At 38.2% G+C, this 72,089-nt stretch overlaps 3 protein-coding genes and 1 non-coding gene across 4 annotated transcripts; 1 reads left to right on the forward strand and 3 right to left on the reverse strand.

Annotated features, from left to right (window-relative positions):
- Nucleotides 1–20,901: 20,901 nt before the first annotated feature.
- LOC145012195 (extra-large guanine nucleotide-binding protein 3-like) lies at nt 20,902–24,092 on the forward strand. The gene is made up of 7 exons (XM_078970980.1): nt 20,902–21,958; nt 22,044–22,181; nt 22,267–22,371; nt 22,484–22,660; nt 22,722–23,078; nt 23,151–23,320; nt 23,403–24,092. The coding sequence occupies exons 1-7, from the start codon at nt 21,077–21,079 to the stop codon at nt 23,995–23,997; spliced, it is 2,424 nt and encodes an 807-aa protein (XP_078827106.1). The 5' UTR covers nt 20,902–21,076; the 3' UTR covers nt 23,998–24,092.
- A 3,003-nt stretch (nt 24,093–27,095) lies between these two features.
- LOC145012550 (uncharacterized) lies at nt 27,096–29,328 on the reverse strand. The gene is made up of 2 exons (XM_078971347.1): nt 27,970–29,328; nt 27,096–27,881 (listed from the first exon to the last, which is right to left on the reverse strand). The coding sequence occupies exons 1-2, from the start codon at nt 28,351–28,353 to the stop codon at nt 27,279–27,281; spliced, it is 987 nt and encodes a 328-aa protein (XP_078827473.1). The 5' UTR covers nt 28,354–29,328; the 3' UTR covers nt 27,096–27,278.
- Nucleotides 29,329–31,123: 1,795 nt separating this feature from the next.
- LOC145010810 (protein argonaute 1-like) lies at nt 31,124–36,758 on the reverse strand. The gene is made up of 20 exons (XM_078969358.1): nt 36,557–36,758; nt 35,020–36,067; nt 34,796–34,929; nt 34,609–34,718; nt 34,407–34,513; nt 34,166–34,304; nt 33,963–34,079; nt 33,781–33,888; nt 33,623–33,694; nt 33,421–33,543; nt 33,151–33,316; nt 32,778–33,037; nt 32,543–32,685; nt 32,377–32,439; nt 32,230–32,293; nt 32,007–32,142; nt 31,861–31,934; nt 31,682–31,776; nt 31,562–31,593; nt 31,124–31,466 (listed from the first exon to the last, which is right to left on the reverse strand). The coding sequence occupies exons 2-20, from the start codon at nt 36,057–36,059 to the stop codon at nt 31,267–31,269; spliced, it is 3,183 nt and encodes a 1,060-aa protein (XP_078825484.1). The 5' UTR covers nt 36,060–36,067; nt 36,557–36,758; the 3' UTR covers nt 31,124–31,266.
- Nucleotides 36,759–37,585: 827 nt separating this feature from the next.
- On the reverse strand, nt 37,586–37,688 carry LOC145013755 (U6 spliceosomal RNA). Its single transcript, XR_013665274.1, has one exon. It is a non-coding gene; the product is annotated as a U6 spliceosomal RNA (small nuclear RNA).
- Nucleotides 37,689–72,089: the final 34,401 nt, after the last annotated feature.

A 72,089-nucleotide genomic window follows, 5' to 3' on the forward strand; every position in this document is an offset into this window, starting at 1 on the left:
CCAAGGTCTCTTGAGGGTTGCTGAGAGCAATTTCAAGGACAAGTCTGTTGCACCAACTCCCAATCCGTCTGCTGCTCCTGTCTTGGCTATTGGTCAAGGGAAGGGAAAGAAGAGGAAAGCTTCTAACTATCGAAAGGTGAAAGCCCGAGATGGTTCCTCTTCTAGTGGGACAAAAGTTGATCCCTCTAAGCCCTGCTCTAACCCGAAGGAGGCAGAGTGCCACCACTGCCACAAGATAGGACATTGGAAGCGAAGCTGCCCGGACTACCTGCAAGCCATCAAGGAAGGAAAGATCAAGCCATCTTTCGCAGGTATATATGCAATCAAATCTAACAATTCTAATCATGCTATTTCTTGGGTTCTTGACACCGGTTGTGGTTATCACATTTGTTCTAATGTGCAGGGACTAAGAAGAAGTAGGGATGTGGAGCAAGGAAGGATCAATCTAATCATGGGGAACAGAAGATCGTCGCCTGTGACCAAGATTGGAGTGTATTCTTTGGTGCTTAAGAATAGTTTAGTTTTAGATTCGAACAATTGTTGCTATTCGCCAGAAATGGCTAGAAACATCATTTCATTTCATGGTTTATATAGACAAGGTTTTCTTTTAATAATGAGAATGGTTCTATTTTGGCTTATCTAAATGGTGTCTTTTATTTTGAAGCTATACCATGTAATGGAATATATGAAACTGTTATGATTGTTGATAACTTAGGAAATGATGTTTTGAATATTGATTCTTCCACTAGTATGGATAAAGCATCCTTGTGGCATTGTCGTCTTGGACATGTCAACAAGAAACGCATAGCCCAACTCCAAAAGGTTGGAGTGTTGGAGTCATTCGACCTTAGGGAAGATGACACATGCGAATCTTGTTTACTTGGAAAGATGACTAAATCACCCTTCACGAGTACTTGTGAAAGGGGTGAGGGACTATTAGACCTAATACATACCGATGTATGTGGACCTTTTAGATCAACCACGAAGGATGGGAACCGCTTCTATGTGACCTTTACCGATGATTATAGTAGATATGGGTATATCTATTTAATCAAGCAAAAGTCAGAAACCTTTGAAAAGTTCAAAGAGTTCAAGAGTGAAGTGGAGAATCAATTGGGCAGGAAAATCAAGATGCTTCGATCCGATCGAGGAGGAGAGTACCTAAGTCTTGAATTCCACGATTATCTCAAGGAGTGTGGAATAGTTTCGCAATTGACGCCTCCTAGGACACCGCAGTTGAATGGTGTGGCAGAAAGGCGTAATCGAACCTTATTGGATATGGTTCGCTCTATGATGAGTCGTGCTTCACTACCTATCTTCTTTTGGGGGTATGCCTTAGAGACTGCCGCCCATATCCTTAACCGAGTCCCTACTAAGAAGGTTGCCAAAACACCTCACGAGATGTGGACGGGGAAAGCTCCCTCGTTGGCACATATCAAGGTTTGGGGTTGCGAGGCTTTCGTAAGACGAGATACTCACGACAAGCTTGAACCTCGAAGTGAGCGATGTATTTTCATCGGCTACCCGCAAACTTCCTTTGGATATCTCTTCTATAGACTGAAAGATAATGTTATCTTTGTTGCGAGGAGAGGAGTTTTCCGAGAGCGAGAACTCATAAGCCAAGGAGACAGTGGGAGGCAAATCGAACTTGAAGAGATTCAAGAATCGATAGATGAAGGAACCTCTACCGCTGGCATTCAACCCGAGGAGGAAACTCCGGTTGAACCGATTGACGAATCCTTACCTCTTAGACGTTCCGATAGAGTTAGAGTTCATCCCCAGTTTTATGGTTTTCATATTACTACCGAAGGGGACACGTATATTAGTGATGGTACACTAGTAAATCTTGATGAACCTAATAGCTATAAGGAAGCCATGGCAGGCCCGGAGTCTGCGAAATGGAAAGAGGCGATGGATAGCGAGATCCAATCCATGTACGATAACCAAGTTTGGAGTTTGGTTGATTACGTGCCCGAACGTAAGACCGTAGGGTGCAAGTGGATCTTCAAGAAGAAGACCGACGTGGATGGGAACGTACACACATAAAAAGCGCGATTGGTTGCGAAGGGCTTTACTCAAACTCCTGGAGTTGACTATGATGAGACCTTCTCACCAGTTGCGAAGATTAAATCTATTAGAGTGATGCTAGCAATTGCCGCATTTCATGATTATGAGATTTGGCAAATGGATGTCAAGACCGCTTTCCTTAACGGAAAGTTGGCTGAGGATGTTTACATGGCTCAGCCAGAGGGGTTTGTGGATCCGAAGCATCCGAATAGAGTGTGTAAGCTTGAGAAGTCCATTTATGGACTTAAGCAAGCGTCTCGCAGATGGAATCTTTGCTTCGATGAGAAAGTCAAAGAGTTTGGATTTGTACGAAGCGAAGACGAATCTTGTGTATATGTCAAAGCCAGTGGGAGTGTAGTAAGCTTCCTCGTTCTATATGTCCATGACATATTACTCATAGGAAACGACATCCCGACTCTGCAGGAGGTTAAGTCCTGGCTCGGGAAGTGCTTCGCTATGAAGGACCTCGGAGAGGCTTCTTACATTTTGGGAATAAGGATAGTAAGAGAAAGAAGTAAGAGACTAATTGGACTTAGTCAGAATACTTACTTGGAGAAGGTACTAAAACGTTTTAGTATGGAAAACTCAAAGAAGGGAGAACTACCGATACAAGGAAATGCCAAGTTGAGTAAGACTCAAAGTCCGAGTACCGAAGCCGAAATAGCAGAAATGAGCCGAGTACCATACGCTTCCGCAGTTGGCTCAATCATGTACGCTATGACTTGTACTCGCCCTGATGTAGCCTTCGCTTTGAGCATGGTTAGCAGATATCAAGGGAATCCTGGCAAAGCACATTGGATTGCGGTGAAGAACATCCTTAAGTACCTTCGGAGAACGAAAGAATGGTTCTTAGTCCTTGGAGGGAGTGATGACTTGAAGGTGCGAGGGTATAGTGACGCCAGCTTTCAAACCGACAGGGACAACTATCGTTCGCAGTCGGGCTGGGTCTTTACCATAAATGGAGGAGCAGTGACATGGAAAAGTTCCAAGCAGGAAACCGTAGCTGATTCAACGTGCGAATCAGAGTACATCACAGCGAGCGAAGCGTCGAAGGAGGCAATATGGCTGAAGAACTTCATCGGTGATCTTGGAGTTGTGCCGGCCATAAAGGAGCCCATGGAGATTTTCTGTGATAACGAAGGTGCGGTTGCCTTGACCAAGGAACCGAGGGATCATGGTAGATCTCGACATATCGACAGAAAATATCACTTCATTAGACATCGAGTAGAAGAAGGACAACTCGTAGTGAAGAGGATATCATCAGAAGATAACCCAGCAGATCCGCTTACGAAGGGACTGAGTAGGGTTAAGCACTTACAGCATGCTAGGAGTATTGGGCTGAAGGATGATATTAGCATAGATTAGATAGTATTAGAAACGTATAATAGATAAATGTAATTAACATTTGATGATTAAATAAAGAAGTTTTATTTATGAGTAAAGTTACTATCACATGTTAGTTGTTTAACTATTGTTTCACTTTGCATGTTTTGACTTCCAGAATAATTGAGTTTATTAGGAATAATCGAATTATTCAAATGGTCCACAATCGTTCATATGTTGGGAGTAGATATGAATGAAGACTGTCGTGAATTGGTGTGTAGAGTGTCTAAATGGTGTTAGACATAGCAAGAGTTGCTGCAACGTTCATGAGTGCTTACGAACTAGTTTTGAGCATTGGAATAAACCCGCGCTTGCTGGAATCACCTTATGGAATACGATATAAAAGGTGATCGCAAGATGATAATATCATATGGTCTTAAAACCTAGATATATGGTTTATTATTTGTTAATTGATTGTGCATTGATAATGCGAAAACGCATCAGTAACTTGATGTTATAAAACGCATTGTTGTGTATAGTTGGTTAATGAATAAGTAAATGCATATAAGTCGAAGTTTATCTGTAAATTTTATCCTAAGAGGGTAGAAGAGATATCTTGGCCACTCGATGATTTGATTTGACTTATGTGCCGGGCCCGGTCAGAACTGAATTGATGTGTTCGATTAAGTTCTATGTCAAATAAATCGAAGATCGAGAAATCTAAATGCTAGACTAACCATTCCATAGGATTGTCAGCATGATATCTAACAGAGGACTGTACGATCCCTTATCTAAAGGACAAGATTGATTATATCAGAGTTGACAGCGTCTTTGAGAGCTACGATTGCAAACCGTATTGTACTTGTATAGTTACTAGACTTATCCAAGTGGGAGACTGTTGGAATAGTGTCTAAGGCTGTAACTATATTCGGTTGTGCATGGTCCTTTTGGGTTGCCTTCACCATAGCAACTTGAAGGATGATTTGTTAAGAGAGAGTAAATATTATAAGGAATAATATTTAGCTATTTGATTAATATAAGTCATAAATTAATTGGTATTAATTTGGTGACTTAAAGAGATTAATTAAATAAGAGGGTATAAACTGTCAATTGTTTGATAGTTAAGCTTTAGACTGTAAATCCATTAGGGTTGACTTTGGACGGTTTCTAAGAGCTTTAGGATAGCTCAAAATAGTCCATAAGGATATCTATGGAATGGATTTGGATAGCCTTAAGTGAAGATTATCCAATTAGGGTTTAGGGTGAAACCCTTAAGGAGTCTAAAGGTATAAATAGGCCCTTGGGGTGTGGAATTCGTGGACAATCTTTCAGAACCTAAAGCAAGGAACCTCTGGTCGAATTCCATCCCCTCTCCTCTCTCCTAAATCATCTTGCTTGCTATTGGTGTTTGTAAGCCATTAGAGGAGTGACAATTGTGACTCTAGAAGCTCCAAGACAAGAAGATCAACAAGGAACTCAAAGGTATGATTCTAGATCTGTTTTAATGTTGTTGTTTAATCTAATTAGCCATTAGAAGTCTTGGATTCAAAAGCATGTCTATTAGAAAGCCTAGATCCAAGCAATAGGGTTTTGCATGCGCACATAGGAAAGTTCTTATGGCTAAAACCCAACAAAAACCTCGTCGAAATCCGAGTTATAACGAAGAAGTTATGACCAACCGAAGATCCGCGACAAAACTGGCACGGCGCCGACTGACGTAAAAAGTGAGTATTTAATAAACTACTTTTTCTCCTTAGTAATCTAAATAAAAGTCGTAGTATTTGTTAAACCGAGAAATTCGATAAAAAGAACGCCAAAATCTGACTTCGTATGAGGAAGTTATGATTTTTCGAAGTTTCAACTTAACAATAGACAACTAAAAACTCGAATTTTAGATCGAACGATATTTGACCGATATATCCTAAACGAGAATTGAAGGTCTCGTCATTTGTAGTACAAACGTAAAAAGTCTGACGAAAACGGATGTCGGATGAAAAAGTTATGAATTTTAACGGATTTTCTTGTCCCGGTCTGTTAAAAATAATAATATTAAAAATAAAGTCAAAATTAGCCAACGAAGTCGAAACGAAATTTGTAAAGCGTAATTTTAGCTATGCGTGCATATAAAGAACGTCAAAAACGGAGCTCGTATGCGAAAGTTATGGATTTTAGAAGTTCGGGGCTTAAAATCTGAGAAATCTTGCATGAATAGTGTCAGGCCACGTCACCTCGCACGAAGCAGCAGCATCACCGGAGTCGTGGCACGTCCGAAGAGCGACGCGTGTTGCACGCATGTCTGAGCCTCGCAGCCGGGTCCGCTTCGTGTCATCTTCTAATTCGCCAAGGCCGAGGTCTAGTAAGAACGAGACACGTCTCGCATCGGTGGCCAGTCCGACGCGAGCCACGTCTCGCCTACCAGCCTCGCATCCGAGCCACGCTGCCCCTCGCTGCTTTGTCACCACTTCGTCCGAACCTCGCAGATGCGATGTGGACCTTTCTCATCCACAAGGTCCGAACCCTCGGCCCTATATAAAGGGAGGTTGCGAGCCTTCCCGGGTAACTTTGAAAATTTGACACTTTTTCACCCTAATTCCATATATTCACTATTTTGACTTTCCCCGAAGCCCCGATATCAATATTAGCACCAGAAACACGTCCCAAAGCTCCCGAGAATCCTGGAAATTTTATCTTTTTGGTTTTGAAGCTCTACCTTCGCAGAGCCCGGTTTTCAATTAAGCTCCCGGTTTTCAACATAGAAAGTCATATTTAAAGCCGAAGTGTTGTCCAAATTACTATTTTAACCCCCGATTAACTTAAGGTGAGTTCAATATATAGGAACAATTGTATGTTATGTGTTATATGTGCTATGTGCTTCTCAGTGTTATTATTCCGAGTTATCTTCCATGTTATTTTTATTCTGCTATTTTGATAGCAAAAGTAATACCTTTGACCATGTGATCAGTGAAAAGACTTAGATTCACATTGGTAATGGTACGAAGCCTCTGGCCATGTAGAGCATGTTCCGTAAGTGAATGACTTATATTTAAGTGGCATTGGCAGAAGATTAAACAAGGCGTGAAAACCTGAAATCTACTGAAATGTTTAACAGGACGTGAAAACCTGAAATCTACTGAAATGTTAAACAGGGCGTGAAAACCTGAAATCTACCGAAATGCTAAACAGGACGTGAAAACCTGAAATATATCATATTGATAATCAGAAATTATATGTCTTCTGTGTCATTTGGGCCAAAACTTTATTGATGCATATCAAGTATTGAAATCGTTATGTCTCATTGATCGTAAATCTTTGAATCAAATCTTGAGTTGATATTGAAAGCCTGACATATGATACGCATATGCTATTGTTGTTCTTGTTCCCTTTTGCTTCTGTCATAATGGTATATATAAGGCATAAGATTATATTGTATCTATTTATTGAATTCACTAAGCGTTATCGCTTATCCCTCTCAATATTTAACAATTGCAGGTGATGAGTATCCAATATAGTTTTATACTGCTGAAAGATTTAGAATAGTTAATAGTATTTCTCTATATTTTAATGTTCATGTATGTATATGAATAGTAGATTCTGAGTAAACATGAAATGTAATAAAACTTAGTCGGTTTGTATCCAATCTTTTGTAATCACTTTATCAATATAAAATATTGTTTTATAAATATGCATATAGCATGTTTTGAGGAAGTAATTTAAGAATAATGTTAGAATAGTATGAAAGTTTGGGTCTTATATAAATATGAAAGTTGGGGTTTTTCAATCTATTACTCTGACAAAATGTTTAACCACGAAATCCTTGTAGATTCGACCCGACTTACCCTATCTACTTAGGTTAGTTGGTTTATTTTTGATTGAGACAACGACCTCGATCAATGTTCAAGTGTTATAAATTATAACAGAGTCTCCCGGACGGAGAGCATGAGATTTGTGTATATATCTATACGGGACTTACAACCCCACACCCAAACTGCTAGCTACAGTTAGGTAGGCATGCCTGGGGGTGACAAATGTCATAAATACCGACGCTTGAAGAACGTCTTAGAGGCCACTAGGTCATATTAGTACGGTTATATGAAACTCACAATAGTATCGACTAAATGATATTTATGGGATCAACACTACTTCATGGGTTTTATCTTAATAATAAGACCACACAATTTTACAAAGTAACATGAGTATACAAACAAAAAGGGGACCTATAATGTTAACACTATGAATATTGGCTTATACGTCTAAGGTTACTTATAATTATGGGGTCCGATAGGTAATAGGATGAGAGATTTTCGCTTTATTTCATGTTCCTTGTTTGGTTGTGGGCTTAGAGCAGGTTCGCACAATCTATTACCTATTCGATCCTGGTTATATATGACCTGTATAAACTAAGAAACTATAAGGGGTAACATGTATGGGTCAAGTTGCTATATACAAATAAAGTACACTATTTTCTAGTACAAAACATACCTTCCTTAGAGATCGTATAATAGAAAACATGCACACAAAAATGGTCGTACTACAAAAACAATCACATTACATTACTGTGACATCCCCAAAATCACGGCCAGAAAAGACCAATTTTGTTTATGCTTTATAAAAATCAGAGTACTTCATTTTATAAAAAGGTTGCGGAATTTGTTCCCAGAAAAACACGATAAATACGTTATTAAAACATTTTCGAAGAAACATATTTTTATTCATCTTAAAACGTTTGGGATGTCATCGTTAATACAGAAACATAAGCATAAACAGACCTTACAATTATTTACACTAGTGATCTACATCTCTTTAAATCTCTCAGTGTAATGTTACTTCATTTCGTCACCTGTGGTATACATAAACTGAGTGGGTCAGATTGGGAAACCTGGTGAGTACATAGGGTTTTCAACCTACAATAATATAATTGTTATGTTTAATCATCAAACAATTAACCCCATTACCCATCCCCGTTATCTTCTTTACTCTTAAGGATTTAACCTAAGAGTCGTCTATCCTGCATTTGTTTATTCCGAAGTCCCTTACTTCCAGGGTTATAGGACTGACACTAAATCCATAGCTGCCGATGTTAGTTCGTAAAGCACTAATTCCATAGCTGCTATATCCTACTCATCGGGTACTAAATCCATAGCTACCAGCGTTCAACAGGTACTAAGTCCATAGCTACCAATTCCTACAGGTACTAAATCCATAGCTACCAACGTCTAACTAATAGGTACTAAGTCCATAGCTACCAATTTCTAACAGGTACTAAATCCATAGCTACCAACGTCTGACATGTACTAAGTCCATAGCTACCGGTGTTTGTCCCATAGGCACTAAGTCTATAGCTGCCAATGTATACTCACGTCATCTTCTATCTCTCATCATCTTTCTACCCATCATCATACCCCACATATTCGTATATATAAAATACGTATACAGTTTAAATCCTTTAAAACATGTATAAAACGTTCATCCAACATAGACAGCAAGTATTCAGATAATATGCACACTTAGCACGTAGTTTATATTAAATACTTCATATCTATGTGTAAGATGAAAGGGACCATGCACTCACAACACGTAAATTATATAATAAATACTTCATATCTATGTGTAAGATGAAAGGGACCATGCACTCACAACACGTAAATTATATAATAAATACTTCATATCTATGTGTAAGATGAAAGGGACCATGCACTCACCTGATTAGGTGGTGATTCCGAACTCAGACAGCACTTCGTTATCTCAAAACAATTTTCCTCGACAAAACCTAGTATCAATACCACTAGGGTTTAGTTTTTAACGTTAACCACGACTAATTAATAGTTTAGCTATTATTACTATTATATAAGCGTTAAATAACACTCAATATAACTCATAATAATAGCCCAAATAATTATTTTAAGGTCCTAATAATGTTACTATAATTAAATAAAATCTATATTAAATATGGTATAGGCGTAGCTCACTTACAACGAGTTTTTATTAAAAACCGGGCTTCGCTGGAGCAGCGTTTCCAAGCCGGAAGCTTTTCTTCTCGGAGCCGTCGGGCGCTCCGGGGCTTTCTTCTTGTGCTAGGGAGGTTCCGTAGACTTGGGAGGGGTTTAGGGAGGCTAGAGAGAAGTTAGAGAGAGAAAGAGAGGCTTATGATGTGAAGAAAATATGAGGAGTTCACCCTTGTATTTATAGGAGTTTTATAGTAAAGTAGCCTCTAAGCTTCGTCCGTAACTTTTGCATATGAGCTCCGTTTTTGTCTGTCTTTTTACCTTTGAGATCCTATTAATGAGATCTTCAACTTTCGTTTAGACCTCGTTAGCTAATTCTCATTCTATCTCGGATTTACAAAACTGTATCGAATTCGCCGTGCTCGAAAAGTAGGGACTAAGCTTCGTCCATAACTTTCGCATACGAGCTCCATTTTTGTCTGTCTTTTTACCGTTGAGTTCATATTAATGAGATCTTCAACTCTCATTTAGACCTCGTTGGCTAATTCTCATTCTATCTCGGATTTACAAAACTGTATCGAATTCGCCGCGCTCGAAAAGTAGCGACTAAGCTTCGTCTATATCTATCTCATACTATCTCCGTTTTCGACGTTATTTATATCCATGCGTAGGTAAAAATAATATCTACAACTTTCATTTTGGCTCCGTCGGCTAATTCTCGACCGATCATAAATTTAACAGTAGGAGGCGTTTAGACTGTTAAATGACCGCGAAGAATTCGTAACTCTTTCATACGAACTCCGTTTTCGTCCATCTTTTTACTGTTGAGTTCCTATTAATGAGATCTTTAACTCTCATTTAGGTCGCGTAAGCCAAAAACCGCTCGAACTAAAATTCGAGTTTCGGGCTGTACACTACTAAGCTGAAACTTTGAAAAATCATAACTTCCTCATACGAAGTTAGATTTGGGCGTTCTTTTTACGGATTTTCTCATTTTAACATAATCTACGACTTTGGTTTAGATAACTAAGGCTAAAAATTCTTCTATCATAAATTCACTTTTTACGCTTCCCGGTGTCGTGTCGGTTTTGCCGTAAAACATCGACGGGCCATAACTTCTTCGTTATAACTCAGATTTCGGCGTTCTTTATATGTACAGAAACCTTGTGACATATACTATAACTTGGTTAAAATTATTTATTCTAAATAATCTTTTGCCGAAAATTTGTTTTCGACCCATATTGCCTCTAAATTGACTAGCCCGGATCTACGGGCGCTACAATTATCTGCCCCTTAGGATGATTACGTCCCGGAATCATCAACGAAACAGGATTGTATAATGACTCCATACATTATCTCTTCACCCTAGGTAATAACTGTAACTTCTATGTTGCTTCAAACGAGTATCTAACTCTTGGACTCCTTGACTGCAGGCGGTGCTCGGTCTTGCACCAGCTCGTTAGACTTTCAATCATGACCTTCGTGTCACAACCTCATTCTTTATCAGAGACTCCTTCTTCTTCTTAATAAACTTAGGATAAGTTAATTTGTTACTACAATTGACCGATATGTCATATTCTAATGACCTATCATCGTATGTAGCAATGCTTAGACTCAGGTCTCTTAGAGTCAAATTCCGGAATGGAATATGCCTTCCTTCATCGTCTAATGTGATATAATCATCTTTTAACATGTAGCATTTCTAGCTACCAACTTATTTAACAACGATCGTGATACTTCTATTGATCGCTTTGATTTCAATCGTTTGGTTTAAGTCGGACGCTACATCAAACTTGGTTCTCTGAACCACATAACCTACTCATTGTATTCGGACTCAATTTGATATGACCACTAGGGTCGGGCTAACAACAATCTTCTTAGTCATTACCGAAACAATGGTAACGACATACTTGAATAAAACAAAATCAATTACTAGTTTCTTGGTAACCTTATGACTTTCCCTGATCCAAGCGTGAGTCCTGTGCTTCCGGTAGTATAGGCCTCTACTACCATTCACACCTACTCATACTCGTCCCAAGTATCGTCTCGCAGTTTCCCAAGTCACCATGCAGCAAATCACACAACAATTTCACACACCAGATAACAAAACGAAGATTTCATTATTTCTCGAAACTATTACATAGGTGTTCAAGTTCACCCTAGACTATGCCTTTACTAGGCTACATCGTACGAAACTATGGCTACTGCATAATCCGATCTTCGGGTAAGAAGTCCTCATTCTTGATTCCTTGCATGGTTCTCTGCCTCGTCAAGGATCATGTGAAATGCCCTCGGCCTTGGTGGCGTTTCTGGTCTTGCTGCTTTATTTTTCCTTGGGCAGTCTCTGGACATGTGCCCCTTGCCTCCACATCCATAGCATACTTTGTCATTATGCGTGCAGTCTTTGGAATAGTGACCAGTCCTCCCACACTTGTAACAAGTCACTTCTTCGTTGAACTTTCCACCATGCTTCTTCTTGCATCTATCACACCATCTTGCTTCACCTCCATTTACTCCTCCAAGCTTTGAGAATTTGCTTTCCTTGTTCGGCCTCGAAGATCCTTCAAACTTCCGCTTCTCTCCTACCTTATCTTTTTCTAGACCCTTTTCTCTTATCTGGGCTTCTACGTTCTTACCTGCCCTAACAGCTGCTTTCAAGGTAGTTGTCATTTTGACCATTGGGCCAAAGTCAGTGGGCAGCCCGTTAGCAAACCTATCAATCTTGGAGAGTTCAGTAGGCACCAAGTAGGGGAATAGCTTCATCCTCTCGGTGAATGCGGTGGCATACTCATCAACACTCATCTTTCCTTTCTTCAGGTTCTGAAACTCGTTGTTTAGGTCTATCAGATCTATCTCCGAGCAGTATTGCATTTTCAACTGTTCCAAAAACTCTTCCCACGACATCCTTAAGGCTTCTCCTCGTGGCATCGTATCTGCCAATAGCTTCCACCAGCTCAAGACTCCAGTTTTCAGCTGTCTTACTGCGAAGACAGTCTTCTGTTTCTCGTTACAGCTGCAGCTCTCAAACACCATTTCCATCTCAGAGATCCAATCCATAATCTCAACCGGCTTCGGGCTTCCTGAGAGACTTGGTGGTTTCGCACCCAAGAAATTCTTGTACATCCGCCCATCCTTGTTGTTTCTCCCTTCTGGGTCATCCCTTTGCTCACCTTGAGTCCCTACTTGACTCACTTGGCGGCTGTAGTTCCCTTCCTCAGATTGCTCGGGAACTGGCTCCGTCGGTTCAACATGTACGGTAGGTTCGTCCCTATTCAACATTTGTCTCATTTCTTCCCTTTGTTCAGCCAACATAGTCAGAATCATGGCTTGAACTCCAGCTATGGTGACTGGATCAGGCGCAACTTCTTCTACAACAGGTATTTGCTGAACCACTGGGGGTTGGTTCCTGTTCCCATTTGCGTTTACGTTTCCGCTACGGGTTCTTGCCATCTTGATCTATACACCGAATAAGGTGAATCTAGATCTTAATTTAGGATTGACGTCTTAAATCATCCTTATCACCCCGAAACGTTTATATGCTAGTTCTAATATCGTAGTTAAACGCTTAGAATCCTAAACATATAAGGCTTCCAGATCCAGTCGGCAACAGACCATAGATCCGAACAAATAACAACATATCATGCACAAAGCATTTAGCACATAAAAGCAATTTAGGCATCATTCCTAAAATAAGCTAGTGCTCACACCTGACAATCATCGCTTAGCATTCTAAGTTTAAGTCTAGAAATAAATCCATATTCCTAGTTCGCTTAAACTAATGCTCTGATACCAACTGTGACATCCCCAAAATCACGGCCAGAAAAGACCAATTTTGTTTATGCTTTATGAAAATCAGAGTACTTCATTTTATAAAAAGGTTGCGGAATTTGTTCCCAGAAAAACACGATAAATACGTTATTAAAACATTTTCGAAGAAACATATTTTTATTCATCTTAAAATGTTTGGGATGTCATCGTTAATACAGAAACATAAGCATAAACAGAACTTACAACTATTTACACTGGTGATCTACATCTCTTTAAATCTCTCAGTGTAATGTCACTTCATTTCGTCACCTGTGGTATACATAAACTCAGTGGGTCAGGTTGGGAAACCTGGTGAGTACATAGGGTTTTCAACCTACAATAATATAATTGTTATGTTTAATCATCAAACAATTAACCCCATTACCCATCCCCGTTATCTTCTTTACTCTTAAGGATTTAACCTAAGAGTCGTCTATCCTGCATTTGTTTATTCCGAAGTCCCTTACTTCCAGGGTTATAGGACTGGCACTAAATCCATAGCTGCCGATGTTAGTTCGTAAAGAACTAATTCCATAGCTGCTATATCCTACTCATCGGGTACTAAATCCATAGCTACCAGCGTTCAACAGGTACTAAGTCCATAGCTACCAATTCCTACAGGTACTAAATCCATAGCTACCAACGTCTAACTAATAGGTACTAAGTCCATAGCTACCAATTTCTAACAGGTACTAAATCCATAGCTACCAACGTCTGACATGTACTAAGTCCATAGCTACCGGTGTTTGTCCCATAGGCACTAAGTCTATAGCTGCCAATGTATACTCACGTCATCTTCTATCTCTCATCATCTTTCTACCCATCATCATACCCCACATATTCGTATATATAAAATACGTATACAGTTTAAATCCTTTAAAACATGTATAAAACGTTCATCCAACATAGACAGCAAGTATTCAGATAATATGCACACTTAGCACGTAGTTTATATTAAATACTTCATATCTATGTGTAAGATGAAAGGGACCATGCACTCACAACACGTAAATTATATAATAAATACTTCATATCTATGTGTAAGATGAAAGGGACCATGCACTCACAACACGTAAATTATATAATAAATACTTCATATCTAAGTGTAAGATGAAAGGGACCATGACATGCACTCACAACACGTAAATTATATAATAAATACTTCATCTCTATGTGTAAGATGAAAGGGACCATGCACTCACCTGATTAGGTGGTGATTCTGAACTCAGACAGCACTTCGTTATCTCAAAACAATTTTCCTCGACAAAACCTAGTATCAATACCACTAGGGTTTAGTTTTTAACGTTAACCACGACTAATTAATAGTTTAGCTATTATTACTATTATATAAGCGTTAAATAACACTCAATATAACTCATAATAATAGCCCAAATAATTATTTTAAGGTCCTAATAATGTTACTATAATTAAATAAAATCTATATTAAATATGGTATAGGCGTAGCTCACTTACAACGAGTTTTTATTAAAAATCGGGCTTCGCTAGAGCAGCGTTTCCAAGCCGGAAGCTTTTCTTCTCGGAGCCGTCGGGCGCTCCGGGGCTTTCTTCTTGTGCTAGGGAGGTTCCATAGACTTGGGAGGGGTTTAGGGAGGCTAGAGAGAAGTTAGAGAGAGAAAGAGAGGCTTATGATGTGAAGAAAATATGAGGAGTTCACCCTTGTATTTATAGGAGTTTTATAGTAAAGTAGCCTCTAAGCTTCGTCCGTAACTTTTGCATACGAGCTCCGTTTTTGTCTGTCTTTTTACCGTTGAGATTCTATTAATGAGATCTTCAACTTTCGTTTAGACCTCGTTAGCTAATTCTCATTCTATCTCGGATTTACAAAACTGTATCGAATTCGCCGTGCTCGAAAAGTAGGGACTAAGCTTCGTCCATAACTTTCGCATACGAGCTCCATTTTTGTCCGTCTTTTTACCGTTGAGTTCCTATTAATGAGATCTTCAACTCTCATTTAGACCTCGTTGGCTAATTCTCATTCTATCTCGGATTTACAAAACTATATCGAATTCGCCGCGCTCGAAAAGTAGCGACTAAGCTTCGTCTATATCTATCTCATACTATCTCCGTTTTCGACGTTCTTTATATCCATGCGTAGGTAAAAATAATATCTACAACTTTCATTTTGGCTCCGTCGGCTAATTCTCGACCGATCATAAATTTAACAGTAGGAGGCGTTTAGACTGTTAAATGACCGCGAAGAATTCGTAACTCTTTCATACGAACTCCGTTTTCGTCCATCTTTTTATTGTTGAGTTCCTATTAATGATATCTTTAACTCTCATTTAGGTCGCGTAAGCCAAAAACCGCTCGAACTAAAATTCGAGTTTCGGGCTGTACACTACTAAGCTGAAACTTTGAAAAATCATAACTTCCTCATACGAAGTCAGATTTGGGCGTTCTTTTTACAGATTTTCTCATTTTAACATAATATACGACTTTGGTTTAGATAACTAAGGCTAAAAAGTCTTCTATCATAAATTCACTTTTTACGCTTCCCGGTGTCGTGTCGGTTTTGCCGTAAAACTTCGACGGGCCATAACTTCTTCGTTATAACTCAGATTTCGGCGTTCTTTATATGTACGGAAACCTTGTGACATATACTATAACTTGGTTAAAATTATTTATTCTAAATAATCTTTTGCCGAAAATTTGTTTTCGACCCATATTGCCTCTAAATTGACTAGCCCGGATCTACGGGCGCTACAATTACCTTTCCAAGTATGAGTCAAAAAAACTTACGTGTCATTACATCAGAAAAATATAGGATTTTATGGAAGAATATACTTACAATTATAAAAGGACCATTACAGTTAACTCTGTAAGTACTTAGTGAATACGACCGGGTTATATACAATGAGGATCCAACAAACAGTGGGATGTGTGCCTTCCGCCCCATTTCTTGTTCCTTTTTTGGTTGTGGGCTTGGGCAGAACCATACAACCGATTGTCAGTTTGATCTGGATTGTATGTAACTTGTATACACTAAGTACTCGTAGAAGGAAACTAGTATGAGCCATTTTACATATCATTCTTTACATCAGGAGATATCGGATTTCCTGGAGGACGCATCATATTTTACAAAGAACAAAGAAACTGTTTTCTAAAACAAAACGCTTATGAACTCACCAGCTTTAATGTTCACACTTTTTTCAAAACCACTTGTATTATCAGGACACTAGTATACAAATACACGCGCAGGTTCTAGAAGACAGAGCATAGTGGCTTCAAGTCTTTATTTTGCTATTAACTTTGTGAGACAATCATATATGATTCAAATACAACGTAAACACAGGTCTTTAGTTGTTTGACTCCAAAGACCGTCTTTTGCTTATCGCTACAGTCGCAGATCTCAAATACCATATCCATCTCGGATATCCAGTCTATAATCTCCACTGGTTTTGGGCTTCCAGCAAGACTTGGTGGTTTGGCACTTAAGAAGTTCTTATACATGCGCCCATTCTGGTCAATCCTTCTGTCCGGGTCGTTTCTCCTGATTGCTCGGGGTCCAACTTGACTCACCGTACAACTGTAATTTCCCTCTTATGACAACTCTTCATTCAGTTCGGGCTGCTTAACAGGCACCGTAGGTTCATATCGGTTCTGTTGAAGAAAACACCTTGTTTCTTCCATTTGACGATCTAACAGCATCTGGATCATTGCTTGTACCCCGACCATAGTGATTAGCTTGGGTGCGGCTGCTACTTCTAGCGCACGCTCAATCACTTGTGGATCAAGCTGCGGGTTACCGCTTCCCAATCCGCTTCGAGTTCTCACCATGTCGATCTATATACCGTTTCAGATGTTCGGTGTCCAGTGATGAGATTTTAGATAGGAAAGATTTTATTTACAATCGACGTGTAAATCTCCCTCTTACTCCGAAAAGTTACATGCCAGTTCTAATGTCGTAATTAAACGCTTAGAAATCTGAACACATAAAGTTTCCAGATCCGGTCGGCAACAGACCATAGATCCGATCATACATTTAGCATCATAAAGCATCATAAATCATTTAGCACATAAAAGCATGTTATGCATTTTCCCTAAATAAGCTAGTGTCTGTGTCTATTCAGCTGTATTACCTAAGACACACTCCTCGCAATCATTGCTTAGCATTCTAAGTTTAAGTCTAGAAATAAATCCATACTCCTAGTTCGCTTAAACTAATGTTCTAATACTAATTGTGACATCCTCATTTTCACGGCCTGAAAAAGACCGATTTTGTTTATGCTTTATAAAAATCAGAGTACCGTTTTTAATAAAAATGTTGCGGAATTTATTCCCAGTAAAACATGATAAATACATTCTCAAATCAATTCTGAAGAAAAATATTTTTATTCATTTTAAAACATTTGGGATGTCATTGTCAATACAGAGACATAAGTATAAACAGAACTTACATTCGTTATCACTAATGATTTATATCTCATTAATCTCTCAATGTAATGTGACTTCATATCAACACCTGTGATATAAATAAACTGAGTGGGTCAGGTTGGGAAACCTGGTGAGTACATAGGGTTTTAAACCCACAATAATATAATTATGATGTTTAATCATCAAACAGTTAACCCAATTACGCATCCCCATTATCTTCTTTACTCTAAGGATCTACCCTATGAATCAGTTATTTCTCATTCATTCATTCCTAAGGATTAACCTAAGGAATAGGTACGAAGTCCATCGTTGTCAATAACACACCTATCAAGCACAGCTGCTAGTTCTATCACTTAGGTGCAGCTGCCAGAATTGTGACATTCTCTATGAGGTGCAGCTTCCGGTATTGTCCTTCGTGCACAACTACTACGGTTATATCGTTTATTGACAGTATCGTTTTCGAGAGTCCACTCCCAATACATGTCAATGGGTTTTTTAGAGTACACCAGTGAACACATCGTTCACAACACCTACAGGTTGCGAGCATGCTAGTGTTCCACTGGACTGTCTAGAATAGTATGTGGTTGTCATCCTTACTCTGCTAGATGACGGGGCCATCATTTGGGAACAAGGATTCTCACATCATCCACCTCTCACCCTTACCTCATGGTCTATATCACCTATCAACTCATCATCCAACTCATATTTCATCTACCCATGTTTTACCCAACATATTATGTAGATATAAATACATATACAGTTTAAATCATATAAAACTTGTATAAAATCGTTCATCCAACATAGATAGCAAGTATACAGATAATATGCATAAATAACACGTAGTCAATATAAAATACTTCACATCTATGTGTAAGATGAAAGGGACCATACACTCACTTGAAAAGGTGGTGATTCGGCACTCAGAAGACACTTCGTTTACTTTAAATAACTCCTTTCACAGAACCTAGTATCATTACCATTAGAGTTTAGTCTAATGCTCGACGAGACTAATTAATAATCTAACTATTATTACTATTATATAAGTGTTAACACAATACTTTTCACCCACTATGTATAGACAACGACAAGACATGGAACACAGGAGGGCAGGATCATTTTGGCATATAACACTTCTGAAATCCAGCAACCCCAGCGGCTCTCCAAACCAGACTCCCCGTACCACGAGTGGTTAAAAAGATATTATAACGACATTTATATAACTCATAATAATAGCCCAAATATTTATTATAAGGTCCTAATAACATTACTATATTTAAATAAAAACTATATTTAAAATAGTGTAGCCGTATCTTACCTACGAGGGGGTTTGGCTAGAAGTCAAGCGTTGTAGGGGCAGAACTTCCGAGCCGAAAGATCTTCTTCTCGGAGTCGTCGAGCACTCAAGGGCTTTCTTATAGCGCTAGGGGGGTTTTGGGAGGTTTAGAGAGAGTGTAGAGAGAAGAAAGAATGAAAAAAGTGTGAAGAAAATGAGAATGGGAGAGGTTCTATATAGGGTGAAATATGGCTGAACTTGGTGCCACATGTCACCATCTGGTGGCAAGAATTGGGGAGAAAACAATGACCAATATTGTGTCACGCCACCCATTTTTCACACAGCACACTTCCGACTTCTAAAATCCATAATTTTCGCATACGAGCTCCGTTTTTGACGTTCTTTATATCCACGCGTAGGTAAAAATAAGATCTACAACTTTTATTTTGACCCCGTCGGCTAATTCTTGACTGATCTTAAACTTAATAGTAGGATGAGATTATATTGTTAAATGTCTGCGTAAAATTCATAACTTCTACATACGGACTCCGTTTTTATCTATCTTTTTATCGTTGAGTTCCTATTAATGAGATCTTCAACTCTCAATTAGGTCGCGTATGCCAAAAACCGGTCAAACTAAAATTCAAATTCACTATTTACGTATCCGGATAGCGTACCGGTCTTACCGTAAAACTTCGACGGACCATAACATCTTCGTTATAACTCAGATTTCCGCGTTCTTTATATGTACAGAACCCTTGTAACATATACTACAACTTGGTTAAGATTAATCATTCTAAATAATCTTCAATTAAAAACTCATTATTGATGCTCATTGTCTCTAAATTAACTAGCCCGAATCTGCAAGCGTTACACTCCGTCTCGGTTTGGGGGTGTGACAAGTCAAGGGGACTTAATGCCTTTAAATAGGGTGCAACACTCTAAAAATCAGGATTTTCTTCCCAGCTGTTAACACGTTGTGTAGAGGTACCTCAACACGTCGTGTGGGCTCATTAAACTCCACGACCAAAGACATCTCGACACATCGTGTTGAGGCTCCAACACACCATGTCCTAAAGAGAAAACATAAACAATTTGAAAATAATTTCATACCGGTAACCAAGGGTTGTATTTTTTTGTCACTTGTCACACTCTCGTTTAATTGTCAAATGTTATTTTGTAGTTATTTTGAATTGTTTTTTCCACATGTCATTTTATAAGTTTTTCTATTTTTTTTAAAATTTCACATAATATTTTAATGTAATAACTGCAATAAATGTAGTAATAAATGGTTATCAATATCATCAATGATATTACCTTTTAATTTTAAAATTCTCAAAATTAAAGTTTATTAGTTTTTTTTGTTTATTTATTTAAATTATGTGTTTAAGGATAAAAAAAACATTTTCATTATAATAATTTATTATTATAGAGTCCAACGGGTCATGCATCCTAATATCATATCTCCTAGATCCACAAATATTGTTTTCAAAAGAATTGGTTTTGCCATCCAGAAAGGGTTAGCAGCGCAGCTTGTTGCCCGTTTGTATTCAATCGATATGTATTGAACTGACAATTAGTTAATTTCCAACTTGAATTTTGATTTATTATTTTTCTTATTTTCTTATAAATTCATAATTTTTAAATATTTAGACATTTATATTTATTTATTTATTTATTTAAAATTAATTCATGTAATACATGCGTCTCACAACTAATATATAACTGATATATATATATATATATATATATATATATATATATATATATATATATATATATATATATATATATATATATATATATATATATATATATATATATATATATATATATATATATATATATATATATAAGGTATAAAGTTATTCCTCTTTTTCTTAATATAAAAGAAAAAAATAGGATATTTTTTTGTTATTTCACAAGCATTTAACACTTGGTAACTAACGATGTTAGTCATAAACAGCGATATTAAAAAATTGAAAATTTTCTTAAAAAGATTTGAATGTGGTTTTTTGAGAACCATAAGTACCATTTATGTACTTTTGTAGTTTTGTCTAATAAATAAACAAAATGTGAAAGAAAAACGGTAACAGATGTGAATCTGACGTTTGTTTGGATGCGTAACAACACATCCATTCTTGAACTTTGATTCTTGGCTGCCGAGTGCCGACCACCTCTCCAAATCCGCCCCCACCATCTCGCTGTATCTGTCGACTGGATTTCCTTTCATCAATCAACCTCACAACTCACTAATCTCTTGCCAACAATGACGGATGATGATTACGCCATCAATGAACAAACTTCTAAGCAACATTGGGAAGATCTCCTTCGTAAGATGTTGCCGGCCGGAGCCCCCTTACCTGACGAAGATCAACTCGATTATTCAATTTCCGTCGAATACCAACCCCCCACCCACCCACACAACAATAACATTAACCACCACGCCCTTTCCAGAACCACCACCAGCAGCCCTATACCCATCACTAAAAATTCAAATTTTACTAAACCCCCAAAAATTCACCACAAATACACTAGTGCTACTACTAATTTGGCTGCGTCTCTCGTTACACCGGCTTCCGAAACCGGAGAAGATGGAATTTCCAATGTACTGAGTTTCGATACCACCCAAGAAGAAGAAGAAGAAGAAGAAGAAGAAGAAGAAGAAGAAGATAATGATTCATCTACAAGTGTTACGGCTTCTCCTGTCGTGGAAACTGGTGGAAAGAAGAATCAGAAGAAGAATATATGTAGCAGGTGTGGAAACGGGAATAGATTGAAAGAAAAAGAAGGTTGCATTGTTTGCGATGCGAGGTATTGTAGTAACTGTTTGCTCAAGGCAATGGGATCAATGCCTGAAGGACGAAAATGTGTAGGTTGTATCGGGCGACCTATCGATGAATCAAGAAGACAGAGGCTAGGGAAGTGCTCAAGAATGTTGTCTAAAATTTGTAGTCCTCTGGAGGTGAGACAGATAATGTTGGCTGAAAAAGAATGCTTTGCTAATCAGCTTCGTCCCGAGCAACTTGTTGTGAATGGAAGACAGTTAGGGCAGGAGGATTTGTGTGAGCTTTTGGGTTGCCCTGTTCCTCCATTGAAGTTAAAACCAGGCAAGTATTGGTATGATAAGGATTCTGGACTTTGGGGGCAGGTAAGCAGATTGCTTAAAGTTTCTTGTTTGTTTGTTTGTTTGTTGGTTTGTTTTGTGATTGAAATTTTGTAACGAATTTTTTCAGGAGGGGGAAAAGCCTGATAGGATTGTAAGTTCAAAATTGAATGTGGGTGGTAAGCTTCAGATGGATGCAAGCAATGGAAACACACAAGTTTATATCAATGGGCGTCAAATCACAAAAGTTGAACTCAGGGTACTAAAGGTAAAATAAATGGTAACACTTAGTAGTCTGTGGGTGTATACATTACAGTCAGTTTTATGAACTGAAATTTTGATATGCATTTCAGCTAGCCAAGGTACAATGCCCACAGGGAACACATTTCTGGCTTTATGATGATGGGTCGTATGAGGAAGAGGGTCAAAACAATATCAAAGGAAACATATGGGGAAAGGTTTGAATCAATAAATAAATAAATATATATATATATATATATATATATATATATATATATATATTATTGTTTTATGATAGTTATCTATCTGGGATGTTTTATTGGTAGGTAGGCGTCTACTCGGTTCATTTCTTCATTGTTCTGTTTGCCTGTACCCCATGAAGCGTGTCAGGGTTTGAAGTTGAAGAAGCATGAGTCTATTACTCAGAATTTGGAGCATTCAACAAGAGTCGACAAGCTTATGCTGTTTGGGTTGGAAGGATCAGGGACAAGTACCATCTTCAAGCAGGTATCATAATCCGTATTCATAATGTGATATATCTATCTGTATTAATGCTGGTGACTTGCAGGTGAGGTTTTTATATGGAGACAAGCTGAGTGGTGAGGAGTTGCAGCATCTTAAGCTTATGATACAAAGCAACACATATAGATACCTTAGTGTGTTGCTTGAAGGGAGAGAGCGTTTTGAAGAGGAAGATGATTCTGATTCAAGTGTTTATTCATTTAAACCAAAATTCAAACATTTCTCTGATTGGCTGCTGGATATAATGGCAATGGGTGATTTTGAGAATTACTTTCCGGCTGCGACACGGGAGTATGCTCCATTAGTTGATGAGATATGGAAGGATCCTGCCATTCAGGAGACTTACAGGCGAAGAGACGAGCTGAATTTTCTTCCAGATGTCGCCAAATATTTTCTTGATCGGGTAGGTAGATGTTGTTTCTTATCTATTGGTCTCAGCTCTTCATTATTAAATACGGTATTATTCAATTTGCAGACAATTGAGTTATCAAGCAACGATTATGAACCATCGGAGAAGGACATTTTATATGCTGAAGGAGTAACCCCAACCAACGGTCTTTCGTGTCTGGACTTCTCGTTTCGTGATCACAGCCCCATGTCTATGTCTATATCTGATGATGAAAATGGTCAATCTCCTTTAATCAGGTGACCTACGTTTCTTTTCTGGAATTACTACTATCATTATTAAGATCAGATAAAATAATATAAAGTTTGTGTTTGGTGATAGGTTTCAGCTACTTGGCATGAAACTGCATGATGGTTGCAAATGGCTAGACATGTTTGAAGACGCGCGGTTGGTTATATTTTGTGTGGCGTTAAGCGACTACGACCAGGTGTGGGCCCACAAACACAATGATGATGTCATCATCACGGAAAACAAGATGTTAGCAAACCGAGACTTGTTCGAGAGGCTCGTGAAACAAGCTTGTTTTGCGGACATTCCGTTTGTGGTTATTTTGAACAAATACGACATCTTTGAGGAGAAAATCGGGCGGACCCCGTTGAGTGTCTGCGAGTGGTTTAGTGATTTTGGGGCGGGGGTGGTGAAAACTTCAACCGTGTCATTGGCAAACCAGGCTTATTATTATGTGGGTATGAAGTTTAAGGAGGTGTATGCGGGTATAACTGGTAGGAAGCTTTTTGTGTGGCAGAGTGTTGGTAGGGATCGTGGATCTGTTCAAGGAGGAATCTCATTTATTACTGAAGTCATTAGATGGGATCAACAAAGACATCAACATCAACATCTCTATGCTCATGCTCATGATGATGACGATGATAATACTTCATTCTATACCCACTCAAACTTGATTGTAAATAGTTAGTTTTTCTTTCATCCGTAAATATCATGTCATGCACTCCACTTTTTCAACATGTGTTGTGTGTATATATCATCCTACCCGCTGTTTACTTGACATAACTCCGTCCGTCTTCTTGGTCTTTTCTTCTTGTACAATATGGTTAGGCTACTTTTATGTTATTTTTATCATCAATGACTGAACTTCATATATCAATCCTCCTAATAAGATCACAACAATTACATAAGCATGTCAACAGTTATACAACAAATCAGTTTATATACAAACAAAGATATCAAATAACTTATTACATTTCATAAAAACGAGTTTCAATGAATACACCTTGCCATGCCACCGCCCGTTTGTTGTTCGGTACATGGCTCTATACTTACCAAGGAAACTCACAGCCATGACTCCGCTCATTATCTGGTATCCCCATACAAACCCATCCATTCTCAACCAATTTATAAAAAGACAACACTAAATCTCATTTTATACAAATAAATTGCTCAAATCCAACATCACTTGTTATACCATACCATTTTGGTGTAAATGAACCATATCATACCAATTTTGGAAATGGGCATCACAGCTTTCACTCGAGTCCTTCAAGTTTAAGTTTATAGATGTAAGTAGTTAATTTAGTTGAAGGTTTATATTATAAATATATCTTTTGAGAAACTGAGTAAATGTTTAAGGAATTGAATAAAATTACCACCATTTTTTTTGAAAAATAATCACATATTCTGGAATTGACCATTCTAGAGTGGAGTTATCCAGCCTAGCTTATTATGTATCGGGTTCCAAACTTAATGGGCAGTGATAACGCGCCTCCTAGCGCGGGATCCCCAGGTCGAAGGATCCTCCAATTAGCCAGCCAGACCCGGCGTGGATGTCTCAGCAAGGACTCTAGCATCCGGGCGATCCCTCGGGGTGGAACGCCCGCACGAAAAGTCCGGCTTTGCCAAGAGCATCCCTGCTGCTATGTTGCTACAGGACAAATGCAATAGCATCAGGCGACAAAGAGTATGCCCATAGCACTAACGCCTAAGCCAATCGTTGGCCTTAACACAACAGGGGACATGATTAACCAATCAGAGGAGCGGATTCTGTCAGAATTGCAATCCATGTTCCCCGTACGGAACAACATGGATCCCTAGTATAAAAGGGCCTCCGGTTTACCTTGAGAAGTAAGTAATCTCTCTCAATACTCATCACTCTTAGCCAGATATACCCCACTGACTTGACCGTCGGAGCTTCTTCCCGGGAAACAACTCACAGCTTTCCTTGTTGTGACTTTGTAGAGCCTTCCGAAGACAAAGCAATCTGAGAGCCGATGGTTGGAGCCAAGGTCACAGCAAGCAGTACATAAGGCATCCTGGAATGTATGCCAGAATATCTTCATATTTCGGACTTAGTAGGCAAAGAAGAAACTACATCTGATTCTGGTGAGTTTGAGGTTTTGCAGCTAAGGTCTTCACACTTTTACTAGTACTTTTAAAATTTTTAATTATAACTGCAAAAACGTTAGTCTGAAACGCACACATATTGTCCAAAAACCATAAAAACATTTCCAAAATGTTGTATTAATTGATAGCAGGTGTCTTAGTTAGTCAGTTATTTAATATTAGTAAAGACCCAAAAATATTGTAGTTACATTAACACTAACATATCCAGAATATGAAGAACAACTCCAAAATGTATAGAATAATTTGTTTTGAAACATCATAACCAATCGGAAATTATAAACTAAATTCTTTTTTTCCAACATGGCCTCATTTTTTATACTTCTCTTACAATGTCTTGCACACATGTAATTGTTGCATATATTCTTGCTAAAATCAAGAAACAACCACCATACAAGACTATCTCCCTTACAGACATGTTTATGTAGGTGGTTAGATATTATTGTCGATATAAAGGAGATCATTTGTTTTATATATTCTACAAAGTAGTTGCCAAACATCACATTATGTTCGGGATTTCCTTGCTTATGGAGTGAAGGTCGGATCAAGTTCTTTGGATATTTGTACCGGCAACTTTCAATATTGTTTTACATGATTTGTGTAACATAACCAATGGATCTCAATACCCAGCTTGGTCTGAGTATGGTACGGTATACAAGTGTTTCATTTACATTATCCAAATAATAGTCGCATATAAAAAATGTTATTTGATGATTAGTAATTTCTAGTGTTGTAGAAATTGGCATGGTGGCCAGTTAATCATTTGGTGGCCTTAAATCGATTACGAATAGAGATGTTCACGAATATTTGTCAATATCGGTCAAACTCAGACTCAGCGGAAAAAATTAAAAAATTTAAATTGTCAAATACTAAACCAAGTTTTTTAAATTTTAAATTTTCAAATGTTTAAATATTATACTAACAATTTCAAAATTTTAAAAATTTAAAATTTCAAATACTTATTTTCTTAGGATATATAAAGTTCTTAAATAGTTTTATTAATAACTCATGGTCCCAGTTAATCCCCAATTAATCATTTAACCTCAATCGAACGTTGAGTTATAGTCAAATGTTTTTTACAACCTTATTTTCAATCTTTTGTGTAGTTATACATCCACATTAATATGCCGATGTTCACTCTCAATATATACGGTAGTTACTGGGATGATGACTATTCCTTTTGGTTTATCGATAAGTAAGCATGTATCCACAAACTCCTAATGACTATCAATTATTGCGGTACCAAACCTATTGATGTAATCCTCTTTTAGAGTTTCACACTCACCCTTATGAATAGCATATACGTACCATAAAGGTCTAACGCTAGAAGAGATTGTAAAGCTTTCTCAAGTTGGTTCCTAACACCTTGCTCCCGAGTTCACTAAAGGAAAGAAAAGAAAAGAAAGGAAGAACAAGGAGAGAAAGGAAAAGGAAGGGAACGGAAATAATAAAGTATTCAGTGCTCCCGAGTTCGAAAGAAAGGAAAAGAGAGTATTCATTTTAGGTGCTCCCGAGTTCATTAAAGGAAAGAAAAGAAAGTAAAAAAAGACAATTATACCCTTTTATGTTTTTGAGTAAATATTAAGTCTTTACATCCCCACATTCATTCTACCGTACCCCCTACCCCAAAAAAACCAACTCTCCCTTCCTCCCCTCTACTTAAAACATTAACAAAACAATTTTATTTTAACATAAAGTAAATTGTAAAAAGGGAAACCGCATGTTATTCAATTGTTTTCAAGATGCAAAACGAAAACCACAAACAACTCAAAAAAAATAAAAAATAAAAAACCAAAATCATAAACGCATTAGATCAATCCAGTAACAATCACCCAAGGTTATTTAATCACGTGCACCCATCATATCTTTGAGGACACCCATCCGTATCTGAAGGGGACAACTGAACAACGTCCTAGCTTTTGCTTGATTTGTTGCCAAAAAATTTAGAGCCCTCGGTAATTCATGGGGTTCCAAACCCACCAACTCCAATTCTCTATAAATTTCTTCCCCTGTATATTCCCGAGGATAAGCTCTATCAAAAATTATATTACCCTCCCTGATAGCACCAGCCACATTATCAACCGATTTCATTATCTTTGAGTTAATATCTTCTTCTTCGTCGTCGTCTTCAAATTTCCTCTTTTTACTCTTACACTTCTTTGCACATGAAGACTGTTCTTGTGAAAAAGGAGGTGGAATAACATCCTGAATGTTATCATCAAGATCAACATATTCGTTCTCCAAATGAATTTTATTGTTAGCTAACATGTCATCAACTTCTTTAATTGTTTCAACTTGAATATTTTCATTTTTATTTAATCGGGCATTTCTTTCTTTCGCTGTCTCAGCATGTGCACCAGATGCCCTATCCCTTGCAAATAACATCAACATCTCATCGAAGTATGCAATCTTTTTTGTCTTTAACGACACAGCCTCAGGTTTTGACTGTATAACAACACAAAAATAATTAGTATTGCAAATGATAACATAAAATATTTTAAAAAAATAACATAGACATAAAATGAACAATTACTTTTATTAAATTATCCCATACTTCTTCCTCCGCTTCTATTAGTTGAGTAGACGAATTCCAAGAGAACCCGCTCATAGAAATTCCCCTAAACACATCGTACCATTGCGAAAAATGTTTTTTTAAGGTTTTGTAGCGATTCTTCAAATGACTTTTGGTAATATCCATTTGATGGTTTGTGTTCAATTCCTCAACCATTTGAGCATATGCAGTTGGTGTGAAACTACCATTCACCCTATTGCCTATCTCTTGTTGTTTAATCATCACTTGGATGTACGCATAATCCATTATTTCTGACCATTTAACTTGTTCCTTTTCACTACCACCAGCTTCCTGTTTGATCATGATGACTTTGCACATAGGAATAAAAATTAAAGAATGGTACATTGTTAGACCACAATATGAAGGATAATACTAATAAAAAATATGAAGGGTAAATAACATAATTAATCTCAAAAACCAACTCTTTAGAATTTTGTGGACCACGCATGGAGTACTCTTTTAAATGATATCTAACACCTCTATATGGCGCCATTAGTTTATCCGTATGAGGCAAACCCCCATCTACTAAACAGTATTTACCTATAAAGAGCTTAATCAATATTATTGAAAAATATTAGATATTGAAATTACATTGGTTTAATAAATTACCTAATGGAATTAGCAGTTTATCATTTCTAGTAAATGCGTTCTTTATTATTCTCGAGTCTGATGCAGTACCCTCCCAACCCGTTAAAACATACGTAAACTTCAAATCAAATGTACAAGCAGCTAATACATTTATTGTCGGGTATCCCTTACGACCACGGTATCTAGGGACATCTCTATTAGGCACATGGACACGAACATGTGTTCCATCTATTGCCCCTATACAATCCTTGAAAAAAAGATAAAATCTCCTACTTTCTTGAATTTCTCTCGGGACAACATCACCTGTAGGTTGCTGAACATAAAGACCTTCTATTGCTATAATCGATCGTAATACTCTATGGAAGCACCTACTCGTTGTTGATCTAGAGCGACGATACATCCACGAGGTAAACCGAGTTCGAAAATCATTACTTACAATATGCAAAAATCTAGCAACATGTTCCTCAACGGACATGCGTTGCGTACGTCGTAGACCACCTATAGTTTGTAAGATTTCACACAATCTCCTAAAAGCGTTTTCACTCATACGAATAAGGTCACGACATTAACCACCTTCTAAAAGATTGTGGAGCAACTCTTCCCGTACAGCTTGTCTTTCTAAAATAACTTTTCTAGTGGGTAATCTAACCTGCTTTTTGTTGGCCATATTACGTTGTGTAATAAAAGTCAACAACAAGCAAATCAAGTTAACGACTTGCAATTGTCGGGCTCTTAAAGCATGAGCAGGGTTGAGTACCGGAGCATCCATAAGGACTAAATATGAACTAATCGTTTTTTCTGATACATGATCATATAGTTTAAGTTAAATTTAAACAACATTGATAAAAATAACATGTAATTATAAAGAGTTGATTTATTAATTATAATTAATAAACTTTTTTTGTTATAAAAGTTAAATGTAATCTAGGGGCAAAACAGTCATTTTGATAAAAATAACATGTAATTATAAAGAGTTGATTTATTAATTATAATTAATAAACTTTTTTTTTTATAAAAGTTAAATGTAATCTAGGGGCAAAACAGTCATTTTGATAAAAATAACATGTATTTATAAAGAGTTGATTTATTAATTATAATTAATAAACTTTTTTTGTTATAAAAGTTAAATGTAATCTAGGGGCAAACCAGTCATCTCTGTGTGAAGATAAAAAAAAGCAACCTGTGGCAGCATATTGCTTGTGAAATTTGTAGATTTGGACATGCAGATCCATAAGTTTACTCCATAAAATTATATATATTTTTTCTTAAAATCCATGTAATAGATACAAACTATATAAACAAAAGATGGACAAAATATTACCTGTTACCGGTAAAATTCTATATTATCTATTAACTCTATATTATCTTTAAGCAGTTTGAACATTTCAAGTTAAGGGTATTACCTGTTACAGGTAAAATTCTCTGCTATTATAAACAAAAGATGGACAAAATATTACAATTTTTAGGAGGGACAAAATATTACAATTTTTTGTCCCATTGATAAAAAAAAATTTGTAAGCAGTTTGATGGGATTAATTAGTGCTATAATACAAAACAGATACATAGTCTAACCAAAAAAAATGGCAGAAGTCATAACAGAAGCAGAATCCGTAACACAAATAAGAAGAAATTGGGCAACAAACATAAGGCAGAAGCCTAATCAGGTAGAATACAGAAGGATATCAAAAAAAAAAAAAAAAAAACAGTTGAAGAAGAAATTGGGTACCTGGTGTTTGGTGTTTGTAACAGAGAAGAAGACGAGGCAGAAGCTGATCAGTGAACATATCTATTTATTGTTAGGCTAAAGGGTATTTTCGTCATAATCTACCTTTTTATCTTCCAGCCGTTTTCTTTCTCTCCAATTCCGCCCATTTTGGGAGGAAAGTTTGGAACGTTACAAATCCTCCCAAATCTGCTCTCTTCATCTCTTCTCTTCAAAAAAAAAACTCGGGAGCACCCAAACTTCTCTTCTTTCCTTCCAAATCCTCTCAATTCCGTTCTCTTCTTTCATTAAGTGATACTCAGGAGCAGGGTGTAAAAGGATTCATCGGTAGTCATTTAGTAAGCATAAAGGGTTGCACGAAGACCTAAACCAAGTCATATCTATGGAGATTTGCACACATTGCATGGATACATGACAAAAGTAATGGTCCATTTAAACACGTTTATATTATTATTGAACATATTTGGGTTTTTTTAAAATATTAGTTTTTGTACTAGATTTTTTGTTTCATAAAATTACAAAGTTAATTGTTTTTGCAATACAATTTTTGGTTTCATTTGAAAAATATGAATTGTCTTTGTTAGTAACTAGTTTATAACTCGTGAAAATCACAATTATAAAATTAATTAAACTTTCATATGTTAATCATGTTATTATGAGTTGGGCCTATATTATTATAACATTATTTTGTGGGTTAATTACTCTTAACCGACTATTCATCATCAATTAATCTCCCTAAATATAATATAATTCATAGCAACAGGCAGATAATAGCCAAAAATAAATGAACAAAGACCACCACCATAAATATAATATGATTCATAGCAACCAAGCAAGTATTTTCAAGTTTTAGGTTGGGAAGTAACACACACAAACACCTACACACATAGTGTTGTAATTTATCCAGCAGAAAATACACACATACATACATGAAATGAAAGGGTATTCTAGCAGTAGAACATAACCCGCTTGACATTCTCCTTGAGAGCAGGTAGGGGTCTGACCGCAGCAGCATTTGCCCCTGGCACACGGGTGCTCCTTGTCCCTGCACCACGGCCGCTTGTCATGGAGCCACTGTCAGATGTGTCTGGCTCCATATAGAACCGTGCGCGGAAGGCAGCCAGATGAGCATAGTATGCCGGTGGCACTGTGTTTTGTTGCATCAAAAAATCAGTCAAATAATGCATTTTATAGATTAGAAAAAAAAAAAAAAAAAAAAAAGCATCAAACAACTTTACTTACCAATGGACACAGAGCGGGTGCACCTTGCATACCTGTCCAAACAAAAACATAATCAAAACAAATCTTTACTTAATTCAACAAGAGAACATAAATGACACAAACAAATATAGACAGACATACGTGTAACAGAGGTTGTTTGTGAGTGATTGCAGAGCATCAGCTGCAAACTTGTTCTCATCCCACAGCACATGGTAATGGGCTGGACGGCTTGTCCCCTGTTTTAACAACACCACCCAAATTAATGTATTTAATATTTATGGAACTCAAATCTCAATTTAAACAAAAACACAAACACATACTTGAATCCCAGCATGGCTGCACAGATAGAAATCAAACTCGGTCGGATGACATATCTTGGAGTCGACAACCGTGCCTGCAGAGCACATACATTTTCATTTACATCAGTAAATATAAATTAATTACCAAATGCAAATCCAAAATAAACCTGGCAGTATATTCCCACTCCTGTCAGTAGCATTGCGGTCACGATGGTTGTTAGCAAACAATCGCGTGTGATGACGTTTTTGAACCACCACAAACGTCACTGGAGGCTGATAATCTGGCTCCAACGATGCACATGCCTGTCAACCCACCAACTTCGTTCATTGTTCATTTTATTTCCATTTTTTTATAACTTAAACCATTTATATTATATTCCATCACCCCACCTTTCGAATTGCATCAAGCTCATAAAGTAAAACTTGATAGAACTGCCCCTCGCTCACTCCATCCCTAAATCCAAACCACAAACATCAACACTCAATCCAAAACATACAAACAGGATCCAATCAGATAAGTATATACATAACAAATACCTGTAAAATATAATCCGCTTTGGCTTCTGCCCTGTTGCTCTGCGGAAAGATATCAGCAGTTCCCTGTTTTTTCATTGCATTGCATAACAAACATCAATCAATCAATCAATCAACTGTCTGCTGCAAGTAAAACCAATCCTTTATCAAATCACCAACAAATTCATACTTGACCATGCCACCAGACATTTTGCCTCTTTGTGGGTCATGCCACTCCTTGTACAGATCCTGGATCAGTTCTTGACGATGGGCTTGTGCACAAACCAACCCAGCATACTTTGTTATCTCAGGCCAGTCTTGAGAGGCAACAACCTATAACATCAATATCAACAACTCTTTTCACTTTTTCTTTCTTACAAACAAACACATAAAAAAAAATATATGCATATTTTTAAATAGCATACAGCTGCAATAGAAGGGCTTGAATCTTCCCCAGGGTGTGGATGGGTGACATCAGCACCAAAGATGATAGTTGGAACATCGCTGACATTAGGTATACGCCTTGAAATTGCATCCAGAAGGACCGTGTTCCTTCCTCCAACCTTCACGTTAATCTTCAAAGCCACGTTTGCAAGGTACTGTTTGCTCATCTTAAAAACATGTTTAGTCAGACAGCATTGAGAAACAACCCCAAGATCAGTCTCACAGATTCGTTTCAGGTCACCTACATAAAATTTTAAACAATAAACATAATCTTTTATCAACAACCAAAAAAAAAAAAAAAAACTCTTTAAACACAATCTATGATATGATACAATGGAAGTGAAAACTTGATACCATAGAGGGATCCATTGTTGTCTGGCAGAATGACAATGAGCAGATCAAGCTCCCTTTTCTGAGGTTGAAGCTTAGTCATGGCATCATGGAAACGAGCTTTTAACACTCTCTCCACCTGATCAGGACGCCCACTAAATGCCGGAAGCACCGGTTCAGGATTAAATGCCTGCATTTATAAAATTAGTAAGTTCATTTGTTTTTTTTTTAAAAGACAATTGACGATCAATATATGGATGAGTGTTTTCTTTGCTTCGCATAGTATGAGCATACCATGCCAGAAATATTACACATTTGAGCAAGCTCATGACAGAAACCACGGGCAGTATTATCTTGCACATTGCGGGCGAAATTTATGCAGATCCAGCTTGCGACTCTTCCTCCATTGACCATTTTCTGCAAAATATTTTGAAGCGCATGTTTACGTGAGATATGTGAAGTATACATGGAATGATGTAAATCAGGTGTGAGCTACCTTGTTCATCATATTCCATTGACCTACTTGAGGCAGACAGTCCTTTTCGCGGCCTGTGTCATGGTACTTGAGCTACAAAAGCAAAAAAGAGCAGTTAGTTAGACAAGGGAAAGGTATATGTGTATGGGTATCCATCCAATAACAGATGGTTTAGGTACCCATGGAGGTGGCAAAATCCTAGCTTCAACAGAGGCGAGATTGCGACTAATTTTTATCCCAAATTCCTGGGCGTAAGGATCCTTGTCATAAGCATTGTGAGCGACCGTCTGCATTAGTAGCATGAGACATGTAAAATGGATAAATATGTTTATGCATACAAAGTAAATGTTTACAGCAGAACCTTTAGGATATCCTCCTCTCTCTCATGAGGCCGCTGACATGTCACTTTAAGTAAGGCAGTAATTTGTCTCTCATTTAGTCTCTTTGAATACCTCTGACCCTCTACAATCTTGCACACCTGATGAATAAGCCATTCATTCAAAACATTAGTCGGCATCTCATACACAACAACAACAACAACAACAAAAAACATAAAAAACCAACCTCCATAGGCAAATAGTTGGGTCTCTGAGTGTTTCCAACTTGCAGGCATGGCCACTGAATGTGTTGGATCACAAATCCATAAGTCTCACGGAAGTATTCCACCACAGATTTCATTGTCCCTCTCTCATCCACTGGAAAACTGATGTTTAAAAAAAAAAAAAAAGTGAATTCAGCGACAGCATACAATATAATCAATTAACAAACCAAAAAAAAACATTTCAGGCCAGATATTAGTTGTTACTTAAGCTCCCGTGTTGCTTGAGATGTTAATCCAGATATACGATACTTCCTGCGCATATTTCCCCGGTGCGTTACTTCCACCTTGACTCCTCTTAGTGCTTTTTTTATCTATTTATTTAGCAATAACAAATGAGAAATGACGTTTAGCATAGACCACCCATTTGTTAGAAGTGCATTGATGTCATCTGGGTGAAGAATCTAACCTTCACCCGGTCAGAGTCAGATAATGGTCTTGCTGAAACATCCCTGTTCAAGAGCTGAGTGACAAAGTCAATCACAGGCAGTGGCTCAATGAAGGCAGTCGAGGACATGTCTGCAGGGCAACATTAACAAAAAATGTCAAATGAAAGAAAAAATTTAATGAGATAATGGCAAAAAAAAAAAAACTACCGATATTGAGGGACAGCCCCATCTGAGTAGGGCGTATACTCTGGTAGAAACCACGCCAGCTTTCAAGCCCTTCACCCAATGGTTGCCTTCGACCAAGAGCAGGGTGATAGAATGATCGCCCCACCGGTGTGTACCTACGAAAGGATAAGATCCAACATGAATAATCAGTATGTAGTTAAGTAGTGAGTAGTAAGTCCACTATAAAAGATGGTTTGAATACTTACCGATTAGTAGGCAGCTCACGAAGAACAATATCCAGCACCTGAAGAGCTTCCTGTGGAGCATCAGCCTGCCTTCCTTGTAAAAACATGTCTAAGTGATGCAAGTCGGCGCGTGATGCCAACTTGATTGCAACCTTGAAGTCCCTCTCTCTCTTGGCACCACCTGATCCATCATCTTCATCAAGCAGAGTGATTTTGAAATCTTTGGAGATAAAAGGAAGAGGGCCTGCAGTATAAAGACTCTTTCTTCCATCATAAGCAGGTAGCCGTTTCCCAAGATGAGAGTCTTTGTACAGTTTCACCAACTGTGCCATCACAGCCCGATTCACACCACGGGAGGTCACTTCAGGTGTGATAGTAACATCATATTGGTGTAAATCCTTGTCAGGCAGTTCAGCAAAAAAGTGGTTGGCCTTAACAATGCACCTTGTTCCAGAGCTACCTTTTCCAGGACGTAAAGGAAATCTCATTGACTTGCTGGAAGCAGGTGCAGCCTGAACAGCCACCTCTTGCTGCTGCTGCACAGACAGCTGTTTAAGCTGAGCTGTTGCCTCATCCACAGGCTGATTACTAGATGACCCCACAGAAGATTCTGCTTGCTGGGGGACCTGTGTTGCTTGGTGCAGCTCGGGAGTTGGTGCCTTAGAAGGTCCAGAACCAGAACCACCATGAACATCACCTCCACCACCTTGAAATGGTGCAGTTCCTCTTGGACTCTGCTGAACTGGTCCGGTAGGATACTGTTGGGGAGTCATGCCACCACGTTGTGGTCCACCAACAGTGGACCCTCCTCCCCTTGGACCCCACCCCCTTCCTCCTTGTGGTTGTCCACCCTGTGCTCCTTGGCCACCTCGCCCTCTTCCTTGATAGCCACCTTGTGGTTGTGGTTGTGGCTGTGGCTGTGGCTGCGGCTGTGGTTGTTGTTGTGGTGGCTGCTGCTGTGGTGGAGGTCGTTGAGCAACAGTGCCTCGTCCAGCACTGGCTACCTGAGGGTCAGAACTCTCTCCTGCACTGGGCTGTTCAGTTCTCCTCTTCCTCACCATGATGACAACTAAAAGAACAAACATCACTGTCAGTACGGTAAACAAACCCCAAAAGAGAATCAACGAAAAAAACTCTTACTGAAGTAATAAAACACACAAGATCAAAAGCATGCGCATAACTATTTGAAAAAAAGACATGCATTACATGAGCAGTGATCCAACCCAACAGTTGTATGATTTTCACATAATCTAGAACAAAAGAGGACGATAGAACATTTTGCAACGCTTTTATAGTCGATAGCAACTTAAAATGGAAGGAACGCTCGACCAAAAGTGCCAGATTCCAGTCAGAAACCCTAACTTCCAGAGCGAAAACCCTAAAACCCCAAAAATCGTACAATGGAAAGTGATAAAAGTGAAATGAGCACATAAACTTAGAGATCGATGAAAATCCGAGTAAAAATACACCGTCAAACACGACATGGTACAGATCTAATAGAATGATCAACGTGGAAGGGTATTAACCTAAAGTTGATCACTGTACAACACTTATGTACCTCAAATGATCTTCTGAATACTGTTTTTCGTTCCGCCAGAGCGCAAACAATATCGATTCAAGCTCTAACTAGGACAATAAAGCTCGATAAAACTGCGATTTGTAGAAGAAACCGTTTCTTGAAGCAGTTTTCTTTTGCTTTTCTTCAGCGAAAACCAAGCGACATACCCGTCTCCTACTACTTATGGGAGTGGCAGGTCTAAGAAAATGACAAGTCGTTTTGGACTTCGGAATGGCAAAAGGACATATTTTTGGGCTCGGTAAAAATATAGGATACAATGGTATAATATACATTTAAGGGATAATGACTTACGGGGTAATAAGGTTTTCAGTTTGTCCGTATTAGGTTACTAAGGTTTTTTTTGTGTGTATTAGACCAATATGGTTGTTATTACCGTTTAGAAATACTCCTTTTACCGGTGACCTAATACGGACAAGCTGGAAACCTTATTACCCTCGTAAGTCATTAACCCTAATTATTTAGAAAACATGCTTACTAATCAATGTGACTGATTTGTTTGACTGAAAATAGTTGTTTCCATTTAAACTTATCTCACAACCCTTCCAGAACTTCTAAATCCAGAAATTTATATGATTGATGATCTTCATTACATAAATATGCAACATTTTATCAATAACTTCTTTTTTGTCATTTAAATGCTTACATGAACACATTCATATATACAAAAACAAAATCTCACTTTGATACCTCCCATCAATGTCTACATTTGATAACGAATGGAAATGTAAAACCAAACCAATAGGGACTTGTATAGGATGTCTATTATCAATTATTTTATAAAAGCAAAACCACAACATGAACTAAGAAACTGAAGTTGCAAAATGAATAAAAAAATCAACACATAAACAAATACATACATACTATATACAACACATAAACGGAAGTTTATAAAGCATGAAACTTAATGACATGAGAAGTAAAAAACTTAAAAGAGACTTTATAGAAAGAAAGATCACCCTTACTTGCCACAAATGGTTGAAGACATCAACAAGAAGATCAATCTGACCATAGAATCCACATGTTGTCTCGATTTGTAAGTGTCATCCTTGCGCAGGGGCCATGCTAATCTTCTCTGTATCGTTCCAATTTTATCGGATGTCCCCAAAGAGACGACTATAGATGAAGAGCTATGCCATATAGAGGAGTAGCAGGTTATATGGGACGACGCATGTTCAAAACCAAGTAGTTTACTGTTGATGGTCATATATTCTCAATGTCTTTAAAATTAGGGTTAATGACTTAGGAGGGTAATAAGGTTTCCAGCTTGTCCGTATTAGGTCACTAAGGTTTTTTTGTGTGTATTAGACCAATATGGTTGTTATTACCGTTTAGAAATAGTCTCTTTTACCTGTTAAAACCGGTAAAATGACTATTTTTAAACGGTAATAACAACCATATTGGTCTAATACAAAAAAAAAAAAAAAAAAAAAAAAAAAAAAAAAAACTTAGTGACCTAATACGGACAAACTAAAAACCTTATTACCCTCCTAAGTCATTATCTCATACATTTAAATATGGGTTAAATGTTTATCTATGCAACAACTTTATTTTAACAGTAACAATTAAAAAAAAATAAAAAATACGATAACCGTATCCAGCCATATCCTATAATAATATGACGCAAGAGTTGCTGTATTTTTATCTAAAGTATGGGTTCTTTTCATTTATAACTTTTGTATAACAAAAACAAAATTGGTAAAAAAAAAACGTAGTTTTACCTTGTATGGGATAATTTACTTTGTACATATGGAAATACAATCCCATAATGAATAATAGGTAATGGTATGTAATTAAAGAAAGAAAAACATAAACAAAACAAAACAAAAAGTGTATAAACGATTTGCCAAAGGTCTCAATTACAGTTAATTTCTTCGATAAAACTTAATCCATATGTTTTCCCAAACTTGCATGGATGCCCGTGAGCCACATGAAATGATATATTTTTCCTTTGTACTTGAATCTATTGTCAATTCATGAATTCGACTACAATAGTTCAATACATATCGATTGAAGGCAAATGGGCAACAAGATGTGCCGCTAGCCCTTTTTGGATGGCAAAACCAATTATTTTGAAAACAACATTTGTGGATCTAGGAGATATAACATTATAATGTATGACCCGTTTGACTCTGTTGAGGAGCTTCACCGCCTCTGGTGCGAGAAAATCAAATGTATCGAATGAAAAAGGTACAAACACATGTTGATTTTCTATACATGCATTCTCGTGCTTTACCACTTTACACGCAGCAGCTTTCAAAGCGACATGCCCTGCTGTGAAGCCCCCGCTCCCCAAACCAACGAGAGGAGAGACCCCAGTAAGATTCATGCACGCATGCTTCCCTCCTATCCATCCAAAGACCAAAATCTCAGCCGGTCTAAGTGTGGACCTTCCATCTTGCGGGTCTGTCAAAAAGTTCATTGGCGCTTCTTTCTTCGCAGACATATCAGCACGCCGACAACCATCAAAGAGAACATCCTGAACCATATTATGTATGTACTTGAAACCAGGGAGCTCTCAACAATGAAGCGCATGTTACCTAAAGATATTCAAACATGCTTTGCGGCAAACTGGGCATATCTCATCGATTGGGAATAGGGGAATCATGAGGCGATAACGAATGATAGTTCGGTACTCCACAGGAGACATATGTTGGCCAAGACCATCAATAAGGATAGTGAGCAGAAAATCATGAGCATGAGGTGCCACAAACACTCAAATAATGCTTTAGGTCTAACAGTCATGTCGAAATCGACTTCCATATCTTTGATGATTTTTCTAAAAAGGGCACACGCCAATGCTTTTGGGATTTAGGGGGTGTCCTTATTAGTGAAACCACTACAGTCAGATATCGGAATCGTATCGCGAATACGAGTCATAGCACATAGGTAATCCGAGTTCTTACCACATACGTCACAGTCACATACGATGTGGTATTGTAATGCCCAGGATTGGGCCCTCGAGGCTACAAATGCATGGGATGAAACCTTGTATGTCGAGTACAAACCCAAACCACCAAAACGAATAGGTAAGGAAGCTAGATGGCCCTGAATGTCTCCAAAGAAGGGGCCTCCACATACCACCATATCCTCGATAGACCTACGCAATCATGTGTCAAATAACAAAGGTGTCTCTTCTATGTGTACCGGCTGGCATGTCCTTAAACCAAAGAAAAGTTTTGCAATGCCCATACATGATTGAAGCAAAAGGAGCTCACTATGTGGGTCACATAGTTGTGGAAGAAGACCCATCAAATCAACAACATTGACCTGCTAATAAACCCTGTGTTTTTGCTAACAGCCCCCCTCCCCCAATGAGCTTCACCCCAAAAGAAGGTCTCCCTATATTCGTTAGGAATAAATCGACACGAAGCTTCCTACCATCACAGGAGTGCCAAAAAATCTCCGTTTTCTTGATGTTCAACTCAAGACCCAAGTTTGGACCATGCAACTGAATAATGTTTAACACTCTAGCCACCTCCTCTGAATCCCCAGTGACAATCTCGTAATCTAGATACCAAGCATGGAGAATGAGCTTACAATTGTCCCTAGTCTTTTTACTTAATTTTTTTAGTTTAAATTTTCTTAAAATATAATAATTAATAAACATACCCGCCCCTCACCCTCCCCATCCCAATAAATATCTCAATTCCCACCCTTCCTATTCACCTAATAGACCCCCCCCCCCCCCCCATTTAATTATCTTATGCAGTCACCCTAAATCTCAAGCCAACTTCATTACCGCCACACTCCATGGGTAGCCATCGGGACTAACGACGACTCCAATACGAGACTATCCCTTCACCACCCCTCAACATCGTTGTCTTCCTCTCTTACTATCTTAATTTGAGAATAGGGCAACACACATTCATTAACACTTGCATTTGTGAACATAGCAACATATTCACCACTTAGGGCGGTTGACACAAGTAAGCTTCTTACTGATTGTATGGGGTCCTTTGAGGTTAAAATAACAAGAATAAACTCACACTCCATTAACATAATTCAGATCCCAACACCAAAAACGTTAAACTAAATCCCTTTTATTGTTAATTGTCCAGTTACAAACCAAGAACACAATGTAGTGGCTATGAGTGCATGTGACTGATAGGTCAATATGATAATTAATAAACCTACCCGACCCCTCACCCCTCCTCATCCCAATAAAGATCCTAATTTTCACCCCTTCTATTCATCTAATCAACTCCCCCCCCCCCCCCCACACACACTCTCATCCCTTATTATTTATCTTATGGGGCACCCTAAATCTCAACCCAACATCATCATGGATACACTCCATAGGTAGCCATTGGGACTAATAACGACTCCAACACAATACCATCCCTTCGCTACCCCTCAACACCATTGTCTTCCTCACTTGATATGAGAATATGGCAATGTATATTTTGTGCCATCCCAAAATTCATAGCCAAAATTTTTATTTTTTATAAGTAATTATACAAACCAGTAGTCTTAAAATATCAATAGTGCCATCCCATATCACAATCAAACCAGTATGTCAAATAACCAAAACATGTCATAAAAGAGTAATATCAGAGTACAACTCCCAAAGATCTCATATGCGGAAAATCATAGTGTGATGTGTTGCGATCATGTCGGCTCGTTTCTTTTCGAAGAATAAGCACCTAAAACCAAAACTAAAAATCATAAACACGAAGCTTAATGAGTTCCCCCATCATACCACATATCATACGAATAAACATACTGCCTAGCATATCCAGATGCTGGCCTACCCCTTTGGTCTCTTTCAACTGGTAACTGCCTAACATATATGGGTGTTGGCTTACCCATTCGGTCTCTTTCAATAGGTAATCGCGTAGCATATCAGGGTGTTGGCCTACCATTTCGGTCTCCTTCAACCGGTAACTGCTTAGCATATATGGGTGATGGTCTACCCTTCGGTCTCTTTCAACCGGTTACGGGGTCTATTTTACCCCGACCACTACCACATAATGATCTAGCATATAAACACATAAATCAAATACTGTCTAGCATATACGGGTGTTGTCCTACCCCTTTCGGTCTCTTTCAACCGGTTACGGGGTCTATTTCACCCCTACCACTACCACGTAATAACATAGCATGCAAGCACATAAATCTCAACAAATAGTGGTATACCAGACAATTATCACAAAGACAGTCATATCTACTGTAAACAACTACTAGTGGGCAGGCATTGGTGCCTTCGACCCATTCATACCAGGAAGGTAACTTACCTCGCACTACTGAAGCTCCCTGTCGGAAATCCTTAGTTGTTACCCTGACAACTCCCCGAGCTAACAGCACCAAAATATCACCCAGTTAGCAATTGTGTCCCAAACCATGATTCATAATCCATACGTGGGGTAAAATTACAATTTTACCTATGACCCAACAAGATATAAAACCATAAAATCCATGAAAGCCCACTAATGGCCCAATTTTCCAAATTGGGCCCAAACCCTTACATGGGCCTTACCCTAAAGCCTAATAACTTATTCCCAATTCAAACATACATACTTAGCTGGTCCAACAAAAATCCATGCACTTACAAGCCCATAAGAAAGCCCGAATCTGAATTGGCCTATAAGGCCCAATAAGTCCCAAATTCATCATGGACCTAACCCAAGAAAGCCCAATATCCAAAAAGGCCTAAAATACTTAATGGTCAACCCTAGTCAACTCCTGGTCTAAGGTCCAAAGCTCAAAAATTCAACAATCCAAAAAGGTAAAATTTGGTCGAGTACGCCCCGTGTACTCAACAGGTACGCCCAACGTACACCCCTTGGGGCCAGTACATGCAGCGTAACAGTTGGGTACGCCCAACGTACTCTGAATCCTAACCATCTCCAAAAGCACTTAATCACTTAAGTCCTTGCCCAAAACTCTCAATTATGATTCCCATAGGTGACTTAATACGTAAAGATTGCTACTTTACTTACATATATGACTTAATGGGACCCAAGAGCTCAATGAAATGTCTTAACAAATGCATTAATCCAAATAAATCATAAAAATTACATTTTTATGCCTCTGGGACTCCTAAAACGTCCAGATTCACAATATCAACTTCTGAAACAACTAGATCTTACAAGAACCACCCAAAAGATGCTAAAATTGCTAAGAAGAAACCCCAAAAGAGGATATATGAAATGAGAAGACAAGATCAAAGCTTTTTTACCTCCAATGGATTGCAAAATATGAGAACTTTCTGGATTTACAAGCTCCCTCCAGGAAATAAGTCATCAACTTTCTTTTTTCTCTTACACAAATGTCACAACTAGGAATTCTATACCATGTAACAACGACAATGATAACAATTGTGAACAAAAAATATAATAAATATCTCAATTCCCACCCTTCCTATTCACCTAATAGACCCCCCCCCCCCCATTTAATTATCTTATGCAGTCACCCTAAATCTCAAGCCAACTTCATTACCGCCACACTCCATGGGTAGCCATCGGGACTAACGACGACTCCAATACAAGACTATCCCTTCACCACCCCTCAACATCGTTGTCTTCCTCTCTTACTATCTTAATTTGAGAATAGGGCAACACACATTCATTAACACTTGCATTTGTGAACATAGCAACATATTCACCACTTAGGGTGGTTGACACAAGTAAGCTTCTTACTGATTGTATGGGGTCCTTTGAGGTTAAAATAACAAGAATAAACTCACACTCCATTAACATAATTCAGATCCCAACACCAAAAACGTTAAACTAAATCCCTTTTATTGTTAATTGTCCAGTTACAAACCAAGAACACAATGTAGTGGCTATGAGTGCATGTGACTGATAGGTCAATATGATAATTAATAAACCTACCTGACCCCTCACCCCTCCTCATCTCAATAAAGATCCTAATTCTCACCCCTTCTATTCATCTAATCAACTCCCCCCCCCCCCCCACACACACTCTCATCCCTTATTATTTATCTTATGGGGCACCCTAAATCTCAACCCAACATCATCATGGATACACTCCATAGGTAGCCATTGGGACTAATAATGACTCCAACACAATACCATCCCTTCGCTACCCCTCAACACCATTGTCTTCCTCCCTTAATATGAGAATATGGCAATGTATATTCTGTAACATCCCAAAATTCATAGCCAAAATTTTTATTTTTTATAAGTAATTATACAAACCAGTAGTCTTAAAATATCAATAGTGCCATCCCATATCACAATCAAACCAGTATGTCAAATAACCAAAACATGTCATAAAAGAGTAATATCAGAGTACAACTCCCAAAGATCTCATATGCGGAAAATCATAGTGTGATGTGTTGCGATCATGTCAGCTCGTTTCTTTTCGAAGAATAAGCACCTGAAACCAAAACTAAACATCATAAACACGAAGCTTAATGAGTTCCCCCATCATACCACATATCATACAAATAAACATACTACCTAGCATATCCAGATGCTGGCCTACCCCTTTGGTCTATTTCAACTGGTAACTGCCTAACATATATGGGTGTTGGCTTACCCATTCGGTCTCTTTCAATCGGTAATCGCGTAGCATATCAGGGTGTTGGCCTACCATTTCGGTCTCCTTCAACCGGTAACTGCTTAGCATATATGGGTGCTGGTCTACCCTTCGGTCTCTTTCAACCGGTTACGAGGTCTATTTTACCCCGACCACTACCACATAATGTTCTAGCGTATAAACACATAAATCAAATACTGCCTAGCATATACAGGTGTTGTCCTACCCCTTTCGGTCTCTTTCAACCGGTTACGGGGTCTATTTCACCCCTACCACTACCACATAATAACATAGCATGCAAGCACATAAATCTCAACAGATAGTGGTATACCAGACAATTATCACAAAGACAGTCATATCTACTATAAACAACTACTAGTGGGCAGGCATTGGTGCCTTCGACCCATTCATACCAGGAAGGTAACTTACCTCGCACTACTGAAGCACCCTGTCGGAAATCCTTAGTTGTTACCCTGACAACTCCCCGAGCTAACAGTACCAAAATATCACCCAGTTAGCAATTGCGTCCCAAACCATGATTCATAATCCATACCTGGGGTAAAATTACCATTTTTCCTATCACCCAACAAGATATAAAACCATAAAAGCCATGAAAGCCCACTAATGACCCAATTTTCCAAATTGGGCCCAAACCCTTACATGGGCCTTACCCTAAAGCCTAATAACTTATTCCCAATTCAAACATACATACTTAGCTGGTCCAACAAAAATCCATGCACTTACAAGCCCATAAGAAAGCCCGAATCTAAATTGGCCTATAAGGCCCAATAAGTCCCAAATTCATCATGGACCTAACCCAAGAAAGCCCAATATCCAAAAAGGCCTAAAATACTTAATGGTCAACCCTAGTCAACTCCTGGTCTAAGGTCCAAAGCTCAAAAATTCAACAATCCAAAAAGGTAAAATTTGGTCGAGTACGCCCCGTGTACTCAACAGGTACGCCCAACGTACACTCCATGGGGCCAGTACATGCAGCGTAATAGTTGGGTATGCCCAACGTACTCCTCTGAATCCTAACCATCTCCAAAAGTACTTAATCACTTAAGTCCTTGCCCAAAACTCTCAAATATGATTCCCATAGGTGACTTAATACGTAAAGTTTGCTACTTTACTTACATATATGACTTAATGGGACCCAATAGCTCAAAAGAGCTTAATGAAAGGTCTTAACAAATGCATTAATCCAAATAAATCATAAAAAATTACATTTTTATGCCTTTGGGACTCCTAAAACGTCCAGATTCACAATATCAACTTCTGAAACAACTAGATCTTACAAGAACCACCCAAAAGATGCTAAAATGGCTAAGAAGAAACCCCAAAAGAGGATATATGAAATGAGAAGACAAGATCGAAGCTTTTTTACCTCCAATGGATTGCAAAATATGAGAACTTTCTGGATTTACAAGCTCCCTCCAGGAAATAAGTCATCAACTTTCTTTTTTCTCCTACATAAATGTCACACCTAGGAATTCTATACCATGTAACAACGACAATGATAACAATTGTGAACAAAAAATATAATAAATATCTCAATTCCCACCCTTCCTATTCACCTAATAGACCCCCCCCCAATTTAATTATCTTATGCAGTCACCCTAAATCTCAAGCCAACTTCATTACCGCCACACTCCATGGGTAGCCATCGGGAGTAACGACGACTCCAATACGAGACTATCCCTTCACCACCCCTCAACACCGTTGTCTTCCTCTCTTACTATCTTAATTTGAGAATAGGGCAACACACATTCATTAACACTTGCATTTGTGAACATAGCAACATATTCACCACTTAGGGCGGTTGACACAAGTAAGCTTCTTACTGATTGTATGGGGTCCGTTGAGGTCAAAATAACAAGAACAAACTCACACTCCATTAACATAATTCAGACCGCAACACCAAAAACGTTAAACTAAATCCCTTTTATTGTTACTTGTCTAGTTACAAACCAAGAACACAATTTAGTGGCTATGAGTGCATGTGACTGATAGGTCAATATGATAATTAATAAACCTACCCGACCCCTCACCCCTCCTCATCCCAATAAAGATCCTAATTTTCACCCCTCCTGTTCATCTAATCAACCCCCCCTACACACACACACTCTCATCCCTTATTATTTATCTTATGGGGCACCCTAAATCTCAACCCAACATCATCATGGATACACTCCATAGGTAGCCATTGGGACTAATAACGACTCCAACACAATACCATCCCTTCGCTACCCCTCAACACCATTGTCTTCCTCACTTGATATGAGAATATGGCAATGTATATTTTGTGCCATCCCAAAATTCATAGCCAAAATTTTTATTTTTTATAAGTAATTATACAAACCAGTAGTCTTAAAATATCAATAGTGCCATCCCATATCACAATCAAACCAGTATGTCAAATAACCAAAACATGTCATAAAAGAGTAATATCAGAGTACAACTCCCAAAGATCTCATATGCGGAAAATCATAGTGTGATGTGTTGCGATCATGTCGGCTCGTTTCTTTTCGAAGAATAAGCACCTGAAACCAAAACTAAAAATCATAAACACGAAGCTTAATGAGTTCCCCCATCATACCACATATCATACAAATAAACATACTACCTAGCATATCCAGATGCTGGCCTACCCCTTTGGTCTATTTCAACTGGTAACTGCCTAACATATATGGGTGTTGGCTTACCCATTCGGTCTCTTTCAATCGGTAATCGCGTAGCATATCAGGGTGTTGGCCTACCATTTCGGTCTCCTTCAACCGGTAACTGCTTAGCATATATGGGTGATGGTCTACCCTTCGGTCTCTTTCAACCGGTTACGAGGTCTATTTTACCCCGACCACTACCACATAATGTTCTAGCGTATAAACACATAAATCAAATACTGCCTAGCATATACAGGTGTTGTCCTACCCCTTTCGGTCTCTTTCAACCGGTTACGGGGTCTATTTCACCCCTACCACTACCACATAATAACATAGCATGCAAGCACATAAATCTCAACAGATAGTGGTATACCAGACAATTATCACAAAGACAGTCATATCTACTGTAAACAACTACTAGTGGGCAGGCATTGGTGCCTTCGACCCATTCATACCAGGAAGGTAACTTACCTCGCACTACTGAAGCACCCTGTCAGAAATCCTTAGTTGTTACCCTGACAACTCCCCGAGCTAACAGCACCAAAATATCACCCAGTTAGCAATTGCGTCCCAAACCATGATTCATAATCCATACCTGGGGTAAAATTACCATTTTTCCTATGACCCAACAAGATATAAAACCATAAAAGCCATGAAAGCCCACTAATGGCCCAATTTTCCAAATTGGGCCCAAACCCTTACATGGGCCTTACCCTAAAGCCTAATAACTTATTCCCAATTCAAACATACATACTTAGCTGGTCCAACAAAAATCCATGCACTTACAAGCCCATAAGAAAGCCCGAATCTAAATTGGCCTATAAGGCCCAATAAGTCCCAAATTCATCATGGACCTAACCCAAGAAAGCCCAATATCCAAAAAGGCCTAAAATACTAAGTGGTCAACCCTAGTCAACTCCTGGTCTAAGGTCCAAAGCTCAAAAATTCAACAATCCAAAAAGGTAAAATTTGGTCGAGTACGCCCCGTGTACTCAACAGGTACGCCCAACGTACACTCCATGGGGCCAGTACATGCAGCGTAACAGTTGGGTACGCCCAACGTACTCCTCTGAATCCTAACCATCTCCAAAAGCACTTAATCACTTAGGTCCTTGCCCCAAACTCTCAAATATGATTCCCATAGGTGGCTTAATACGTAAAGATTGCTACTTTACTTACATATGTGACTTAATGGGACCCAATAGCTCAAAAGAGCTTAATGAAAGGTCTTAACAAATGCATTAATCCAAATAAATCATAAAAATTACATTTTTATGCCTTTGGGACTCCTAAAACGTCCAGATTCACAATATCAACTTCTGAAACAACTAGATCTTACAAGAACCACCCAAAAGATGCTAAAATGGCTAAGAAGAAACCCCAAAAGAGGATATATGAAATGAGAAGACAAGATCAAAGCTTTTTTACATCCAATGGATTGCAAAATATGAGAACTTTCTGGATTTACAAGCTCCCTCCAGGAAATAAGTCATCAACTTTCTTTTTTCTCCTACACAAATGTCACAACTAGGAATTGTATACCATTTAACAACGACAATGATAACAATTGTGAACAAAAAATATAATAAATATCTCAATTCCCACCCTTCCTATTCACCTAATAGACCCCCCCCCCCCATTTAATTATCTTATGCAGTCACCCTAAATCTCAAGCCAACTTCATTACTGCCACACTCCATGGGTAGCCATCGGGACTAATGACGACTCCAATACGAGACTATCCCTTCACCACCCCTCAACATCGTTGTCTTCCTCTCTTACTATCTTAATTTGAGAATAGGGCAACACACATTCATTAACACTTGCATTTGTGAACATAGCAACATATTCACCACTTAGGGTGGTTGACACTGGTAAGCTTCTTACTGATTGTATGGGGTCCTTTGAGGTCAAAATAACAAGAATAAACTCACACTCCATTATCATAATTCAGATCCCAACACCAAAAACGTTAAACTAAATCCCTTTTATTGTTAATTGTCCAGTTACAAACCAAGAACACAATTTAGTGGCTATGAGTGCATGTGACTGATAGGTTAATATGATAATTAATAAACCTAGCCGACCCCTCACCCCTCCTCATCCCAATAAAGATCCTAATTTTCACCCCTCCCTTTCATCTAATCAACCCCCCCCCACCCCCACACGCACACACACTCTCATCCCTAAGCTTCCAATTTGACTATTTTGGGCTTATAACTCTTAAATGGGATCTAATTGGACCCACTTTCATTTATTTTAATATCCTGGGCCATATTGGACCTAGAATGAAATAAAATGCCCTAATGGACCTTATTGGGCCATAACCAACCTAATTAGCTTTAATGGGCTACGAAACTCATTATTTTTGACAAATTGAGCCGTAATCCATTATAGGAGCCCAATGGGCCAAAAATCATCAAAAATGGGCCCATAAGATGGAATTAAGCACCAAAGGCCCAAAATTCTTTTTCTTTATTCCCGTTTCTCGGCCCAAGAAGAAAAAAAAAATAAGTGAAATAAGGAGAAGAGTTAACTTTGGAGTGCCACCTCCATAAAATCTAACATGCACCAAGGATTTAAACCACCATGCAACCAAGCAAGTCACCTCACCTCTCTCATTCCCTCTTTCTTTTCTTCCCCACGGTCGAGACCTCACAAACACACACACTCTTCTAAATTCTCTCAAACACTCACAATAACACTCTACATTTCCTCTCTAATTTTCGAGAATTTACACATCTTCAAGAAGAGTTTCATCATCAAAAATAATAAATTCTTGGTAAGTCTTACCACACTTAAGTTGTATAACTTCATTTTCATGTTAGATCACACATTCTAAGTAAGTTTTTCATGATTTACTCCTAGAATCTTCTTAAATTCGGGATCTACTCAAGGGTGTTGTTAGGACCAAAATCTTCTTTCATTTCTTCTTCAAAACCGAACCTACAAACTTAAGGTGAGTTTGTACCCCTCTATTTCGGTTTTCCTATGTTTTATGGGGGAGAATTGTATCGACCCAATTTTCACGTCCGAAAATTTCGTTTTAAAAACATTACTTTAGATTACATTAACAATTAAAAACACTGTTTGATCAAACCATAACACAATGTAAACCATGTCTAAAAGCCAAACCATACAACCCATCAAAATATCATAGTACAAATCCCAGTGAATCTCGTAAATGCGGAAACTAGAGTGTGTGCATGATGTGTCACTTCCGCGCCAGCTCCTTCCCCTTCGAAGAAGAGGTACCTGAAACCAAAACTATAAAACGTAAGCACAAAGCTTAGTGAGTTCCCCCATCGTACCACATACCATACAAACACATAACATACATACTGTCAGGCTATTCTGGGGTGCCTAACTACCCGGTACAGCCATTATGGGGTGCCGACCTACCCATACAGCCATTCTGGGGTGTCGTCCTACCCGTGTCAAGCCATTATGGGGTGCTGACTACCCATGCCAAGCCGTTTTGGGGTGCTGACTACCCATTGGTCCTAACAACCGATCCTCGGGGACTGGTCCCCTCCTACTACCTCTATCGCATAACATAACAGGCCAGCATACAAACATATCATCACATACTGTCAGATATTTATGGGGTGTTTGACTACCCTTCGGTCCTAACAACCGAACTCTACTACTATCACATATAACATATCATGCTAGCATATAACATATCAGGTAGTAGCAAACCTATATGATATCACAAAGACAATCATCTATCATACGTCTCCTACTAGTGGGCCGGCATTGTGGCCTTAGACCCACCACTACTGGAAGGTAACTCACCTCAAAGTAGCTGCTGAACTGATCGGGAACTGACTGACTGCTGCTGCTGCTGCTCCGAAAATCCCCCGGCTGCAATTTCCACAACATACTCAATCAAACACTACTAACTGTCCTTTGGGTAAGATGACCATTTTACCCCAGGTCTAGTCCTAAGTCAAAGTCAGAGTCAACTTTCAGTTGACCCGATTTGCCGAGTTGGCTCTCCAACTCGCCGAGTTCCTATCCAGACGATTGTCTTGAGTCCCTATTTCTACTCATCGAGTTAGGCTATGACTCTACGATTTCCTCTTCTAAACTGACATTAAAGTCCTTCATCCTACTCGCCGAGTTGTATGAACAACTCGTCGAGTTCATCTTCATCCGATGAACACTTATGCGGAGACTCGTCGAGTTGTATGAACAGCTCGCCGAGTATGTTCTTGATCTAAGGAGATTGCCTTGAACTCGTTGAGTCAGGGAATCGACTCGCCGAGTTCCTCCATAGATGAGTTCAGCTTCCAACTCACCGAGTCACACCCCGTGACTCACTGCACACTCGACACTACAAAAAGGGGACAAATTCGAAGACTCGCGAGTAGACTCGCCGAGTCACACATGCACCTACAAAATACACAGATTTGCTCGATTCCAGTCCATGCCATTCACATATCTGGACTCCTATAACACGAATCACACGCAAAGTTTCCAACTTTACGTGTAGATATTCACCCATGAGGGTTTTAGGGTTCAAAATGTACTCAAGAGGGTATATCTAGGGTCTTCATGCAATGAGGGTCCATAAAGGCAACAGATCTGAGCTCTTGGAGCTCAACCATGCCTAAATCTAAGGGCCAATCAGCCTATTACGAGATAATTTGCACATACAAACTTGGGGATTGGCTCAAGAATGACTTTCATGAAGTAATAAGCATAGGAACAGGGGAAAAACGGATTATACCTCAAAGAAACTGCTGAAAGAGTGCAAAGATGTATGGATTCCTTTCCTTCCTCTTGATCTACTTCCCCTTCTTGCCTCAAAACCTTCAAGAACACACACAAATAAGATTTACATACCAGGAACCAGGAATCAGGTGCTACAAATAAGATTTACATACCAAGGTTAAAAATGGAAAATACTCAAATAAGATTTACATACCATGAACCAGGTGCTACAAGAATACAAGTAAAATGTGTAGATCTATGTGTATGTGTGTACTATGTGTGATTTCATGTTTATATGTGGTAAATATGTGCCAAAAGGAAAGATATTTCGAGATCTATAGTTCATAAGGGAAAAATATGTGATCTAGGGTGTATTACACATAACTAGTTAAGAAAAATGTACCATATAAGGGTTAAAATAAACATGTTACAATATAAGACTCATTATTGGGTTATTTTTGTCAAATAAGCAAAAGTTTGGGGAAAGATTGTCATTCATGGATTCTTAAGGACTAAAAGAGTCAAGTCAGTAAAAATAAATGTTTTTATGGATATCATACTCTTTTAAGGGCTATAAGTGTAAATTGTAGCTTAAAAGGGCAAATTTTGGGCTTTTCGGCCAATTAAGCCATAACTTGCGAAAATCTCAACTTTCAAGGGAGTGAAATGATAAACTTCTCAATACAAAGGGGTAAAAAGGGTAAATAAAACTATTTCAGGGGTCAAAATAATGTACTTTCCAGTAAGGACAAAAAATGTAAACTTTTTGGATTTTGGACCAATATTGTAAAAGTTGCAAAAGTTTTGGCTTAAACCGAAAAATACTTTTCTGGAAGGGCTGAAACTGCCAAAGAATAAGTTTTGAGCCAAAAATATCTCTTGAACAAATCGTTGGGTCAAAAGTGTCAAGAAAATGGTTTAGGGGCTTAAAGCATCTTTTTTTATATAAAGGACTAAAATTGTCAATTTTATCAAAAAAGGGTTGAAAGGGGTTCAAACCAAGATTTTTGAGTCAATTATTTTATTTTTAAGATATTTGACTTAAAATAAAAATACCAAAGTACCATTCATGAAATGGAAAGATGAAAATACGTAACATTCCAAACATCGTTAAAAGTAACCGACCGACTTTGTTCCGGTGCAAAATTAACAATCACACAATCAAACTTTCCGACAATTAAACTACACGTAAAACAAGTAAACATTCAAATCTTTGGGGTTAAAAGTTCCAATCATGCTTGTTGGGCCTTTGTGACCCATTAACATGATTTTTAGGTCCAAGGGATAATAATAAATGTTATCGGGCCTTCTATGATCCAATTTCATATTTAAGGGACCCTCAATGGCTTTTAAGTGCTATTGGGCCTTAGTGTCCCATTAGCATTGCTAGTAAGGTCCAAGTAAATCAAATGTGAAATGGGACAGCGTGTCCTTCGTATAATCAATAACTATAAATAATACGCAGGAATAGTAGGATCTTGTAATCCTCTTATCCTCGTTTATTAGGCCTATCGTCAATCCAAGTAAACAAATACGGGTCGATAGTCAATAGTAATCAAAGTCAATTGGGATTTAGTGAGTAATAACGGGTGGTACCAACGTGTGTCGGTCGTAGTCTGTAGTTATAATCAAAGTCTCATGGAGGGAGAGCGAGAGTTTGTGTATAGATCTATACGGGGGTGACTCTCCCACACCTCGGTTGTTCGCTACAGTAAGACTCGGCCAGTCTAGGGTGACAAAATCTTAAGATCAATTCTGGCATTCACCAGAGTGCCAAGACAGACGAACTAGTCATTATCATGCATGGTTATAACGACTCACATAGATAAATCCAATATTAATCAAGTAATCAAGGTAAATCAAAATCATTCAAGGGATGGGATATCAATTTGAATAACTATATGATATTTTCTTTATTTTCGGAAAACATCGGGTTTTCCGGGGAAGTTCAACATTTTTCACTGGTACTTTTAATACGAAAATTTTCAACTATACACGTTTTGAAATCATCATGCATATATTTACAGATCTTCACACTTTTATACAATCAATGGTCTTTTCAGAAAATATCGGATTTTCTGGGTTGTTTTCTTACAAACTACACAAAACATTTTCATATCAAACCTGCTTATGAACTCACCAACATTCCATATGTTAACCGTTTTCAAAATAACTTGTATTCTCAGGTAACAAGTAAGTTGAGGAGTAGTACCAAGTATGTTAGGGTGTTGTGCTTTTGAAAACTATCAAAATTTTATGTTATGAAATTGTAATGTTAAAACAATGTACTTGATGTGAACAATGCCAGTTGTAATATATAGATGCATGGTGATGCTTATGTTATGATTCATGTATATTCATTATGATGATATTCAAATTTAGTCACGTGAGCCCTCAGACATTTCCGTCGTCTGGTTCGGGGGTGTGACAGCAAATCACCATAAACACTCTTCTCCAAGATCCAAAAGCTCACTCAAGGCACTCTAGGTTTTCTATGATGCTAAAATGGGTGGAGGCTGACCTGAAATGACCCAAGGAAGGATATAATGTTGCTAATATATGGTATAAGTCGAGAAATTAGGGTTTGGTGCTGAAGGGAGTACGCCCCGCGTACCCCTTTGTACTCCCGACGTACTTATGGAACACCCACGATCCTCTCACCATGTACGCCCCATGTACACGATCGGTACGCCCCACGTACCTAATGGCTCTCAAAACCCTAGAATTTCTTCCGGTCATAACTCCTTCATTCTAAGTTCGTTTACGATGACCTTTATATCCTCGAAAAGGTGACAAAAAGCCCTACGGTTCTAACAACTCACCCTTGCCTAAAAACTTCATGAACAAGAATCCAAAATCCATAAAAGATCGAGATATCAGTTTACAGTCTTACCCTTGGCTTTCGAAGACACAATCGAATACATTTATCACTTAAACCATGGCAACTTCATCCAAAATGGGCTAAACCCTTCCTTTCCCGAAACCCTAAACCATATGGCAACTGATGATTGGGCCACAACCCCGAGTAACGAAACACTTTCAAATCCAGGTGTTACATATTCACCAACACCTCCATCCGTGAACATAGTAGCATATTCACCACTTAGGTCAGATAACACAATTTAAGCTTCCTATTAGTTGTATGGGGTCTTTTGAGGTCAAAAGAGAAAGAACAAACTCACACTCCAATAACATAATTCACATCCCAACACCAGAAACCATAAACTAAATTCCTTATATTGTTAATGTTCAACTACAAACCAGTAACACAATTTACCGACTAAGAGTGCATGTGACTGATGGTTCAAAAGCTAAAGAACACGGTGGAATTTAAGTAAAATGAACCGAAAGAATTTTATTTTAGTTTTAGGTACCTCCATCATAATAAACATACACATAGACACAAACAAGTGTAGAAAACATCCCATTTTGTGTACTTTGGTGGTGATCAAGTGTCGAAGGGTTCTCCAAAAAAACGGTGATTGCTTAAAGGGGGGAGGAAAGGGTTAGGGTCTATGTGATGATGGTGGTCCTGTGAGGTAATGAAAGATCGATATTGTCACACCCCAAAACCGAGAACGTCAGAAACGTTATGGGGCTGAGGACGTAACGTACAGTATCACAACATAGTATAATAGTAAACAAGTAAACAACATCATCCATTGCATTAAATATATAATTTTAATACAAGTGTGTTATGTATTATATAAGACACCAAAACATAAATCAAAATATAAGATGAGTCTTATATGTGCTCCGTCTTCTCAAAAGCTGGCTTCGGTACCTGTCTACTGATGACCTAAGAATACAAGTTATTTTGAAAGAGTTTATCAGCATTAAAGCTGGTGAGTTCATAAGTATTTAGTGTCTATTTTTATATCAAAATGTTTGAAACAGTGTTTAAAGTACGAGTTTGTAAACGTTTGTAGTAAAAGTATGCGAATGTTTGTAAGTGTTTGTAAAAGTTTGTAACTCCGAGAAAATCCTATATTTTCTACTTAAAGTAGCCTTCTACCAAGGCACGACTGTTTTGTATGTTTGTTTCTTGTAAAAGTGTGTAAATTTCCCAAGTGTAACTATCATTATCAAAATATAGTTTGTACATTAATGTTTAAGTGAAATAATCACCAAATAAACGTAAATGGTAAATTAATGTAGTACCGTAGTGTTGTGTTATAGGAACTACTGTTGTACTAACTACCTCAAACCGTATTTATATCAAGGTATTATGTGATTAATTGTACCATACTATCGACGGAAAACACGACAATGTAAGTCGTTAAAAGGTTTGACGTTTGGCACCCGCAGACCTGCAGGTCCGGCTGTAGCTAGCAACAATGTGTAGGATAGTCAATCCAGTATAGATCTATACGCAAACTGATGCTCTCCCTTAAGGGGATTCTGGTTACAACTCGGGCCATGACAATGAAGGCATGCTCCGATACAGTGGATCACATTTATGTTAACGTATTCTTGTATATGTAATGCATTGGTACTCATCATAATATCGTTGTATATGTTCCCATTCTAGTATAGCTGTATATGTTCTCATCATAGTATTGTTGTATATGTTCTCATTCTAGTATAGTTGTATATGTTCTCATCATAGTATTGTTGTATATGTTCTCATTATAGTATAGTTGTATATGTTCTTATAGTAATAAGTAATGACTCATGAATGAACTGACTCTTGTATGCCTCACTGAACTAGAAGTAATAAGTAGTATAACTCTAAACTATACCTATTATAGTTTATTAATAAACTTGTTTGAATGATTGAATGTACTGAACTGAGATACAAGTCTTTATATCTATACATATATACATAATATATAAATAAGGGTTCAATGACACTCAGACAAACAACCGGGTACTTTAAGACCACAACCAAACAAGGACAAGAAGTAAAGTGGGTTATCTCTCCTAAATCCTTCAAACCTTATTTATATAACTATATATGTAATAGACATGGTTTTAACAATATATAAGTTTGAAAACTGTACAAGAAAGGTTTAGTATACAAAAGTAGATTTGATAAAGAGTTTGATGTGTAAAATAGTTTGATAAACAGTTTGAAGTCATCTGTTTGGTAAAACAGTTTACAGCATGAAAAATCCATTTGCATGCTAGTTATTAATCACATGTGATCAAATAACTAACATGGTTCAACTTGTATTCCCCCCCCCCATAAAGCATTTAAAAACATTTCAAAGGTTAATTAAGGGGTATGAACTCACCTGTAGTGGGTGGTTTGTTCATAAGTGTCAAACAAGGTGCTAGGTGTCAAGTGAGGACTTGAACACACACAATGGTCATGGTTATCATATAATAAACATATATGTAATCTAATTAGTTAATTAATAACTAATTAATCAATTTAAGACACCATAGGACATGGAAACACTTTGATTCAAGTAATATAGGTACCAAAGGGTTGCATCTAAGGGTTGTATGACATGACATTGGAGTTTATGGCCCATGAACCACCCCCTTATGGAGTTTACGGCCATGACCATTTCCCTATGAGTTTATGGCCGTAAAATCATGGTACTAAGTGCCAGATTGTGTTTTGAGGTTTTAAAAGTCATGACTGGGCATCAAATGATCAAGTCCACGCCTTAGGAAAGCATTAAAGGCACATTAAGGCTCCTTGTGGAGTTTACGGCCAAAGGACCATATCCTTTGGTGTTCACGACCGTAAACTCTCTTAGGTACACGTTTTGATTGTTGTTTAAGGTCTTAAACACTTATATGAAGGATCAAGGTTGTCATCCAATGCTTAGGAAGGGACTCATGTCCATTTTACCACCTTAAAAGGGGTTTATGGCCCAAGAACATCCTTGGCTGTAAACTCCTTTGTTCTTGTGTTATTTGATGATTTTCAAGTGTTATCAAGATCATATTAAGCACACAAGAAGCTAGGGAAAGTGTACTTACGTGATAGAAGCTTGATTTGGTGTTTAAGGTCCAAGAACACTAGTGTATGTTCTTGGTGTTTTGAAGAACACTTGAAGATCTAGCTATAAATCAATAATGAATGGATGAAATTATGTATAACTACTAGATGTTATGTTATAATAACAAAGCAAGTTGAGAAACACTTACGTTTCCGGAAGATCGGGATGATAGTTTAGAGAGAATGGAGAGTAAACTTTAGAAGGGAAGTAATAAATGAGGAGTTTGGGGAGTAAACTCATGCCTAAGGCATGATTTCACAGCCACAAGGGAGTTTACGGCCCAAACTATAAAAGTTTTTCCATGAACTCCTTATTAGGGTGGTATGTGTGGTTTTGCAACTCCAAGACTCGAGACGGTACTTCCTTTCCTTCGTTCGTTTAAAGAATAACCACTAAAAACACTCAAAATGACTTTTAAATTGGCTAACAATTATTAGAGATGTAATTGACTTTTAATTGAAGTGATTGACTTTAGAGTTTATTCGAATGAAAATTTCGGGTTGTCACAAATATGCCCAAATGTGACGACCCAGAAATTTCAACAAATTTTAAACTTTTCAAAACTATCCTTTTTACTAATAAAATATTTCCAAAATAGTGTTCTCAACATTAATTAAAAATTAGAGTTCCCCAATATCCAATATGTTGTAAAACCAAGGATGTGTACGGTCACGCATTTGCCTTGCCACTATGATCATCTGAGGAACCTGAAACCATAAACAAAACTATAAGCACAAACTTAGTGAGTTTCCGCCAAAGTACCTGATGGGTTTTGAGCACTATAACATTCATATGGTGCACATACAATCCTAATGCTTTGGATCTAAGTTTTCTCTAATTATACATGCAATAAACAATTTTCCGAAGCATGAAGCCTAAACTAGCATACAACTTGATATATGAATCATAAAACTAGTTAGAAGATCATATTCTATTGTAGCTTCTTGTATCTTCCTTTAAGAACTTAGCACCTTAAGTGTGATGCCTCAAATGCTTAGTACATACGTAACAGTGGTACCTACGAATTCTTAACCAAATCTTTTTCGTCCTAAAGTTCTTACACTTTCACACACAATGACATATGTCCAAGATATTTCTGGTATAAACCATTCAGGATCTAGACATATCAAAACTTTATGTTTATGATCTAACATCATGAGACCGTGATGAAAGTGAAACCCAATTTTTCGAAATCAATAAGGAATTGTTGGGAAACTTTGTGCCAGATATTCACGAAACATTTGTTTCAGTGCCAACTTTTGATATCATATTTTGTTGTTATGAGTGATCTCGATGGAATGTTTGAATCCCACGACATTTTACACCCAACAAGATACAATACTTTTTTTTTGTTTTATTGAATATGATTCCCGTTTGAGTATCTATTCGATTCCTTGTCGATTACAAAAGTTTTTCCAAAGCCTACTTGTCACTGACTACACTGGTCAAACAGGTAACTTCGTGAACAACTTGACATTCATATGTTTTGTGGTGCATTGTAACGTAATGTTAAGCCACCTTTAAAGCCATGTAAAAAGAACCCCTTCGATACTTATCAACAAGTATTTGATTGTAATTTACGGGAAACCACACAAGCAGTTGATCATCTCTCTTGATGATTAATGAAGTAATCTTTGCCCAGGATTTATCTGTTTTTGTGTCGAAATTTAATTTTTCGACATCACATATCCATTTTTTTTAATTCGCTTTTTATCTTTTTCCTTGGCTCACTGCACTCACGAAATCCTTGACATTATGAGTATTACCAACTCAGGCAGAAGATTTCGACAGTCTGGCATATGACTTTGCTTTTTAACCCAAAAGTGAAAGAGCCTAACCTCCATTTCGAAGGTTTTTGACGGTTCTCATTCCATTGGGGTAAGTTAAACAACTGATGTGACGGTTTGGCAATGTGGTGCAAGTTTCAAGGTTAATTTATCTGACATGGCATCATTAACGGCTAGTGGTGCGCATTTCAAGGGGATACGTGGTTAAGTCATTAAATTGATCAATTGGTATTCACTTCTGGATACATATAAAAAGGGGCTTTGGTTTAAAATAGCTACGATATCATAATTTCTCAGACGATATTTGCCCTAATTGCTCTTTGTTCATCAAACTTTTCCAAAACCTAACAGTAACTCCAAACCATTCTGCTACCACTGAAGATGTATCTTCTCAACCAATCATGAAGATTCAAATCAAAAACTATCAACTTGAGGGGGATGTTTTCTTTCTTGAGAAGATCTTCAGATGTTGATCTTTCCTTTGAAGCACTCAATATTATAAACAACAATGTTTAGTTCATATGTCGTACCGATGTCTTGGCTTTCCTTGGCAGGCTCCACATGAACTTACAGCAAGACTTTGGATACTGTTACATTCAACATGATTAATGATAAGAGGTTTTGTCTGACAAAGAAAATATTTGTGCAAATTCTTGAACTTCCTAATTCTCCGCCGTTCTACAAGGTTTCAAATGAGCAAGTCCTTCATATGTCTATTGAGATGTGTTATCAACCCTATCTCACCAAGATTAGTGAGTTCAAGAAGTCTAGTTTGCCATGTATTTGGGACTTTTTTTGGCATTTATCTTCGTTGTCTCACAGGGCGAAGTGTTGGTCTAGATAAGGGTAGATTGGAAGTATATGAAATGGTTGCTGGTATTTACTACGATTTACCAGTGGATTATGGGACTCAAATGTGGAAGGAATTCTTGAAGAGTGTGGAGAATGTAAATGTTGTTGATAGGATATCTTATGCAAGATATTTGAGTCTTATCCTTCAATTTGCATATAACAAGTAAGGGATTTTGGTGTGTATTGATGAACCTGTTGCTGAATTCGTGAAATACCATTTTCCAACAATTGCGGAAGATGATGAGGAAGTGTTTCCTAGTATAGCTCGAATTCCTGATGCTATGCTTAAGAAGGTCGATCCAGCAAACCCAATTCTAGTGGCTTATTTACAAGCCATCAATCCTTCTGTGGAAACTGGAATTCTTTTAACCCGTACTGGTGAGGGGTCTTTGAAGAAATCCAATAAGTCCAAGCATGCGAGTGGCGCGATTCCTTCGAAATAAGTTTCCAAGAACATAACTGCTAAGTCACCAAAGGGAGGATTTGGTGATAAAGAAAAAGTTTTGAAGATAGTTGAAAAGCAACTCAAAGATCCAAAAGTTGTTTCTTTGAAGGAGTTCGTATCTTCTAAACCAGGAGTGCTTAAGAGGTTAAGGAAGTTATCTGACCCACCAAGGTCATCATTAGGTGATCAATATCCTTTAGTTAGAAAAGCTCAACTTAATAGGAAAGGGGATATTGTTTGTGAAATCCCAGCACCAATTTCTCCATCCTCAAAGAAAAGACAAGTTGAAGATGTTGCCAAACACATCTCATATAAGAGAAAGAAAAATAAAGATTAATTTTTCTGGAGGATTCGATGGAAGAAGAGGTTGTCCCATAAACACCTTTGGGATTGAGTTCACCATCAACAACATCTTCACTAAACACAATTGTTGATATTCCACCCGAAGATTAGGTAACCAGGTCATTTACTGAGGCGGTTCCAACTTCAAGCATCCCTGCACACGTATCTAATACAGATGAAAATGTCATCATGGGTGATGCTGTATCGAATCCTGCTGGTTCTCAAGGTATACTTCCTATTATCACTTCTTCTACTTTCGAAACCACTACAACTCCCAGTACTTCTTTACCATTGTTTGCTTCGAATGTTCTCACCACCACTTCATCACCTAACTTCGAAAATCTCCTACAACAACCGATCACTACTCTATTTACATCCCAATCCACTGATCCACCCAAACCTAATTTCGATGATGAAACTGATGGAAGTGGTTTTGGAGGAACATTTGCAAATTTAGAATTTGATCTCGAGGAAGAAATGTAACACCATGATCCGGGTTTGACTCAAAAACCTCAAAGAGGTTATATACATATATATATATATATATATATATATATATATATATATATATGGTCCATTGAGTACGCTGGGTATACTCATGAGTACGCTTAGCATATTATGCATAGTTGGTCGCAGAGGAGTTGGATGTACGTTGGGCGTACGTGCCGAGGATGCAAACCCTAAATATCGGACTTGTCCCCTATTTAAACATCTTTTGGACTTTTGAACCAAAACCTATCAGTATCTTTAGCCTATTTTCGTCCACTTTCAGTTGTGATATTGTGTGTGAGGGTTTTAGCGCTCAAGGAGTGAGTTTTGTAGCCATTTTAGAGTTCTATCAAGAAAGAGGAGTTGCTAAGCAAGCTTGGTATGAGTTGGTGCTTCAAGAATATTCATATTGGTCATATTTCAAAGCTCCTGGAGGGAAAAAGCATGCGCCTTTCCACTTAAATCTCTAGATTTAGCTAGGGTTTTCTAGCTTTGTTCCTTTTGTGGATTTTGGAACTCCATTTGTGAGTTTAGCAACTCCAAAAGATGGGAATGACAGATCTAAGGTCCATTGGTCCTTTATTGTCATTGAGATGGAGTCTTGGTGGGATTTTGGACCTCATGCAGGGGTTAAGAACCTTGGAAAGGTCTTGATGGGGGTGTTGGGTGCATATATGGCATGCAAAGGCATAAAGTTGGCAACTTTATGCCTTAGGACATCTTATCAAGCTTAGATCTGACTTTTGGATGTAAAGGAATCGTGTATCAAGCACTTAATGGAGAAAGTGCTTAACCTGGTTGTACGTTGGGCGTAACCCAATCTACATTGCGCATAGTCCTAAGACCTTAGTATGTTGCACGTACAAGGATGGTACGCCAAGCGTACGCATCACAGATGGACCCGAATCTGTTTTGGGCCTTTGAGTTATTGGGCCTCATTTGATTATTGGACTTGGGTGCATTCTGTGAGTTATGGTCCATTTCATCTTATATTGAACCATGGATATATTGGTTGGGCCTTATTGGGCCAATAGGCCCATTATTGATTTTGGACATGGACTTTGGGCCCATTAGTAAAGAAAGGGTATCTTGGGCCTTATGGAAGGATTTGGGAATTGAGGGTCCCTTCGATTAAGTAAAACCCTAACATAGATTATTACTATTATCGAGCAGGAGTTCACATACTATTAGGAGAGCAACTTTTGTATTCAGTAGACAGAGGTGAGTCTCCTCACCATACCAACGGGTCAAAGGCACCATGGTCGGCCCATTAATTGTGTCGTAAATGCAATTTGGATTACTTGATATGTAATGTACTAGTTGTTCTATGTATCATGTATGGAAGACCTCAGGGGTCCCCGAGGCACTTAGGTATAAGACCGTGGAGGGTTTTTACGACATCCTAGGTCAAAGACCTCAGGGGGGTCCCGAGGCACTTAGGTGTAAGACTTGGGAGGGTTTCCTTGGCATCCTAGCTCAAAGACCTCGGGGGTTCGAGAGGCATTGGACTAAGACCATGTGGGGGTTCCCATGGCACCCGGAGTAAGACCGTGGAAGGTTTCTAAGGCTTCCCTATATATGTTGGAATGCATGGCTTACATGTTATGTAGCTGCTTAGCTTGTATGATATGTTATATATTTTAGCGTGGGCATGCTCTGAGGAACTTGCTAAGCTTTCAAGCTTACCGTTTGTGGATTTGTTTCAGGTACATATGAGCCCAAGGGCAAAGGCAAGGCGTGATGATGTGGCGTGCACTCTACCTCTCTTCCACTGATATGTTTTCGGGACACTCTGATGATTTATATGAAGTTGTAATGAATATTGTTTTAAAAACAATTATGTTGGGATTTGATAAATTATGCAAATGTTATTTATTAATTAAAAATGAAAATTTCCTTTGTAAAATTCAGGTCGTTACAAGAAAGTATTCTGGATCATGTGCTAATTTCTGGCAAACAGTTTAAAATACTCAATAGAAAACTCAATTCCATTATTCAATCACAAGTTGATGCTGGGAGTAAGCATTCAGTATCTGAAATTAAAGTTGACGTGATGCTTAAAGCTCGGGAGCTTCTACAACAAAAATTGAATTTAATTGATAACAACAATGCGATCAGTGTCAATGCTCAAATTGATTCATTCAATGGTGAGATTAAAGAGCTAAGGATGGTGACAAATGAACGGCATGTTCTTTTTGTTAAATATGTTAAAACTGTAAGGGATGATGTGAACATAAAACTGGAGGACATGAAGGTTGATGTTTCTAAAGAGCTGGAGGAGTTGAGTACTAATTATTCCTCAATTCTTTCCAAAGTTGATATTATAGCAGCAGCAGTAACGAAGGTTGCGGGAACTTATCAATCTCTGATTTCGATGGTTGAAGCTAAGACAAGTGATGATGTTGGTTTTGAAAAGCTGGGTACTTTACTTGCTGAATTAAAAGAGACTGTGACGAAGTCTGATTCAACATCAACATTAACTCCTGAGTACTTTACTCAAAAGTTTCATTCTCTTGAAATAACGATAAAGAATGAGTTGGCTCCTATGTCCAAATTTATCAATCTTTTACAAATGAATGCCCCACCTATTGTCCCAAGGGTACAAGGGGAAGAATATGAGAAGGTTGATAAAGATGTGAAGGCTAGCAAAGGAGAAGGGGAGAAAGTGGAACCTATTAGGAAGGTGATTTCAACTCAAATTCAAACTCCGATTATTTTGAAAGTTGATACAATAATAGCTACCAAAACCACAACAAGACCCATTCAAAAAAGGATTGTTATTGGTTCGACAGTTGGTGGTGGGAGTTCTAATTCTACAAAACCTAAGTCATCAGAAGCTGACAAGGCTGAGATAGAGGAGGAAATGGAGAAGCAACACCAAATTCAAAGCATCTTGAGGCTGCGTGAAAATGATCCTCCTTCAATGGATAAAGGTGATCAAAAGAAACTACATAACTATGAAAATATCGAAGCAAGAGTGTCGAATAATGAAATGTATGCATTCGAGAAGAAGACAAGAAAGAGTTATGCAATAGAGAACATATATATGAATCAACTTGATTTATTAATTAATGAAATAATGTTCTTTACAGCACAATACAAAATTGTTGAGAAATTCAAGAACAAAGATGGCTTTCTACATATGAAGTTGAGGTTTCATGTTGTGTTGGGAAAGGATCAGGAAGAGGTTTGGTACATTATCAAGATTGTGTGTGTGTGATAAGCATGAATAAGGATGAGTTGTTTGAAAACATGATTTAAAATTTTTGATTTCGTGTTGTAAGGGCAAACAATGTGGTTTGTGGTTTTTCAATCACTGATTTTCCATTGATGAACTTGAATGATCTTATTCAAGTTGCATTAATTCTCAAGGATATGGACGATTCAAAACCTCAATAGACAGGAAAAGAGATTTTGAGACTTGGTCTTGGTCACATCAAAATCTTTATAGATAATTACTATGATTGTCTAGCCTTCACTGATATTGAGTTGTGTATGGCACGGGGATTGAAAATAAAAGTTGCTTAAGAAGTTGTAAAGACTCAAGCAGAACTGAATAAGTTTGTTGATGGGGAAATTTGTTTAAAGCCAACGAGATTAGTTTTTTCGGGAAAAAACAAGAAAGGAAAAAGCTAAGAGGCTCTTATTTTAAGCTTTAGAAGTGGAACGGTATACAACTGCACAGTATACGAACTTTATTGTTTGTATGAATAATTGCAGTAAAAACAACGAAGGAGATAAGGCTGAGCTGAAGAAGGTTATGAGTTAGTATACAGAGATTCGAAGATCAATGCACATGGTTGCTCAAATTCTCATAAACTAACTTCGACACTCATTACAAAGGGGGAGAATGTTAGTGTCAAATATGTTGTAATGTTTCGAAGTTATTTTAGTCAGTTTCGAAAGTTATTTTATCTATTTACTAAGGCATAATAGTTTCGAAGTCTTGATGTTAGGCCTTAGTATTTTTTTGTATAGTTTTTGATTCACCTGTAAATAAGAGTTGTACTCAGGGTTAGATAGAACTTTTCCAAGTCATTATGTCTAGTATTCTCTGTGTATTTGAAAGTATAATGAAGCAATAAACCATATGTAATGCCCCATGTCTGGTATGTGATTTAAATATAGTATTTTCTTTCCTTAAGAGGATCTCGACGAGTAAGTAGTCCGACTCGTCGAGTAGAGACGGGATTTACACGCATTTTTAGTTGGCAACTCGACGAGTCCATATTTCGGACTCGGCGAGTCCGCTTGTCTGCATGAAACCCGAAATCCCAGGGTTTGTACCTATTTAAACGTCATTATAGCCTCCTACCCAGCCTCCAGCACTTTAGAGCATTTCTCTATAAAACCCTAGTCCCTATTGTTGAGCTTGAGTGTTTTGTGATAGCTTGGGAGTTGCATAAGGGAAGGATGGAAAGAAGATCAATAAAAGAGAAAGGAGATCCAAGAGCTAGCTCCCATCTGCTTCATATTCTGGAAATAAAGCTATTACCTTGTTTATTCTTCCATTAAACCCTCTTTTATGCTTTTTATATCTCTTTTGGAGCTTTATGTAATTTAAACTCAAGATTTGAGCTCTCCTTAGGATGAAGACCATAGATCTGGATGTTATTGAGCTCTAGGAACTCTATGTAGCTACCTTTATGCAAATATAGCCTTGTTCCAAACCCTAAGTGTTTAGTGTTGGATGATTTTGGTGTTTTAGCCCCATTCTCGTGTGCATGCACGTAAACTTGGAAACTTTACGTGCAAAACCAGCCTTAGAAGCCCATATCTATGAACTGGATGCACTGAAGTTGACTACAATCGACTGTATAGTAAGGCATCCAGGAGACTCGGCGAGTCCAAGGCAATATTATTGTCACAAGAACAGACTCGACGAGTTGTTCATACAACTCAGCGAGTCATAGACTGGACGTGCTCATATGATGAACGAGAACGGCGAGTTGTTCATACAACTCGGTGAGTCGGATGAAGTTAGATTCGTCGTTAGTATGGAAGAAGAACCCGTCGAGTTGTAGCCAAACTCGACGAGTTGGAGCGAGTAGAGGATTAGAAAAGGTGTCAGGGACTCAGCGAGTTGGCGGCCCAACTCGGCGAGTCCGGTCAACTGAAAGTTGACTTTGACCATGAAGTTTACTTTGACCAAGGGTAAAATAGTCATTTTACCCTGAGAACAGTTATCAGTATTTGATTTAGTGTTTATGGGATTGTAGTCGGGGAGTTACGAAGCAGCAGTTAGCCAGTTCCTGATTTGGCATCTCAGCAACCAACATTACGAGGTGAGTTTCCTTCAAGTAGGAACGGGTCTACAGCCACAATGTCGGCTCATTTATTTAGCAGTAGTTCCAGACTTCGATCTAATGCAGTAGTTCAATGTGCTTGATGTCTTTGTGATTCAAGCATGTATTTATGTTATGTGTTATGGACTTCGGTCCGATGCAGAGGGCAAGGCCCTGGTTAGTTCCGGACTTCGATCCGATGCAGAGGGTAAGGCCCTTGTTAGTTTTTGGACTTCGGTCCGATGCAGTTTCTGGATTTCGGTCCGATGCAGTGCGTAAGGCCCAGTATGTGTTTTATATGTTATTGTATGGTATGTGGTAGTTTTGGGGGAGCTCACTAAGTTTCGTGCTTACAGTTTTCAGTTTTGGTTCAGGTACTTCCGCTAGTAAAGGGAAGAGCTCGGGACGTTGGCATTGTTGGAATAGTGTCTAAGGCTGCAACTATATTTGGTAAGTACTTGACCCGATTGAGCATGGTCCTTTTGGGTTGCCTTCACCATAGCAACTTGATAGGATGATTTGCAATGAGAGAAGAAATATTATAAGGAATAATAATATTGTTATTTGATTAATATAAGTCATAAATTAATTAGGAATTAATTTGGTGACTTAAGGAGATTGATTAAATAGAAGGTCATAAACTGTCAAGTGTATGATAATTGTACTTTAGGTTGTAATCCCTTATGGATAAGGGGTGGACGATTTTAGGGGCTTAGGATAGACCTAAAATCCGTCCAAGGCTTATCATGAAGGGGATTAGGATTGCTTAGGGCCTAAGTTATCCAATCAGGGTTTAAAGGTGAAACCCAAGGAGCCTTACAAGTATAAATAGACCCATAGGGTTGATGAAATTGGTACTCTTACTCTTGGAAGAACCCTGACCGATTTCTAGTTCCCTCACCACTCTCTTAAATCATCCTCTTGCTAGTTGGTGTTTGTAAACCATTAGAGGAGTAACAATTGTGACTCTAAAGCTCAAAGGACAAGAAGATCAAGCAAGTGATTCAAGGTAAACTTATAACTCTGATTTCTTAATGTTATTATGATAGAATAACCACTAGAAGTCTTGGATTCATGCATGTTTAATTAGAGAAACCTAGATCCAAGCATTAGGGTTTGTATGTGCACATAGGAATGTTCATATGGCTAAAACCCATCAGGCATGGCACACACCACAATTATAGTTTTATCCTGGGAGTTTTGTTCAGATATTTTGATACGATATTGACTTCAGTTTGATTTGATACATTTATTATGACATTTTGAGACATGCAATGCATGGTTTTATTATATAACATTTGATGTTGTGGTTTTAGTAATGTTAAAACAAATGAAATGGGTTGCGCTTTTGGGATGTTTCAAGTTGGTATCAGAGCCTTGGTTTGAGGGATTCAGGCACACTTTCGGGTATGACTGGACTCAAACTAATGAAATGGTAAAAGGTTTTCAAAAAGAAAAAAAATAGTGTTTTCAAAGGAATTTTTGAAAAAGAAACCTGAAAAGAAAAGAGTTTTGAGAAAGAGAAAAGGGTGTGGTGCATGCGATTAGCTGAGCTCAAGTAAGTACTCCCAAATTACCCATACAAGTTTATATTATGATTATCTGTTTTAGTTTCAGTAGAACAACATGCTAGAATAGGACTAAGGATCTAGGAGGATGCCTTATGTGCCTGTTATATGTGCTTCAGCTTCATGAGAATTGCATGCTAATATTGAGTAGACGGTAGTAGGATAGCTTGTTAAGGTTATGCCTGATAGTATGAGCTTAACATTGTATGCTAGTACATTTTCTCATTATGAGGATAGATATGCTTGAGTAGTTTCCTGTGTCTGAATGTTGCTTGCTTTGTGCGTTGTGGGACTCTAAGTGATGGGAGTTAGCCACTAGGTGAATACGTCACGTCACATGTGATCATGGTTGAATAATCTCAGAGTGTTGGATTTGTCCTTATTGCGCAACTCTTGTCTGAGTCTAACCGTTGTAGGGACAAGTCTTTTACTCGAAGGATTATATGAGCCTTGTCACATGTGATGGTATTCAAGTGATGGCTAATTGGCATTACAAGGAGGCCTTCAGCAGTTGATGATTGGTTTGGGTGGAGTCAGAGATTTCCCTAGGGAAAACCTAGGACGAGATTAGTAGAGATCAGTAGCAGTAGAAGTGAGTTGGTGGAGTCAAGGTGGTTCTTGAGGAAAGTACGGATAGATGTGGAATGTAGTATGGGCGCGTACTACTGAAAGCAGAGTATCCATACTTGAATCAAGGAAGGCTGAGACGAGACCATGAACCTTGTAGTACTAGAGATCCCTCAAGATATATCAGTGTTTTTGACATTTATCATGATGTGTTTTCAAAATGGTGGTTTTACGCCCTAGGCCAGGTGTCGGCATTTCAGGAGACGACGAGGGATCAGGATCAGGCTTAGGGCCGAGCATCTAGATGAGCATACTAGAGAGTTCCTCACCTGAGAGATTACTCGCACCATACTTGAGCAGACTTCTGTGATCTTCGGTTCGATCAAGGAGGGTATTTTAGAGCTGATGGACGAGAGTTTGAGCACATTTCGTGCTAAGGTGGCAGCCATGATGGGGTCGCACACACTCACCTTCACGGAGTTCCGGGCTTCTGGAGCTCCAGACTAACATGGGGCGCGGGACCCCAAAGCGAGTACTAGGTGGTTAGCAGATGTCGCCAACGCATTCTGCGCCAGCAGATGTCCCGAGGGGGACAAGGTTAGACTAGTATCCTGTCTTCTAAAGGACATGGAACGATATTGGTGGGAGGAGATCGGGCATGTCATCGGGGATAACACAACACTTGATGCGATGACTTGGGCTGATTTACTACCAGGTTCAAAGCCAAGTTTACACCGGTTATTAAGGTGCAACAGTTAGCCAGGGAGTTTCAGGATCTCACCCGGACTACAGAGACAGTGGCAGAGATTACCGCCAAGTTCAGGGAGAGGGCTCTTCTCGTTCCTCAGTATGCAACTGATGAGGAAACGAAGAAGGCCCGCTATCATGAGATGTTGCGGAGTGATATCCGCCAGTTTGTGAGTTGGTCCGACTGTAAAACGCTGGATGATATGATTGATGGGTTTTGGCCATAACAACATTCCTATGTGCACATACAAACCCTAATGCTTGGATCTAGGTTTCTCTAATTGAACATGCAATATATCCAAGACTTTGATTGATAGATCTAGCATAATAACATAAGAATTTAAATCTAAAAGAATACCTTGAATTACTTGCTTGAATCTTCTTGTCCTTGGAGCTTAGAGTCACAAATGCCACTCCTCAAATGGTTTACAAACACCAACTAGCAAGAGGATGATTTGAGAGAGATGGAAGGGTGAGAAAATCGGCCAGGGTTTCTTCAATACCAAGGGTGCTGATTTTCTTAGCCTTATGGGTGTATTTATACTAGTGAGCATCCTAGGGTTTCACCCTTAAAACCCTAATTGGATAACTTAGGCTCTAAGCAATCCAATCTCCTTATGATAAGCCTTTGGACGATTTTTAGGCTTATCCAAACCCTAAAATCCGTCCACCCCTTATCCCTAAGAGTCACTGCTCAAAATACAACTATCACACAATTGACAGTTTATGCCCCTTTATTCAATTAATCTCTTTAAGTCACCAAATTAATTCCTAATTAATTTCTGACTTATATTAATCAAATAACAATATTATTATTCCTTATATTATTCTCATAATATATTAGTAATATTTCTTCTCTCCTTAGAAATCATCATGTCAAGTTGCTATGGTGAAGGCAACCCAAAAGGACCATGCTCAATTGGGTCAAGTACTTACCAAATATAGTTGCAGCCTTAGACACTATTCCAACAGTCTCCCACTTGGATAAGTCTAGTAACTATATATACCGATTAGCAATCGTAGCTCTCAAAGACACTGTCAAACTCTGATCTTATCAATTTTGTTCTTTAGATAAGGGATCGTATAGTCCTCTGCTTAGATATCGTGCGGATAATTCTATGGAACCAATTGTCTAGCAGTTGGTTTCTCGATATCGGATTTATTTGACATAGAACTTAATCGAACACATCAATTTATTTTTGACCGGGACCGGCAAATAAGTCAAATCAAATCATCGAGCGGCCGAGATATCACTTTTACCCTCTTAGGATAAAAGTAACAAATAAACTTCGACTTATATGCATTTACTTATTCATTAATCAATCATACACAACAATGCGTTTTATAACATCAATTTACTGATGTGGTTTCACATTATCAATGTACAACCAATTAACAAATAACAAACCATATATCTAGGTTTTAAGACCATATGATATTATCGTCTTGCGATCAACCTTTTTCGTCAAATTCCATAAGGTGATTCCAGCAAGCGCGGGTTTGTTCCAATGCTCAAAACTAGTTCATAAGCACTCATGAATGTTGAAGCAAACTTTTGCTATGTCTAATACCATTTAGACAATCTACACACCAATTCATGACAATCTTCATGCATACCTACTTCCAACGTATGAACGATTGTGGATCGTTTGAATAATTCGATTATTTCAAATAGACTCAATTATTCTGGAAGTCAAAACATGCAAAATGAAACAATAGTTAAACATTTAACATAAGACAATAACTTTACTTATAAATAATACTCCTTTATTTATTCATAAAATGTTAAATTACATTTATCTATTATAAGTTTCTAAAATTATCTAATCTAATATAATATCATCTCTTAGCCCAATACTCCTAGCATGCTGCAAATACTTACCCCTACTCAGTCCCTTCGTAAGCGGATCTGCTGGGTTATCTTCTGATGATATCCTCCTCACCACGAGGTGTGCCTCTTCTACTCGATGTCTAATAAAATGATATTTTCTATCGAAATGACGAGATCTACCATGATCCCTCGGTTACTTGGTCAAGGCAACCGCCCCTTCATTATCACAGAAAATTTCCATAGGCTCCTTTATGGTAAGCACAACTCCAAGATCACCAATGAATTTCTTCAACCATATTGCCTCCTTAGATGCTTCGCTCGCTGCAATGTACTCTGATTCGCACGTTGAATCAGCTACGGTTTCCTGCTTGGAACTCTTCCAAGTTACTGCTCCTCCATTAAAAGTAAAGACCCAGCCCGACTGCTACGAAAGTTGTCCCTGTCAGTTTGAAAGCTGGCATCACTATACCCTCGCACCTTCAAGTCATCACTCCCCCCCCAAGGACTAAAAACCATTCCTTGGTCCTCCGAAGGTACTTAAGGATATTCTTGACCGCAATCCAATGTGCTCTGCTAGGGTTCCCTTTATATCTACTAACCATGCTCAAAACAAAGGCTACATCAGGGCGAGTACAAGTCATAGCATACATGATTGAGCCAACTACGGAAGCGTATGGTACTCGGCTCATCTCTGCTATCTCGGCTTCGGTACTCGGACTTTGAGTCTTACTCAACTTGGCATTACTTTGTATCGGTA

This window comes from Lactuca saligna, chromosome 8 (assembly GCF_052625555.1).
Source record: "Lactuca saligna cultivar CGN05327 chromosome 8, ASM5262555v1, whole genome shotgun sequence".
Lineage (NCBI taxonomy): Eukaryota > Viridiplantae > Streptophyta > Magnoliopsida > Asterales > Asteraceae > Lactuca > Lactuca saligna.

Bases quoted from the DNA above. Each gene is read 5' to 3' on its own strand.
- LOC145012195 (XM_078970980.1), top strand. From the start codon at position 21,077: ATGACGGATGATGATTACGCCATCAATGAACAAACTTCTAAGCAACAT. The intron at 21,959-22,043 runs GTAAGCAGATTG...GAATTTTTTCAG, and splicing joins ATTCTGGACTTTGGGGGCAG to GAGGGGGAAAAGCCTGATAG. The intron at 22,661-22,721 runs GTATCATAATCC...GGTGACTTGCAG, and splicing joins CAAGTACCATCTTCAAGCAG to GTGAGGTTTTTATATGGAGA.
- LOC145012550 (XM_078971347.1), bottom strand. From the start codon at position 28,353: ATGTACCATTCTTTAATTTTTATTCCTATGTGCAAAGTCATCATGATC. The intron at 27,882-27,969 runs GTAATTGTTCAT...GTTGTTATACAG, and splicing joins TATGGGATAATTTAATAAAA to TCAAAACCTGAGGCTGTGTC.
- LOC145010810 (XM_078969358.1), bottom strand. From the start codon at position 36,059: ATGGTGAGGAAGAGGAGAACTGAACAGCCCAGTGCAGGAGAGAGTTCT. The intron at 34,719-34,795 runs GTAGTTTTTTTT...GTTGCCCTGCAG, and splicing joins GGGGCTGTCCCTCAATATCG to ACATGTCCTCGACTGCCTTC. The intron at 31,467-31,561 runs GTAAGTAAAGTT...AACAAAACACAG, and splicing joins CACCCGCTCTGTGTCCATTG to TGCCACCGGCATACTATGCT.